Below are 72,089 nucleotides of genomic sequence, written 5' to 3' on the forward strand. Positions count from 1 at the left end.
CCCGTAGGTTTGACATGTTGGCCTGCTTGTCGAGGCATTGTTCCAGTGGCCCCTCCCTCTGTTTCGGCCTCCCTCTCCTCTGAAGTTCAAGGGCTGAGAGTTTCCTCGAGGATTGCGGTAGGAGTTTGCAGATGTGTGAGGGCTGCCTTGTACAACATTCACAGAGGCTAAATTGGAAGAGAGGGAAATATTGGAAGTGATCCCTGTCTTAATTGCAAGCTGATACTCAAGCCGTTTTTCATACGAGAGGAGGTCGATTGTAGATCAGACCATTGGACTGTGCCTTTACTTTGGACTGCTACTACCACGGGATTGTACTCTTCGTCTAGTCCAGACAACACGTTTGAAATAAGATCAAGAGGAGAGACCAGAGAACCTGCAAGAGCAAGGCCGTCAGTATACCGTTTCATCAAGGTCAAGTACTCACTCATTTTTAGAGCCCCTTTGCGAGTTTGTTGAAATAGCCTTTTGAGATAGTCTGTTTCAACCCTTGATTGTATTTCGACTAGTTCTTGGACTGCTTCCCACAAGTCTTTGACGGTTTGAAAACCCATCACCTGAGTTTCTATTTCATCCTAGCAGAAGCTGGTTGACGGAAATCCACGCATCATAGGCTGGATTTGGTTGTAGCTCGATTTCAGACGTCACTGTTGCAGCTAGATGGGAGCTTGAGCTCTCGCCGGAGTGTTCATTGATTTTCTTGATGATGAACCGATTGGGACAGGGATTTTCCCCTATTAAGTATCCTTCTAATCGATAACTTCTGAGCATAGGCCAGGAAAGATTTTGCCATAAAAGAAAGTTTGATCTATCCATTTTAATGGATGTCACTTGATTCAACAACTGATTTAGAGGAGGTCCTGTGATGTTGTCGTTGTTGGCAGCTCCAGGAAGCGCAACAGAGGGGACAATTGTTGTGTTCACCATGGTTGCTGTGTTTACCTTGGCTCTGATACCAAGATAGGAAACTAGAAAAATAAACAAGGAAGGAAGAAGAATGATGACAATGGCCGAAGAAATTAATTTCCTTTTTACTGCTTTTAGTATATAATTTTTCCACACTTTACATTGTACAGAGGGTTCCCCTTTTATACACACAAGAGCAAGAATATGGACAAAAATGAATAACGGATTTTTTTTTGTAGGGAGAAAGACGACCATTGCAACCAATTTGTTATGAAGAGAGGACAGCCACGGTGGTAGGGAGGATGAGCTCAGCTTCTTTATGGCGCCTCGTCATCTGCTGAGTAGACTGGTCCTTTATCCTTGTCACACCCAATGTAACTCGAATGCATTACGAAGTTCATATCCTTAGGCAGAAATTACAGAATGCGAAGATCTAAAGAACCCACAGAAAAGCACTCAATCAACAAAATCCTCAAAAAAGTGGAAAAATCCATCCCAAATGAAAATTTTCAGAAAACATACCGTCTTGCGTGACAAGTGGGTAATCATCTGCAGTGAGACGAATAAACCAGTCCCAATTCGGTGACAGGTGGAGGAGCAGCGAAGCATTGTAAAGCGTTGAAGAAACTGTGGAGGAGCCTTTGAGATACACAAAATCAGCCTACCGATTACATCGACATTCTGAGCAGCTCTGAAAATGGGAACCGATTCGACAGCGAGGGCAAGAGAATCGCGCTCCGATGAGGAGCCGAGAGATCAAGGTGAAGAAGGTAGTGATTCTGAGGATGATAAATGGCGAGAAGAAGGCGAAGAATCCAATCGAAATTGCCATTGGATCCGGAATGAGATAAGCCATAGAAGGGGGAGTGGGATCGGAAGAAGCATTGCTGCTATGGAAGATAGTCCTTATTTTAAATTAATTTTATTTAATTTAAAATTATTTAGATTAATTTTATGATATTTTTAAATATAGAAAAATAAATTAAAATATTTACAAAATATAACAAATTTTAGAAGTATCATGATAGACGCTGATGAACATCGATAAACTTCTATTAGTATCTATAAGTGATATTGATAGACATTGATAGTCTTTCAATGTCTATTAGTATCTATCATTGAAGGTTCTCAAATTTTACTATATCTTATAAATATTTTCAACAATTTTACCATTTAAAATAATTTTTTCTTAATTTCATTTAATTTAAAATTATTTATATTAAATGACGGTATTGTTTTATTTTAACTATTTTAAAAAATAATAATTTAACTATTTTCTAGAATTGTCCACCATATTGCATCATGAAATGACCACACAAAGGTCAATATTTGTAATACCTTTAGATATTGCATCAACTTATGTAATATAAGCTTGGACATTTTTTTTGCTAAAATTTCTTGCCTTAGCCATGTCCTATTTTGTTGCAATTGAAGTACTTGCTATTGAATTTTTTTTTGTCGATCGTTGTCGTTGAGGTGAACCTTCACTAGAAAACTTCCTTTTCTTGTTATTTTATGGTCTATTTTCTGCATATTGGCCTTGGAGTCTATAGTACCATCAAATAGAATATTTTTTTTGCTTTTATGCTCTTCACTTCAATCCCAAGACAACTACAAGTTCCTCAAGTTGTATCTCCTTGCATTTATGTTTGAGATAATTTTTGAAATCCTCCCATGAGAGTGACAAATTTTCAATTATTGTTGCTACCTAAAATGATTCAATCAAAGTCATATTTTCAACATGCATATCATGAAGAATTACTTGAATTTTCTTGAACCTGGTTGATCACAATATTAGAATCCACCATTTTGAAATATATAAATTTGGCCACCATTTTATAATCCAAAACTAGAATTATTATTCTTAATTATATATTCACAAAAAAAAAGAGAAAAATAAACTTCACCCAATGAAATAGATGGAGATTAAAAACAAATACACCTTTTGATCTATATATAAATCAATTTGAAGAAATAACGTACTTATAACAAATTAATTCGTGGTTATTCGAATAGTTGTGTCCTTTCTTCAATTTAGTTATTTATGAAAATATGTATCGTACTCATATAAGAATGCAACTTATGGAATTGAAATAATGCAACCACATGCCATTTATTTCAACAGAAATCACACTGCAATCACCCGATATTCATTTGAAAAATCCATTTAGATATTGATAAACCAATTTGGACATTCAGATAATTGTAGAAACAAAAATTGGCTGTAAGATTTAGGACTTTTAAAAATATTTGAAAAGATTACATAAGATTTGAGAAAAGTTATTTGAAAAAATTATGTAAAGTGTTCACTTGGCTGAGATTTTACCTAGAAAACTCAAAAGAAAAAAAACGGTAGATTGAATATAAGATTACAAAAAAAAAGTTACATTTTTATTTGAATCTCGATGGCTGATCTCGATTAGAAAAAACTATTTCAATAAATTCTCTTAAAAGGACAGGAAAAAAGTCACTAATTGTGAAAAATAAAAACATTTTAGGGTTTTTTTTTATATAATCTCTTCCTTTCTTTGTACCCACACACTTTGATCCACATTTCTATATTTTAATGGTTTTAACGTCAACTTGAGAGATAAATAGGCATTTTAATTATAGAAAAATAGTATTTTTGTTCTTAAGTTTTAGCTTTTGGATCTAGTTTTAAATTATTCTCTAGTTTCGAAATGTTATTCTTAGATTTTGAATTTGATTTCAATTTAGTCTCTAGATTTCAAAATGTTATACTTTTACCATTAAGGTTTGAATTTTGTTTCAATTTAGTCTCAAAGTTTAAGATTTAAGACTCATTCCATGCTCGTTTTCTATCTTTTGTGTTAATGTCTATTTAATAATTTAAAAGAATTAAAGTAATTTTAATTAATTAAATGTTCCTATTTTTCATCACTATTAAAATTAATTTTTAAACTTCATTTCATATTTATTTTAAATTAATTAATAGACATTGGTGCCAAAGATTAAAGGTGAGTATTTAGAAAAATCGAGGTTAAAAATGTAAATTTTGAAACCTATGGATCAAATTGAATAAAAAATCATACCTCAAGAGTAAAAATTATAACATTTTGAAATCTAAAGACTAAATTGAATCAAACTCAAAACTTAAAAACTAAAAGTATAATATTTTTAAATCTAGATATTAAATAGAAACTAGGCCTAAAACTTAGGTACCAAAAGGATAAAAGATTTTTCCACCCTTTTTATATGTTAAAGAAATTTATGAAATAAAAAAATAAGCAATACAATATGTAAATAAAATACTAAATAATAAATATTTAAGCTCATTTAAAGCGTGAAATATATGTTTATTTATTAATTTATTTAATATTTAATCTTTATAGTTTTCTTAGAAAATTTCATAAACGTCGGTCTCTTATCAATATTTCTATCAACATTTTATATAACTAAGACATTTGCATCTTCGTTGACATTGATATTCTAAACATTGTTTATAATTTGACTGCTCTTATAAACCTAGCTAAACTAGTTAAGACATATACTAAAAAGTATATATTTAAGTTAGGTCATGTCAAACTTTGATGATATTTTGATGATATATAGTTCATCAAGGTGTACTTTCTTACAAGTTAAAGGTTCATATATTCACTCCAACTCTCGTTTAATTTGATTAACAAAACATAGTTAAACTATTAAAATGTCTATTCAAGCATTGTTTAATGTATAAGATATCGATTATTATTCATTGATAGTTCAATCTCATTTATATTGGATTAAATTCAAAAGAATAACGATAAATAATAAATACAAATATGAACACATCTTTGATTTAATGGATTGAGGGATTATTTACCTTATTAAAAAGTCAAAAGTTCATGTCTTTTCACTCTTGTTTTTCAAATACATTCCCAATGTTTTAAAGTCCTTGAGTTTGTCCATGAATAGATTAAAAATTCCCTATAAAGTCCTCTTGACAAGAGTGGTTAAAATTTGTAGCAAAAACTTGATATATATATATATAGACTTAGTTGTATTAATGTAACAAGTTCGTGCAAGTGCATGTTCAAATATCTAATAAAAAATAATTTATATGATAAATTAGTTTGATTACATTTGTTGTTGTTTACCAATGTTCCTAATCATAATTAAAAGTAAAGGTCACCTTCAAATTTGTAATCAAAACGTACAATCTAATTGGGGAATCAATGTTATACTCAATTCAATTGCATTTGAAAATTATGTGAGACCTACTAGGTTTACCGATATTGTTATTAGAAGAATTATGAATCTTCCACTATTTCTATTACCATTTTCTCTACCTTAATTGATTGACCATAAACTGTAAAGGTAAAGGAAACATTGAGAAGACAATGCAAAGTAAACACTACTGAGTAAACAACATCCACTATAATCTGATTGCATTTGCAAAATATTTTAATAACATGATCAAAAGTAATCCAATTAAATTTAAATTATTATATTATTGATATGTCAATAGAATATCATTATAATTACATTCACTTTAATTACGAATTGATAAACTGTCGCCTTAAAACTTGTGGAGTGGAAGAAATGTTGGGGTCAAAGATGGAAGAAAGACATGCCATATTCAAATATATATATATATTTTGGACGGTATTTTGTCCTTCGTTTGAAAAGGAAAAGTGGTTTGTTATTCTAGTGGCTATTTTCCTATTAGGTGGCATAATCATGGATTTTGTCTTCATTCTTCTCTAGTATAAAATATATACATATATATTCTTTTTCAAATTACTTGATTTTTAAACATTGAAAAAGGTCTATTCAATCGATTTTAAAGATTTTACCTTTGAAAAAAATAAATTTGAAATTTTAATCTTATATCTTATTTATTCTTCCATTTTTATTTTACGTCTAATAGATCATTCAAAAAATAATTGACATGTTGGAATAAAATGTAAATTTAATGCTTAATGAAACTATAAATTTCCAATTATGTTTAGTAGATCTGTAGATTTTTTTAAAAAAATCGAAGGCTCAATGACTACATTTGCAATTTAAAAAGTTTAGGGGTGAAATAGATCACGAATCTCAAAATGTAGGGATTAAATTAAATTTATAATTTAACCTATATTTCAATTTATGGATAACTTTATAGATAAAAATACTGTATAATATTTTAAAAGTCAATGATTCGATTTGATAATTTGCAATGGGTAAGCTCAAAATTTCACCGATTTATGATAGATGTGAAAGGAAAAAGAATGATATATTTGAAGGATAGGACTTAGAAGGTTGCTTTTAAAAGTTGGTAGGTATGTGGTTTTGAACGTAAGAAAAACTTAAAAAGTAATTTTAAATAAATTTATAAATAATTATTTTACCAAACAAGTTAAACGTATAAGATTTTACCATAATTTCTGCTTTGGCCATTGGAAAAGCAATCTCAAACAAATGGCTAGGCATATAATCTCAAGTAAAAGGTAAAAGTTCTAACTTTAAATCTTAAAAATAGTGTTGAACCAAAAAAAAAAAGGTTTTAAATGTGTCATATAGTTAAGTTACTAAATTAATTTTTGATTTAATTATTTAAGGATGTGCAATAAATTCCGAAAATTAAAAAGTTCCTCATAGGCAAATTAATTTTAAATTGGTGTTCATAAATATTTTAAAGTATTTGTGACTAACAAATTGTGAGGGGCCGATTAGTAGTCATTTAGTTTTTTTTTTAAATTAAGTTTAGGGACACTACTTTCACATCTAAATTTCTTCTTTTGTGATATACTTTTTACCAATGTTTTAAAAAACCAAACCAAAATTTGAAGAAAAAAAAAATTTTTTAAAAACTTGTTTTTGATTTTGGAATTTAGCTAAGAATTCAACTATTGTAACATGCAAATCATTGTAAAAAATTAAGAGGAAATAGGCCAGAAAATGAAATAGTTACTAAGTCTAGACTTTTAAGTTTGTCTATGGCATTTAAAAAATGCACACAAAACTATTAGACAAAAAAAAAAGTCATTCTCTAATAGACATAAAACTTGTCTAATTGGTTCATGAATCTCTAAAAAGTCTCAATAATGACCAATTTGACATAAATTAAAAATGTAGAAATTTAATTAGACAATCTAAAAATTCATGAATAGTATAATTTTACAAATTTAGAGATACACTTTATTAATTTAAAGTTAATTACAAATTTGGTCTTTATAATTTGAAAAAATTTAGAATCTAAATACTTATGATTTATAATTAGAAGATCCAGGTGGTTTGATAAAATCCTCCTAAGTAGTTTCTATGACAGAGATTATTTATGAGATTATATCAAACTATAATAACTAATTGATTCTATCTTTTAAAATCATAAAATTAAATTTTAACTTTCTTCAAATGATGGACCAAATTTGTATTTCACTCCTTTAGCATAAATTCAACCATATGTTTGCAAGACATAATTTCATCTTTAGATCAAAATAGCCATTTAAGTTGAGAAATATAATTTCCAAAAATGATAAAACTCACAAATTATTTTTTTAAAAAAAACGAAAGTTTTTGCCCTAATGTCATTATCCTTTGAGTTTCTTCTACACCTACATTTTTAGAATTGATTAACTACACTCGAGAATATATATATATATTTAAAAAAACAATCTTTATATGAAAATTTGAAAATTCATAAGATAAAAAATTGCAACGTTCATGTAAAGTTGTAATTTGATAAAATTGGAAAGTAAAGGTTTAAAGATACAAGATAAGCACGTGGACTAAAAATATAAATTTGGAAGTAATAGTCGAATAAAAAGATTTAAATTAAGATATTATAGAAGAGGGCGTGTGTTGTTTGTTGACCGTTCACACAATAAAGAGACAAAGCAATGTGTGAGCAATTTAGCATGGGAAAATGGAAATAATATAATAGAGAAATTTTCACAAATACAAAAATCAATGTAAAACTATTTAAAGAAATAATCATAAAAGAATACTGATAGACTTCTATTAATCTCTAAAAAAAATTAAAATTTTACTATTTTATGTAAATAGTTTTTTTTTTTTTTTTTTTTTGAAAATTATCCTATATAATAATAATAAGAATGATGAACTTAAGGAAGTTTCATGTAGAAACTAGAGATGTTCATACCTAAGCTGAGAATAAAAATGACATCTTTGTCCTCATCTCTATTCTCCTTATCATTTTTCATTTCCATGAGATTCTTCGTTTAATTTCATCAGACCAGAGTGGAGATTTCTATGGAGAATTCACGGGATTAGGTTCCTCACGGGTAATTTTTTTTTCAATTTATTTTTTATAAGAAATAATTAACTTAAATAACTATTATTGAAAATTGTAATAAAATAGTTAATTTTTCACTTTAAAAAATCATTTAAATGATTAATTTTCGATGTAGATCAATTTAAATAGAAATCACTCAAAATTTCTAGTGGAAAGAAATAATTGTGTATAAAATTATTCATATATAATCTAAATCTAAATGTCAATTTAAACATATTCATTATCTTTGTCATTAAACTATAAAAATTTATATTTTAATATAATATTTATATTATAAATATTATAAAAAATAGATGCCCATTAGATGCTTATGCTTAGTGTTTATTGATCATGTGTCATGTCCCAATTTTTTCAAAATGTTGTCCATGTGTCTTATAAATACTCATTATTAGTGTTCATGTAATCCACCTCCCACTTGCCAAATTGCCTATAAATAGTGACATTTGGTAGGGGTGTTCAAATAACTCGACAACTCGAACAATTCGAACTACCCAACAAAATATAAGGGTTGAGTTGGGTTACTTTTGTTCTTGGCTTGGGTTGGGTTCAACTTTTTCTATTTTTGTTGGGTTAGGTTCAACTTTTTCTATTTTTGTTAGGTTGGGTTGGGTCGTAAGTTGCTAAAATAAATTTTGGGTTGACCAAACCTAACCCGGATTTTATATATATTAATAATACATATACATATTTGTTTAAAGTTTGATAGATTGTATTAATTAATTTGTGATTTTTTAAATAATTTTCTTTTAAAATTGTTATGATATTCGTTTTTGTTTAATGTTTGCAATAAATATCATAATATTTGGTGTTTAGCATTTGAATTTTATGATATTTTAGTTATTAATTATATAAATTTACATACTTTTAATTAAAAAAAAAAAGTTATAACCTGATAACCCAACTCAACCCAACCCAACCCAACCCAACCCAAAATTTTAAGAGTTGGGGTGGGTTCGGTTGGAGACTTTATTTGGGTTTCCTACCCAACCAGAATTTTTGGGTTGGTCCTAAAAACACCTTCAACCCATCCCAACCCATATAAACTAGCATTTGGAGGGTTTTGAAAGAAAACAAACATGGGGCAAATTCCAAAAGGTTTGGAGAAAGTGGAGAAATCTAAAATTTGTTATTTTATTTGCTTTTGTTATTTATTTTATTTTATCTATTTATATATATTATGTTTAATTTATTTTAATATTTATTTTTTCCATATATTTATATTATATTTATTTATCTTAATTTATATTTTATTGACATCTGTGTTCCCATTTTGCTCCTCAAATTCACAACACGTTATCAGCATGACCTCTTGTCGTTTTTCCCACTAAAAGTAGGTCCTAAAGGTATGTCGGTTTTCCCCTCTTCGTTATAATAATAAATTCAATGTTATTTTTCATATTTAATATCTATTAAATTTCTAACATAAATACAATATTTTATGATAGTGATACCATGACAAATCCCACAAAATTAAGAATTTTCCGCCCTTGATATTAACGGTAATAATTATTTGTCATGGATGCTTGATGTCGAAATCCACCTGGATATTATGAATCTTGGAGAGACTATTAAATAACGAAATATAACATCCAGTCAGGACAAAACAAAAGCTATGATTTTCCTTCGTCATCATCTCCATAAATGATTGAAAATGAAATATCTTACAATAAAAGATCCTTATATCTTGTGGAAAAATTTGAAAGAGACGTATGTTCATAAAAAAAAAACAGTTATTCTTCCTAAAGCTCGTTATGAGTAGATGCACTTGAGGCTACAGAATTTCAGTATGTAATTACAACTCTGCATTATTTAAAATTAGTTTGAAATTGTTATTATGTGGAGAGAAAATTACTGATGCTGATATGTTAGAGAAGATATTTTCAATATTTCATATCTTAGATATGCTCATGCAGCAGCAATATCGAGAGAAAGGTTTTAAACAGGATTTTGAATTAATTTCATATCTTCTCGTGGTCTAACAAAATAATGAGTTATTGATGAAAAATCATGAATCTCGACGAATCGAAATGACACCATTCTCTAAAGTGAATGCTATGAATTTAATAATAATCATGGTCGAGGTCGTGATCGTGGTAGAGGAATAAATAATTATTATTTTTGTGGTGGTCATTTTAATCATTCAAATTTCAAAAGAACCACATAAAATGATGATCACAAAGGAAAAGCCCCACAAGATAAGAGTTCAAAAAGCGTTGAAAATAAATGCTTCCAATGCGAAATGATTGGGCATTGGTCACGAATCTGTCATACGTTAAAATACTTGGTTGATCTCTATCAAGCTTCCCTGAAGGAAAAAGATAAAAATGTGGAAGCAAATTTTGCATACCAAGATAGTGACATATTTGATCCATCTCATATGACAAATTTGGATGTGACAGACTTCTTTGAATCTTTTGAAGAGAAAATTGGCAGAATTGATGGAACATCAAGTGTTTCATTTAACTTTGAAAATATCTAGATTTATTGTTTTTTTCCTCTTCATGTTATTTTTTCTTCTCTTAGTAGATGTTAACCTTTGTATATTCCAAATGTTGTTTTTCTTATTGTAATTATTTTCTTTTAATGAAGAAACTTACATCATTTTCATATGTTGGGTGACTAAAAAATGAGTAAAAAAGATCTATGTTTAGCAGATAGTGCATCTAAACATACAATACTTACAAGTAGAAAATATTTTTCCAAACTGACAATGCTGGAAGCAAAAGTCAATACGATATCAGGTTCTGCAAACCTAATTGAAAGCTTTGGAAAAGCAAATATTATTTTGCCTAGATGAACAAAATTTATAATTGACAATGCATTGTTGTCTAGTTAATAAAAGAGAAATCTACTTAGTTTTAAAGATATACATTGTAGTAATTACCATATTGAGACTAATAGTAAGCACAATGTGGAATATCTATATATCATATCTACTGTCTCATATGAAAAACATATACTGGAAGAGTTGTCTGCTTTATCTTCTGGATTATATTACTCATATACGAGTAATTGAAGCATATGCAACAATGAACTTGAAGTTTATTACTTTAGACATATTTATAATTGGGCATGACTGATTGGGTCATCCAGGATCTATAATGATGAGGATAAATATTGAGAACTCTAATGGATATCCATTGAAGAGCCAAAAGATTCTTCAATCCAATGAATTATCATGTGATCCTTGCTCTCAAGGAAAATTGATAATTAGATCATCACCAGCTAAAGTGAGGATTGAATCACCTGCATTTTTAGAACAAATTCATGGTGATATATGTGGACCTATTAACCTACCAAGTGAACCATTTAGATATTTTTTGGTGTTAATAGACGCATCCAGCAGATGGTCACATCTGTGTTTAATATCAAGTCGAAATCTTGCATTTGCAATATTATTTGCTCAAATAATTAAATTAAGAGCACAATTTTCTGATTATACAATTAAGACCATTCGTTTTGATAATGCTAGTGAATTTACATCCCAAACTTTTGATAACTATTGTATGTCAATTGGGATAAATGTTGAACATCATATAGCTCATGTTCATACACAAAATGGTTTAGCAGAATTATTCATAAAATGTTTGCAGTTAATTGCTAGACCATTGATTATGAGAGCTAAGCTTCCTACCTCTGTATGGGAACATGTTATTTTGCATGCAACGCCACTTGTACGCATTAAGCCAGTAACTTATCACAAGTACTCGCCATTAAAATTAGCTTATGGTCATGAGCCAAAGATTTCACATCTAAGAATCTTTGGATGTGCAATATCTATTCCAATTTCTCAACCACAACGTACTAAGATGGGTCCTCAAAGGAGGTTAGGAATATATATTGGATATGATTCCCTATCAGTTATCAAATATCTTTAACCCTTGACGGATGATGTATTTATTGCACGATTTGCTGATTGTCATTTTAATGAGACAATTTTTCCAACATTAAGGGGGAGGAATTAACAAGTTTGAAAAAGAAATTACATGGAATACATCATTATTGTCTCATTTAGATCATCGAACAGATCAATGTGAACTTGAAGTTTAGAAGATAATTTATTTGTAAAATATAGCAAATCAGTTACCAAATGTATTTATAGATGTCATGAAAGTAACTAAATCACATATATCACCTGCAAATGTTCTATCGAAAATTGATATCCTAACACAACAAGTTGTCACTAATGAGTCTAGAATACCCTAGAAGTGTGGTAAACCAGTGGGTTCCAAAGATAAAAAACCTCGGAAAAGAAAGATAATTACTAGTCAAGAAGACTTGGTTGAGAATGTAAATACACCTAAAGAAATCCTTGACATGACTAGTGAGGATGGTGAAATACCTAAAGATAATAATGAGATTTCAATAAACTATGTCATGACAGGAAAAAGATGGAACCGAACTCATGTAGGTATTGACAACATTTTTGCATATAATGTTGCTCTTGATATTATATCTGAAAATGATGATTCTGAATCAAACTGTTGAAGAATGTCGATATAGAAAAGATTGGCTTCAGTAGAAAAAAGAAATCAAGGCAGAATTAAACTCACTTTCAAAACGTCAAGTTTTTGGACCAATAGTCCGATCATCAAAAGGTGTCAAACCTGTGGGATACAAATTGGTATTTGTAAGAAAAGATATACAAATAACGTGGTCACAAGATATAAAGAAAGACTAGTTGCACAAGATTTTTCACAAAGTCCTAGTATTGATTATGAGGAGATGTATTCTCCGGTGGTGGATGCAATTACATTAAGATATTTAATTGGCCCGACTATATATGAAAGTCTAGACATGCATCTTACAGATGTAGTCACGAATGGATCTTTTGATAATGATATTTATATGAGAATCCCAAAAGGATTTAATGTACCTGGAACATTTGAATCAAATTTTGGGAAATTGTATTCAATAAAGTTACAGAGATTTCTATATGGAATGAAACAATCAGGACGAATGTGGTACAATCGTCTGAGTGGATATTTGTTGAAAGAATGATATCAAAAAAATCCAATATGTCCATGTGTTTTTATAAAGAAATCACAGTCAGAATTTTCTATTATAACTGTATATGTTGACGACTTAAATATAATTGGAACTTCTGAAAAGCTTTCAAAGGCAATAGAATACCTTAAGAAAGAATTGAGATGAAAGATCTCGGAAAAACAAATTTTTTTCTTGGCTTACAAATTGAGCATTTAACATATGAGATATTTATTCATCAGTCAAGTTATATTTTTAGACAAAGTACATCCATTGTACATTCTAATAGAAGTTTGTTCATTAGATGTGAGGAAAGATATATTTCGACCTCGAGTTGATAATGAAGAACTTCTTGGACCTAAAGTACCATTTAGTGCAATTGGTGCACTTATGTATCTTGCCAATATTACAAGACCAGATATTATTGGGAATGTCATAGAACTCGTAGTTTGTGTTAAAAATTCTATTTATCAATAAAATATTATTGAGTAACTTATTCAACAAAGTTGTTGATTTTGCAGTCTATTATGAAAATCCAATAAACATATCCATGGTTATAGTGTGAATACTTTAACTTTATGTGATGACATAAACAGGATCAAGTTAATAGTATATAACCTAAATGGTTTAATAAATATATGGATGAAATTGGATATTTCATCCTGGTAACATTATTGAATGCGGCCCATTTTGTAGGTAATACAAGTGATGTGATCCATAGATCATTCATGTAGAGACATGTAAGTGGGGCATCCTGTGCAATGAGTTTGCATATAGAGTAAACCACAAAATAGTCACTTTTTCTTTATAACAACCGTTTATTGTTAAAACTGACTATTTAATTTTAAGTAACCTAGGATAACTCGATCTTAATCTTGAGCTAGCTATGAACTCCTGTTTGTTCGGGATTATCCTTTGATTTGCATGGGTAAGAGTAGTCCAACAGCACTGCTCAATCAGCCTTCCATTTTGGGGATAAGACCGGATGAATAGCTGGGGGACATAGCACTACAAGATGGAATTCACTCCTACTCGATTTAGGGTTAGAAGATAGGTTGTTATCTTAAGTACTGATTCCAGGTCTTGAACAATCGGGACCCCGCCTTCTCATGATAGAGAAAGGACCGATTCATAAGTATTATAAATTAAATTGTTCATTAGAGGGTCAGTGGGAACTTAAGGAACGAGATGTATTCACAGGGGGGAAATGGTGATCTTGACCCAGCTGTGATTACGAACGACCTATGAAGAATCGACTTACTCATCATGGTTATATCAAGTGGACATAAATCTCGGATCGTTGGAGCCCATGATCTGTAGGTCTGCGAGGTCCGCCTACTAACTCGTAAATGGATTAGCTTTAGAGTAGCATGATAATTTAATTTGAAACGTTCAAATTAGAATTAAACAGAATATGAGAATTTATATTTAAATTTGATTTAAATATATGAAGGTGGATTTGTGTAAAATTAATTTCATATTTGATATTAAATTAATTACAATTCATTGAATTGTTTAAATAATTATTTATTAATTTTATTAGAAAATTAATTTTACAAATTTAATAATATTTTCAATTTTTTGAAATTAAATTGATTTTTGAAATCATTTATGAAATTGAAAAGTTGGAAAAATGACACAAAATAGAAATTTGATTTTTTTCATTAAACCTTCAACTAGCTCACACCAAACCCACTTATTTTGGCTTCAATAACTCCAAGCATGAGCTGCATCTCATGCAGCCATCTTCTTTGCATGAAAGACCTGCAATAAATAAAGAAGATTATAGTGGAATTGAGGCATGCATCAAAAGAGTTTTTACAGAAAAATTCGGGTTGAAGAAATTGTTCTTCAAGTGGGTTGTAACAGTGAGCTTTTTTCAAAGCTTCTTTCATTCAAGCTAATTTTGAGTCCCACAACTGATTCTAAAGCTCCAAAAGAATAGCGGGGAAGATCTTGAGGTGGTTCACAACAAGTTTCGGAGAAGATTACAACTGAGAATCAAGAAGTGAAGAAGTTCTACAAAGGTATGGCTTCAAACCCTCTTGTGATTGATGAGCATGCTTTAGTTACTGCCTACGGAGGGTTGTAACATAGGATTCAGAACAACTCAAACTTCAATAAAATGAATAGGGTCTCATAGTTCCTTCTTGGGTATTAGTCTTTTATTTCGGAGGCATACACATACCGTTCTGTAAGATCTGAAAATGGCGGGTCTACACTTACAAGACTTACTAAGTGTTAGTAATGATCTTGACCGAAAATGATAACTAAATGACTATCGGAATATGAGTTATTCTGGAGATAGTATTTGGTCAAGAATTGTCTTGCTTTTGTGAAGGAATTCTTGACTGCCCCACGGTAGCATTTGTTCTGAATCACTTAAGTATCGTTACAAAAATAATGATTATGAGTACATTATCACTTTGTTAAAACTTGATCGGATTTTTTTAAAAAAAATCACTTATAAAATTTGTTTATAATTTCAGAATGATGAGTTCAATTGTACAATTGTTGGCTTCAGACAAACTAATTGGGGACAACTATGTAACCTAGAAATCGAATTTGAACACAATACTCATGATAGACGATTTAAGATTTGTCTTAACAAAGGAATGTCCTCCCATTCCTAGTTTTAATTCCAACTGAACTATTCGGGAAGCACTTGATAGATGGATCAAGGCGAGTGATAACGCCTGTACCTATATTCTCGCTAGACTGTCTGACATTTTGGCGAAAAAACACGAGACTATGAGTACTGCCAAATAGATTATGGAATCTCTGAGAGGGATGTTTGGACAACCATCCTTCACCCTGAGACATGAGGCTATCAAATACGTTTACAATAGTCGTATGAAAGAGGGGACAAATGTTCGTGAACATGTCCTGGACATGATGGTCCACTTTAATGTGGTTGAAGTAAACGACGTTGTGATGGATGAGAGAAGTCAAGTTGGTTTTATTCAATTTTGTACCAATGCCTTGATGAATAAAATTGAATACAACTTGTCCACTCCACTGAATAAGTTGTAGGCTTTCCCGACCATGTTGAGAACTAAGAGTTTGGAACTAGAAGTAAATGTTGCTTCTGCTAAGAAGAGAGGAACGTCCTCCAAGCCTGATGTTGCCTCCTTTTCGTAGAGTAAAAGTATTCCAGCGAAGAATGACAAAGGGAAAGGGAAGAAGAAGCCTGCTGGCAAAAAGAGCAAAAAAACCGCTGCAGAGAAAGGGAAATATTTCCACTGCAACGAACAAGGGCACTAAAAACCTATTTTACATATTTTTGTTTTGAATGAAATGTTCATTTTTAGGAAATATGTTTGTTCTATCTCATAACAACTTCTGTTAACAATCAAATTGTTAAAAGCTATTTGAAAATATTCAGATATTTAACGGCTAAGATCGAAGTATAATAAGTTTAAAGATTTCTAGATCTGGCTGTTAACAAGAGTTGTTAAGGCAGGTCATACGCATCTTAATCAAAGAGTTGAGAGTACCTCAATATAGTGGGAGGAAAGTGTGCTTCTTGGCCATTATTGAGAATTAGATGCATTCCCCATATAGTTTAATTAGAAGCTATTTGTACACTAATATGTTTAAAATGATCCTTTCGGCTAATGTGTTTGAGAATCATCTAGTGAGACTAGAAATACCAGAGGTTAATAACCTAGGGCAAGTGGGAGAAATATCGGGTATGAGATATTGAATGCTAAAACCATGGGTATGGAATGCCCTAATTTATTGTATTTATCTATAAAACTTAGAAACTCGGTCTTATATCGGATATATAAGTTACCACTGGATTTTTAGTCCAAGTGGGAGTTTGTTTGGTTTTATGTTCTAAAACTCGCGGTTTGTAAACATTTGAATTTATTCTAAAAATTCAATAAAGTTGTTATTGAATATATTGTTTTTTAGAAATCTAATAAACCTAAGTCCCTTGACTATTACATGAGTACTTGAACTTTATGTGGAGACATACAAGTAGATTAGGTTCGAGTGAATAGTCAAAATGATCTATAGTATATGAATAAGGTTGGGTACCTTATTCTGGTAACACTATTAGATGCGGCCTACTCTGTAGTTGTTACAAAGAGTTGTAAAGTGTTACAAATGAAGTGATCCTAATTCGATCATGTTGGGACATGAGGAGTGGGGGTGTCCTGTGCAAATGAGTTTTATGCAAGATCGGACACCAAACCAGTCACTCTTACTTTATAACGTTGTTTACTATTTAAGATTGACTATTTCAAAGCAATGACCTAGATAACTTGACCTTAATCCTGAGCTAACTATTAACTCCTGTTTGTTTGGGATTATCCTTTGATTTGCAAATGGTGAGAGTAGACCAACTACCTCTGCTCAATAAGTTTACCATTTTGCAGATAAGATCGGATGAATAGCTAGGAACATAGGGTGCAAGAGGGAATTCATTCATACCCGAATAGGGTTAGTAAAGAGGTTATTTCTTTCAAGTGCTGATTCTGGGTCATGAACAAGAGGCCTCACCCTCTGATTGGCCTGAGAGGGATTAGATTTGTTGATTGGATCACAAATCAATTGTTCATTAGGGGATCAGTGGAACTTAAGGAATAAGAGGTAATTTCGGGGGTAAAATAGAGATTCGACCCAGCCGTTATTATGAGCAACCTGTGAAGGGTTAACTTACTAATCATGGTTATATCGAGTGAACATAATATATCTACAGTGAGGGTAGTTCAGCTATGGACTTTAGTGGAATCACCCATTTAACAAATGGGGGTTAGATCGGTCTAATGAGTTTAGGCGATTAATCTCGGATCGTTGGAGCCCATGATTTGTAGATCCGCGAGGTCCCCCTACTAGCTCGTAAATGGATTAGCTCTAGAATAGCGTGATAAGTTAATTTGAAGTGTTCAAATTAGAATTAAATGAATTTGGAGAAATAATAGTTAAGTATGATTTAAATATTTGAAGATGGAATTGTGTAAAAATTAATTTAATATTTGATATTAAATTAATTAGAATTATTTAAATTATTTAAATATTTATTTATTAATTTTATTAAATGAAATTAATTTTGTAAAATTAATATTATTTTTAGTTTTATTAAATAAAATTGATTTATGAAATCAATTTGATAAAATTGAAAAAGACAAGAAAAACACAAAGATGGAAAAATAGGATTTCCATTATCTTCACCAAGTAACTCATTCAACAACCCATTTTAAGTTTTCATTAACTCCAAGCATGAGTTGCATTTCATGTAGTATATCTCTTTGCATGAATGTCTGCAATATATTGAAGAGATTGGAGTGTTTTGAATAGAATGCAACCGAACAATTTTTGTGAAAAATTCGTGAGAGAATAAGTTGTTCTTCTGCTGGGTTGCTGCTGTAAGCTTCTCCAAATTCCCTTAATTCCAGCTTATTTTGAGTCACACTACTCAATCTAGAGCACCAAGAGGATAATAGAGAAGATCTTGGGGTGGTTCACTATAAGATTCAGTAGAGATTTGTAGTTGGTTCAAAGCTTAGAGGAAGTTCTTCAAAAGTATGTCATGAAACCCATTTATTTTTGTTGAAGCATGTTTTCTTTTCTACCAAAATTAATGAATTAGAGTGCTTATGGATTCTAGTTTCTTCCGTTGTGCATTGGTACCTTCCAACACCAATTTGACCGATTTTCTTGAGGTCCTGTCTGGTTCAACCTCAAAAGGTTTTTGGCTAGTCCGGTTCAGACTTTTCAGGTCCAGTTCAAGTTGTTTGGGTTCGGTTTGGAGCGCTCCAGAAGTGGTTTTTGAAGCTGTTTTGTAATAATTAGGCTTTTATTTGGTTGTTTATGCCAAAACTAAAACCATATCAGTTTGTGTTTGTGTTTGATTGTTTATGCATGTGATGTATGTAATAATTAAATAAATCTTGTATATGCATACAGTTTGTAATGTAGATTTAAAATCCTACCGTAGGAAGCATGTTATATGCATTGAAAGTATGTTATAAAATGTTATAATATCTAGTATGCATGTTAGGGTTTTCTTTTATTTAATATAATTGTTATATTAAATATTGAATGCCTTTGTTGTATGTTATGGATGTTTAGCATGTCTAAAGTTTTGTAAGCTATTATAAAATTGAATTAGATGCTAAAATCTATATCAAAGAGACACAACATACTTACTTAGGTTAACAACTAGTTGAACCGTTAACATATATTGTAACCTTATAAAATTTGGTACAAACTCAAATCGGTTCAAAAACCTGTCTAAGGCTGGGGGTACTTAAGTTGACGGTTTACGGAACGCCTCCTACCTGGGGATTATGACCAAAAGATTAAGCATTGTTAACTGATTTTATGAGCCTGCATGAGCTGTGTAAGGTTTAAAACTGGTTTAAACACTTAGACATCGTAGGGTTATATCCAAATATAATTGTTATACTTGGATAAAAATCATATAGACTTAGGTTGTTTAAATTTCGCCGTTATGTACATAAGTAAATAGATACCCAAACGTATAGAACACTTCAGTGGAAAATTAACAATATATATTGGATATATAGTTATTAGCTCTCACATCCTTAAATGTTCACACCGTGAGATCCATGCTCGGCTTCGTGTCGCTTTTACCGTGACTTCTCCATTCAGAAAGTGTTTGCATGGGTCAATAACAAGGTGAATGAGGGAAGTAGTTCATAGTAAGTGGGTGAAGGAAATGTGTAACCATTGTCTTACGGTCTCCTCCATTACTTTGAACCATGAGATCCTATGTTGCGTCTGCTGTCGTTTTTAGGCGGCACTAGCTAGTCGTTAACCACGATGATCCCCTCGTAGGGTTGTAACATAGGATTCGGAACAACCCAGACTTCAGTAAATGAATAGGGTCTTATAGTTCCGTCTTGGGGTCTTCTATCTCGAGGGCATATACATATTGTTCTATAAGATCTGAAAATGGTGGGTCACACTCAAAAGAACTACTAATTGTTAGTAAAGATCTTGACCGAAAACGATAACCGAAAGAACTATAGGAGTAAAAAGTTATTTTGATATAGTATTTGGTCAAGAATTGTCTTGCTTCAGTGAAGGAATTCTTGAGTGCCCCTGGGTAGCAATTATTCAAAATCACTAAAGTATCGTTGCAAATAAATAAAGATTTATTGGGTACTTTATTATTTTTCTAAAATTGGATTTAGATGCATAACTGTTTAATAGAATTTGTTTAAATTGTTTTAGCAATGTCGAATTCAATCATACAATTGCTAGTTTCCGATAAATTTAACGGTGAAGGATATTCAAACTGGAAATCCAACATCAATACAATATTAGTTGTGATGATTTGAGGTTTGTGTTGACGAATGAATTTCCTTCAGTTCCCAGTACAACGACGAACCAAAATGTTTGGGACATTTATGATCCAAGAGCTAATGAGAAAGCTCAGACCTACATCTTAGCAAGTATATCTGATGTACTTAATAAGAAACATGAGGTAATGCCCACCACCCGTGAGATAATGGCGTTGCTTCAGGAGATTTTTGACAACCGTCATCCTCTGTTCAACATGAAGCCATTAAGTATGTCTACATTACTCACATGAAAGATGGAACCAATGTTAGAGAACATGTTCTTGATATGATGGTCCATTTTAATGTTGCCAAGGCTCATGGGGTGTTGATAGATGAAACAAGTCAAGTAAGTATGATATTGAAATCTCTCTCGAAAAGTTATCTGTCATTCAGAACCAATGCTGTTATGAACAAAGTTACTTATAATCTGACCACGTTGTTCAATGAGTTATAGACATATCAGTCTATGATGAAACTGAAGGAGAAAGAAATAAATGTTATTTCTAAACCTAAGAAGTTTTTTAAGGAGTCAACGTTTGGAAAAAGACCCACTGATAACATAAAGTCTATTCCTTATTCTTCAAAAGATAAATCCGTACAAATGAAGAAGAAAGGTAAAGGGAATAAGAAAACCACTGCTAAGAAAAACAACAACAACAACAAAAAAAACACCCAAAGGAAAATGTTTCCATTGCAGAGAAGATGGACACGGGAAGCGTAACTGCTCAAAGTATTTGGCTGAAAAAGAAAGCGGAAAAGGAAAAATAAGGTAAATCAGATTTACTATAATTGAAACATGTCTAATGGAGAATACTCACCTTACTTGGATATTGAATTCAGGCGCAGCTAATCATGTTTGTACTTTTCTATAGGAAACTAGTTCTTGGAGAGAACTTTCTGAACATGAAATGACTTTCAAGGTGGGAACAGGTGAAGTCACTTCAGCTCATGCAGTGGGAGATGTCAAGCTATTTTTTAGAGAGTCTTTTATCTTACTTAGGAATGTATATTATGTACCTAAGATGAAATGAAACTTAATCTTCATTTCCTGTCTGCTAGAAAATATGTACAGAATATCTTTTGAATCTAAAGAAGTGTTTGTTTTTTCAAGAGGTACTCAAATTTGTTCTGCAAGACTCGAAAATAACTTGTACATATTAAAACCAACTGAAGCAAAGACCATTAGGATGTAGAGATGTTTAAAATCGGTAAGACTGAAAATAAGAAACAAAAAATTTCTCCTAACGCCTATATTTGGCCCCTCAGATTTGGTCAGATTAATCTCAATAGGATTGAAAGATTGGTAAAAAGCGGTCATCTAAATTAGTTAGAAGATAGTCCTTTAACTCCATGTGAATCATGTCTTGAGGAAAAAATGAAGAAAAGATCTTTTTTTGACAAAGGTCTTCATGACAAAGAGCCTCTCGAACTTATACATTCAGACCTATGTGATTGGATGAATATAAAAACACGAGAAGGCTATCAGTATTTCATCAGTTTTATTGATGATTACTCTAGATATGACTACATTTACTTAGAAGTTATAAGTCTGAAACTCTTGAAAAGTTCAAAAAATTTAAGCTGAGACAGAAAATTTGTTAAGTAAAAGAATTAAAACACTTTGATCTGATCGACGTGGTGAGTATATGGATTTACAATTCCAGAACTATCTAGTAAATCATGGAATTCAATCCTAGCTCCCAGCACCTGGAACACCACAACAAAACGGTGTTGCAGAAAGGAGAAATCGAACCTTGCTAGACATGATTCGATCAATGATGAGTTATGCTCAGTTACTTCAATCCTTTTGATGGGTATGCAGTACATACTGCAATATTTATACTAAACGTTGTTTCTTCAAAAAATGTTTCGAGATTGCAAATTGAAGTTGCCTGATTCTGGAGCACCGTTTCGTTCTTTTCTATGTACTGCTTTAATAGGCTTTCTAGGGAAGAAGATGGCGGCGCTTGTGAGCTACTGGCTTGATTTTGCATTTGACCATTCATTCGCGAAAAAAATCCTAGCAGCCCTTCCTTTTATGCCATAGGTCGATAGCTTGGTTGTTGATTTTTCCACGCGAAATTGGGGTGGTTTCTCCACTCAGGGTTGTACGTATCAGAGAAAGGGTTATTCTTTATGAAGCATACTGACTGCAGATTCCTTGGGCATTCTTCCATCGGACGTGCTTCTCCACAGGTGACACAACTCGTGCTCATTTGAACGATTGCGTTGACCTGCCCTTTATGTGTTCCCATGCTATTGATTGTGATACCTTGTATTAAATTCATCGTCGCATTCATTTGGTTTTGTATGGATGCGATGACCCCATTACTTGCGTCACTATCTTTAATTCTCAGTCGTTGATCGTTTTCTCTTCAGTCTTCGTGATTTTTTTAAATGCGATCAAGTATATTTTTTGCCTTGTCATATGTCTTGTCGAGCAGACCTATAGCTGCCACTGTATTGGCAGTCGTCTGCGATGCAAGGTTCAAACCGTGGTAGAAAATTTTCATTTGGAGACAATCGGGTAAGCCATTGTGCGGACAATCTCGCACCAGTCTTTTAAACCTCACCCAGGCATCACTGAATGATTCGTCAATATCTTGTTCAAAATTAGTGATCAACTTCCTCTTTCTTGCGTTTTCTGTCGGGGGGGAAGTACTTCTTCATGAACTTTTCAACTACTTGTTCCCACGATGTGATCTTCTCTGGTTCGAGAGAATAAGCCCATTTCCATGCTTTGTCACACAACAAAAATGGGAACAACATTAGTCTAACCTCCTCGGCGGAGATGTTTGGGAACACAAATGTATTGCAGATTTCAATAAAACTCCGAAGGTGGGCGTGCGGATCCTCACCACGCCTACCGCTAAACTGTCCGATAGTTTGAATCATCTATAGCATCATCGGCTTCATCTCGAACCTCGATCCATCCAAGGCTAGCCTCATGATTCCTGGTGAGAAATCATAAAGGTTGGGCAACGCATAGTCCTGGATGGGCCTATTGTGGTCGTTTGCCAAGAGAATAGGGTTTGCCATGATATTATTTGCATTTCCTGCTTTGTCTTCCGGTTGCTCCGCCATGTTGGGATTTCTCTCTTGTTGTTGATGTAGGTGGTTGTTTCTTCTTCTTCTTCAGAAGGTTCTCTCAATCTCTGGGTCGTAGTTGGGCTTCGGAACTTATCCTTCACTCATACGACGCCCGTTTCTTCCCTTACCAAGGGAGAGGCAGTGCACAGAGATGGAAAGCTGCAGAGAAAATAAAAAAGTTACCGTTAGCACAATATGTACTGTCGTAGTCCCCGGCAACGGCGCCAAAAACTTGATGTGTTGTGAATATAATGAAATAATGGTGTATTTTGCGATGGTGGTGTATGTGTTGTATATGCAAGTTTTTCTAGTAAAATCCAAGTATAAATCCTACTAGGTTGCCTGGTAAGTCCAGGGTTGAACACAGGGACTACTGAGACAATATGCAATGGTAATTTTAGATTCCTTTGCAGTGACAAACAAAACAATAAGTTAGTTGGTATGTTTGTTTAAAGTATAAATCCTATGCGATGGAATTGAGAAAAAAGTTAATAACAGCGAAAGTTACAATGAGTATACGGGGAACGGGTTGAGAAGTGAGTTAGCTAACATTTCCTAAGATTGTGTTCAAGTTATGCGATCATGCTACACACATACAACAGCATGTCATCTCTCAATGCAAATGCTATAGTTCCTAATGTTAGGATGCATGCGATGTGTACGATAATGTCTATAGGACTTATGTTTAAGCCTTTATTCTTGTCTATGCGAAGATGAATGACACACACATACACAAGGTGACTGCATACTATCATATCCTATTTCTAGGGTGCATGTGATGCATGATAGCAAACATAACTTATCTCTAAGTTTCTATCTCTTGCTTATGCGGTTGTAATATGAATTTTTCAAGCCTAGATTCTAACCCAACTCTCTCAAGTCTAGGTACTTTCTTTAGAGTACTCTCTCAGGTATCTCTAAAGGGTGATGGATGCATACATAAGGCAAAATGATCGCATAAAATGAAGATCTTAGGTCATGCTAGCTAAGTGCTTCCCAACCCATTTAGAAGTTTAGTTACTCATGCGTAATGTAAAGAGAGTGAACACATATAGAGATGCAAATTCCATTTTACAAATGAAATTAGAATACAAAATGACAATGGAAAGTAGGGATAGTAAGCCGAGTAGCAATGTCTTGTTTCCCGAGGCTTTTACACTGTGTTTTACTCTACTCTGCCCAAAAGAATGTTCTTGCTTTCACAAGAGTCGGCACTCTCTTCGTTCTCAGCGCTTCCTGGTGGTCTTTCGAGCTAACCAGGAATGATCTTTCAGCGTCTTCTCTCTTGGTTTGCCTCCACCTTCTAAGTATAAAAATTACAGACTACGACTATCTATTATCTCTGTGTATATGGCGAAAGAGAACTCCCAAAGTTCTGAACTACTGAACTAGAACCGCTTTAACGAAGGTGGCCTTCAGTATTTATAGAGCTTCAGGGTGAAGAGCTTTTCTCTCAAATGATTACACTGATGGGATGTCAATAAATCTCTGTCTGATGCGTTGATTAATTGTCACCAAAAAGTTGAGTGTACTTGCTACAGTGTGTTGTAAACGACTTATCAACTAAATTCGAATTCGACCGTCATCAGCTTTCTGTCTCGTCATGATTTATTAAACTTTCACCTTGATGCGGCATCTTTATGCGGCCACCTTCTTGAGCAGATCTTCCCGAATGCATACGATCGCATAGCTTTGCGGTTGCAATCTTCTAATGTGCTCGGACACTAAATTCCTTGGATCGCAATTCTGCTCTACGCCAATGCATTTTCCTGCACAAAATAAGAAAATTAGTTGCTTTAATGCAATGGACGCATACAATCGCAATGTTCTCAACTTAATGCTTTTGGACACGATTTTAAATATTTTTACCATCGCAATCCTACATTGTTTTATATCTTTGCGTTGTAATAACGTGCATTTCTGCCCGTTATCAATGTTTAATACGTTTTAGGAATATAGATCTTTTGGAATCGAAAGAATAGAACTCTAGCACTATCTTAGGCATCTTATATTGACAAGATGTTGTCAAAATATAATATGAAAAATTTTAAAAGAGGTATGTTACTTTTTAGACATGGAATTCATTTGTCAAAGAAACAGTGTCCTAAGACACCTCAAGATGTTGAGGAAATGACAAGAATTCCCTATGCATCTACAGTTGGGAGTTTGATGTACGCAATGTTATGTACACGCCCTGACATATGCTTTTCAGTTGAAATTGTTAGTAGGTTCCAATCCAATCCAGGACACAATCATTGGACTACTGTAAAAAACATCCTCAAATATCTAAGGAGAACGAGGGACTATATGCTTGTGTATTGACCTAAGGATTTGATCCTCACAGGATACATTGATTTTGATTTTCAGACTGACATAGATTCAAGGAAATCTACTTCAGGATTAGTTTTCACGCTCAATGGTAAGCTATAGTTTGGAGAAGTATTAAGCAAAGTTGTATTGCTAAGTCCACAATGGAAGAAGAATACATGGCTGCATGTGAGGCTGCTAAAGAAGCAGTATGGCTATGCAAATTCTTGGCTGATTTGGAAGTAGTTTTAGATATGCACCTACCTATCACACTATATTGTGACCTAGTGGTGTTGTTGCCAACTTAAAAAAACAAGGGAGTGACAAACGTGGAAAACATATTGAGAGAAAGTACCATCTCATAAGAGAGATAGTACACCGAGGAGATGTGATCATCACAAAGATAGCCTCTGAACACAACCTTGCTGATCCATTTACAAAGGCCCTCTCGGCTAAAGTGTTCAAGGGCCACCTGGTTGGACTAGGACTTCAAGCGACGTAATCTAGGGCAAGTGGGAGAATATCTATGGGATTAAAGAAACCCTAGTTTATTGTATTTTCTCTTTATCTTTCTCAACAATGTATTGTATATATTTGTTCTCACTGGAGTTTTAGTCCAGGTGGGAGATTGTTGGGAATGTCCTAGAACTCGCAGTTCGTGTTAAACATTCTATTTATCAATAAAATATTATCGAGTAACTTATTCAATAAAGTTGTTGATTTTGCATTCTATTATGAAAATCCAATAAACATATCCATGGCTATAGTGTAAATACTTTAACTTTATGTGGTGACATAATTAGGATAAAGTTAATAGTATATAACTTAAATGGTCTAATAAGTACATGGATGAAATTGGGTATCTCATCTTGGTAACACTATTGGATGCGACCCATTTTTTAGGTAATACAAGTGATGTGATCCACAGATCATTCATGTAGAGATATGTGAGTGGGAGCATTCTGTGCAATGAGTTTGCATATAGACTACACCACAAAATAGTCATTTTTTCTTTATAACGATCGTTTACTGTTAAAACTGACTATTTCTTTTTAAGTAACCTAGGATAACTCAATCTTAATCCTGAGCTAGCTATGAACTCTTGTTTGTTTGGGATTATCCTTTGATCTGCATGGGTGAGAGTAGTCCAACAACACTACTCAATAAGCCTTACATTTTGAGGATAAGATCGAATGAATAGCTGGGGACATAGCACTGCAAGATGAAATTCACTCCTACCCTATTTAGGGTAGTAGATAGGTTGTTATCTTAAGTACTGATTCCAGGTCTTGAACAATCGAGGCCCCGCCTTCTCATGATAGAGAAAGGACCTGATTCATAAGTATAATGAATTAAATTATTCATTAGAGGGTTAGTGGGAACTTAAGGAATGAGATGTATTCACAGGGGTAAAATGGTGATCTTGACCCAACTGTGATTACGAACGACCTATCAAAAATCGACTTACTCATCATGGTTATATCAAGTGGACATAATATATCTACAATGAGGGGAGTTCAACTATGGGCTTTAGTGGAGTGACCCATTAGTTAATGAATGAGGGTTAATTCAGTGTAATGAATTTAGCCAATTAATCTCGGATCGTTGGAGCCCATAATCTGTAGGTCCGCGAGGTCTCCCTACTAGCTCGTAAATGGATTAGCTTTAAAGTAGCGATAAGTTAATTTGAAACGTTCAAATTAGAATTAAACGAAATATGGAAATTTATATTTAAATATGATTTAAATATATGAAGATGGATTTGTGTAAAATTTTATTTGATATTAAATTAATTAGAATTCATTGAATTATTTAAATAATTATTTTTTAATTTTATTAAAAAATTAATTTATGAAATTAATTTTACAAAATTAATAATATTTTCAATTTTTTGAAATCAAATTGATTTTTGAAATCATTTAAGAAATTTAAAAGTTGGAAAAATGACACAAAATGGAAATTTGATTTTTTCCATTAAACCTTCAATAGCTCACACCAAACCCACTAATTTAGGCTTCAATAACTCCAAGCATGAGCTGCATCTCATGCAACCGTCTTCTTTGCATGAAAGACCTGCAATAAATAAAGAAGATTAGAGTGGAATTGAGGCATGTATCAAAAGAGTTTTTACAAAAAAATTTGAACTGAAGAAATTGTTCTTTAAGTGGGTTGTAACAGTGAACTCTCCTCAAAGTTTCAATCATTCAAGCTGATTTTGAGTCCCACAACTCACTCTAAAGCTCCAAGAGAATAGTGAGGAAGATCTTGAGGTGGTTCACAGCAAGTTTCGAAGAAGATTACAGTGGAGAATCAAGAAGTGAAGAAGTTTTACAAAGGTATGGCTTCAAACCCTCTCGTGATTGATGAGCATGCTTTAGTTATTGCCAAAATTAATGAATTAGAATGCTTATTGATCCTTGTTGCTTCCACTGCATGCTGATATACTCTAAAAGATATTGCATTTTCAGTAAATTTATTAGCAAGATATAATTCTTCTCCAACTAAAAGACATTGGAATGAAATTAAGTATATACTCCATTATCTCCGAGGAATGATTGATATGGGTATGTTTTATTCAAGTAAATCGAGTTTTGATCTGGTTGGTCATGCAGATTTTGGATATTTATCTTTCCACACAAAACTAGATCTCAAACAGTTTATCTATTTACATGTGGAGGAACTGCTATACCATGGCGATTGGTGAAACAAACCATCACAACCACTTCCTCAAATCATGCTGAAATTCTTGCAATTCATGAGGCTGGTCGAGAATGTATATGTCTATACTCAATGACTCAGTAAATTCGTGGAACATGTGGTTTCTATTCTAGTAAAAAACTTCCAACAATATTACATGAAGACAACACAACATGCATATCCCAAAACAAAGGAGGATATATTAAAGAAGATAGAACAAAACATATTTTACCAAAGCTTCTCTACACTCATGATCTTGAAGAAAATGGTGACTGATTATATAACAAATTTGTTCAAAGGATAACCTGAAAGACTTATTTACAAAGTCATTACCTACAACAACCTTTGAAATTTTTTTGCACAATATTGGAATGTGACGACTTAGAGATCTCAAATGATGTTTCCATGAGTGGGAGTAAATATACTGTATTCTTTTTAAGAGTATTAGATTATATGAAATATATCTCTTTTTCCTTCACTATGACTTTTTTCTCAATGGGTTTTTTCCTAGTAAAGTTTTAAACGAGACATATTTCATATATATAATGGACATCTAAGGGAGAGTATTATAAAGGGACAGTTGCAAATATAGATATTAGAGCCAAAGTATTAGCAGATATAACATAATGTAAAAAAAAATTGCAAATATGGCCAAATTTAAATAGTCTATCAGTGATAGACCATATTATTGGTAGGAGTCTATCAGCGATAGACCTAGTGTCTATCGTTGATAGACTTGTCTATATTTGCAATTTTTTTAAATGATGTTATACACTTAGTTATTATTCCTAAATATGCTACCAATTGCAATTATCCCTATTATAAATATTATAGAAAATAGATGTCCATTAGATACTCATGCTTAGTGTCCATTGACCATGTGTCATGTCCCCATTTTTTCAAAGTGTTGTCCATGTGTCTTGTAAATACTCATTATTACTATCCATGTAATCCACCTTCTACTTGCCAAATTGCGTATAAATAGTAGCATTTTGTGGGTTTTGAAAGACACACACATTGGGCAAATTCCAAAAAGTTTGGAGAAAGTGGAGAAATCCATAATTTGTTATTTTATTTACTTTTGTTATTTATTTTATTTTATATATTTATATATATTATGTTTAATTTATTTTATTATTTATTATTTCATATATTTATATTATGTTTATTTATTTTAATATTATATTTTATTGGCATTTGTGTTCCCGCTGTACTCCTCAAATTCACAACAATTTATATATTAATTAATAATAGAAAAATAAATAATATTTAATTTAAAAAAGATTGTTTTCAAATATAGAAAAATGAACCAAAATATTTACAAATATAACAAAATGTCACTATCTATCAGCGATAAACACTGATAGACTATCATTATCTATCATTTATAGATTGTGACATTTTGGTATATTTAAAAAATACACTTTGGCATTTAAAACATTTTTTCTTAAAAATAAAATAACAATAACTATAATAATAAATTAAAAAAGAGGTAAGCGAGGTAGGGATGGAGAACGGGACAAGGATGAGGATAGAAAATACATTTCTTATCTTTGTCCGTATTTAGTTTACAAGAATTTTCTACACGTTCCCCACTAGAGAATGCTCGCTCCATTAGAGGCATTGTGAGGATTGAAATCTCTAATAAAAGCATGCAATGCATGGTTTAGGAAATTACTAGGTTGACCTTCATGCCTTTTCCTACATCTTCCAACATGCTTGTAGTACTTTTCTTGCTCTTTTATTTTTTCTCAAGAAGATTGACTTTTGACTTGTTGAAGTAAGGAATTAAACTTTCATAGATGAGTATTCACACGAGGTTCTTGGAGAAACTTGTCTCGTGAAGTTAAAACTGAGTTGGTGTGATGTTGATGTTGATGTTGATGTTGATGAGATGGTTTGATCTCTAGTACTTGATCATCTGATTCTCTTTCAGTTGAATGTGTATGCTTGACTTGAAGAAGTGGAGCACGTGATGTTCTTGAAGTTGAAGTCGAAGTCTTGGAAGAGTCTTTTGTATTTTTAGAAGGCTTTAAGTCTTCTGATTGTTGGGAGAGTTCTCTCTGGACTCTCTAGAATTTAGAATTATTGACCCCCACAGATGAAGAGAACTCCTCTATTTATAGAATTCTCAAGTGGAATTTATGGATTAGGAGCTTGGTTGATCCATGGACTTGACCCTTGGGCCCAGCTAATTGGATTTAAGCCTTTAAGTATACTCTTAGGCCTAATTATACTTTAAGCCCATATAATAGTATCAAATTAGTCTGAATTAATTTTTGGTCTAAATTAATTTTATTCAATTCAACAATCATGTTGAAAACACATGGCGTCATCGAAATTTGTCAATTTATGTCTTCAATTTCAATTCGGGATATGTGTCAACATTTAATTAGTTCCAAATTCAATGATGTGTAATTTCATCATTAATTTGATAAATGACGTGACAATTTGTGATTGGTCCAAAATTTTTCCATCAACAAATGCCCCATTTTCGAGATATAGACACATTTATGAGTGGAAAAATCTAGAAAAAGATCAAGTTGGAATCGAAATACAAGTAATTTATTCTTGATTTCAATATGTTAAATTAATCAAACCATGAATTTAGTACACAAGTTTAATTAAAATTCATAATAAAATTTGGAACATGACCAAACTTTAATTTGAGATAAATTTAAGATCCTATCCACAATTTAGGTTGTTCGAGGATAAGAGACTAAATTTTTTAGATTTTAATTTGGGTAAAATTTGGAATATGGCCAAATTTTTAATTTAAGAAAAATTTCAAGATTTATCCCAAATTTAACTTGATTTGGAGATAAAAGCTTAAAAATTTGAATTTTAAAAAAAAATATTGGACAAAACTTAAAATATGTCCCAAATTTTGAAATTTAAATAATATCACTTGTTAATCCTAAATCAATTAGGATTTAAAACTCCATATAAATTGGGCCAAAACAGTCACATATCAATGGTGTAGTGATATGCTAGGTCGTATCGCACTCCAAATTAATTTTCATGCCTTACTTTACTAAATATAGCAAGCGAAGTACAGAGTCGATCCATAAAGAGCCAATTTAGATTTCTGAACTTCAAAACTCATAAAATGTAACCCGATGGGAAGGGGGTTTGTGAAGATGGTTAATGTAAATTGCTTGAAAATTGAAATGCACGAAGTAAATTGAGTGAATTTTGTATAAAAATAATCAATCGAACAAAACTCTTAGCTTGGGTTGTTCTAGTTTATTTCATTCCCTTTCAATTCTATCATAGACTTACTCATACAATTAATGTGAGATTTTCGAATCAAAACTTAGCCTACTCGTTTAGAATCCCAACCGGTAGTCTATAAATTCAAGTTAAATTAAATAAAATTGAGAATCCTCCACTAATCAATAAAACAACAAGATTAAAAGCAATGCTAAGCCAAACAATTGATTTCCATCATCTAATCAACTATTCAAGCGAGATTTATCTTGATTAAAAAGTAATGCTTATCAAATGGAATCCCAATTTGACTCCACAAACTTACTTAACCATTGCTTCTAGGTGATTACTACCTAATGATTACAAATAAGGGCCAATCCAAGCAATCAATCACATTAACATAGCCAATTTGTCAGATTATCTCATGCTTAATGGATTGTAGATTAAATTCAAGATAAAGTCTCATAAAATTCAAAACAATCTCAGCAGAATTACAACTCAAATCTTAAGAATGAAGAATGAATGGAGATAAACTACAAAACTCAAGCTAAGTACTTACCTCTTAGCCACAAATCATGCTCTAAAACCAATAATCAAGCTCTATTATGCTAAAAATGGCAAGAAATTACAGTATTCTTCGGAAAAGAGAAGGAAAATGAGCCCAAAAATGGCAAAATGACGTTATGACTTATGCTTTGGACAAAACAATCAATTTATATCAGGCATCACAGCATTGCAACGCTGCACATGGGCATCATAACGTTGCGCAAGTCATCCATCATGCCTTCATCTCAAGTCCATAGTGTTGCAACGCTGCCCTATTTCTTCAAGAAATAGGCAGCTTCTGTCTCTCAACATTGTGCCTCCTTTCGAGCATTACAACGCTCTAGCTGGGCAGATTTGAAATTCTCTTGGCCTTTTTTCTCTTTTTGTGCAATTTAACTGCTATCTTGGTCATTTTATTGTCTTTTCACCCCGAATGCTTCATTCGACCCCTTGTACACTCGAGACCTACAAAGATATCAAGTACACACATTAAATAGCTTAACGATCCCGAATTAAGTAGAGGGAGATAACACATTTTCGATGCTATCAAATACCCCCAACTTAGCTCTTGATCGTCCTCGAGCAAGGTAGAACAAACAATCACACACAAATGATTAGTTTGCCAATCTGTAATGTTCTTTACTCAAGCCTCAACAGTCAACTAGAATCATACATACAATCGACTATGCAATAAAAAAACATTCAATCAATTCAAGACAAATTTGGTAATTCGTTTCAAATTTTGTCATGCATGCATAAGCACAAAGTTATCTATTTTGAACATGAGCAAACCCGAAATAAGCTTATGAACCCTCGGTTTTCTTCCCCTCACTATGGCTCGAATGATCTGGAATAATGTTTCCTAAGCTCAAAATGGCAATGTCATTCAATCGGAGTAGTCAAAATCAATTTACTCATCACACTTATGATGTATTTTCTTTTCTCTTCCTTTTTTTTTCGTCATTTTTTTTCAAATGAAGGGGAAACTTTATCAAGGAAGACGACTTTGGTTTTGGCTTGACCACACGAGTTACATGAAAGATATCTAACTACGGGCCAATTTCCCTTAAAAAATGTCTAAGCTTACTCATTCCTCTGGGATACTTTAGCTTAGAGCGGGTGCCATAGCTGCCCCAGGTTAATCATGCCCTTGAAGAAGAGGAGTAAACCCCTACTTATTCTTCTTTTTTTTTGTCATTCATCATTTTTTCTACTTTTTTTCATTTTTTTCATTTTTTAGAGTGAATGGTGATATCAATTATCTACATCTCGAAACATGCATTACTAAATTGAACTTTAGAAAAACTAATGTCCATCACTGAGGCCTTTCGAAGTGACAACAAACCTATTGCCTTATAATTCAATTCTAAGAAAGCAAGAGTCAAGATAGATATTCAAAGGGTCTGAAGATGCATGAAAAAAATCAAGCAAAATTTTCAAATGTGCCTAGAAAATCATGAATCCTTTCTTCTGACCTATTATCATGTAAACACAATTCATACAAGTGCGTCAAACATTGGTCATAGAAAGGGATAGGACAACAAAGCAAACAACAAACAAGCAAGCAAAATCATACAAACATAGTCCGAGCACAACGTTCAAGAACCCCAAATAGTATTATCACAAAACAAATAGCCTCAAAATTCAAACACCCCACCCTCAACTTTTAAAGCACACTATCCCCAATGTGTTTGGAAATAAAGCATGAGGGATCAGAAAACTTCCCTAAATAACGGAGTGAAGGAAGGATTTAGGAAACTCAAATCAACTCTTCTCCACTAGCAATCCTAGCAATTCAAGAATGATAAAAAGAATTAGGCTCAATGATAAAAGAAAAATTATAGAAATGAAACCTAATCTAGGAAGCAAATAAATTTAAAGCCTGGCTGCGTCCAGGAAGCACAAATTTTTAGGGTTGGTTGCTCGACTGTGGTGGCTCATTGTCAAATGTAAACCAGCGAGTTCAATCAATAGGTGATGTCAAAGCAGTCTAAAGACTACCCATCATGAATTACCTTCAGCCTATGCCCGTTCACTTTCAAAATTTTCGTTGTCTGAGATTTATAATGTCTACTGCACCACTAGAGTAAAAGTGAGAAATGCCAAATGGCCCAAGCCACTTAGATCTGAGTTTTCTTGGCATAAATTTCAAATGAGAATTGTATAAAAGAACCTTTGGCCCTACCTGGAACTTCTTTGGTGTGATCATCTGGTCATGAAATTCTTTCACTCTTAGTTTGTAGATCAGAAAATTCTCAAATCATTCGAACTTAAGCTCTTCTGATTCTTGGAGCTGTAAAAGTCTAGCCTCACCATCTGCCTCAGAATCCCAGTTGCATTGCTTTACTGCCCAATACGCCTTATGCTTGGAAGATGGCAAGCTTTTCCATAGACCATCTGATAGGGAGACATCTCAATAAGGAACTTGAAGGCTGTTCTATAAGCCCACAAAGTACAGTCAAGACGAAGGCTCCAATCTTTCCTTCCAAGGTTGACCACTTTCTCCAAAATAGTCTTCACCTCCCTGTTTGACACCTCTGCCTGCCCATTCATCTAAGGGTGGTATGGGGTGGCAATACGATGTTGTACATCATACTTTTTTAGCAAGGAAGCGATGATTCGATTACAAAAATGTGATCCTTGGTCGTTGATGATTGTCTTAAGGAAGCCAAATCTGCATAAGATGTTAGATTTCAAGAACCCTGCAACCACCTTAGCATCATCAGTAATTGTGGTCTTTGCTTCCACCCATTTGGAAACATAGTCCATTGCCAACAAAATATTCTTAAACCCACAAGATGAAAGAAATGGTGCCATAAAATCTATCCCCCACACTTTAAATACTTCATAGAAAAGAATGGGGACTTGGGGCATTTCATTCCTATAGGACAAACCTCTTGATTTTTGACAACGTTCATAAGTCTTACAGAGGAAATATGCATCCCTAAACAAAGTATCCCAATATAACCAGAATCCAAAACTTTTTTAACGTTTCGTTTGAGAATAAAGTGTCCACCACATGCATGCTTATGACATAATTCTAAAATAGGAAAGAACTTGTCATTAGAAACACACCTCATAACAACCTGACATGAATAGAATTTCCACAAATAAGGCTCTTCCCAGACATAATATTTTGACTCACTTTTGATTTTATCACGTCTATGCTTATTCCTTCCATAAGGGAACTCATCTGTGTCAAATAGCTAACGAGGTCAGCATACTTGGGAGTCATGGAAATGTCATCGTCCTACATTAGCTTATGGTTCGGGAAGTCTCCATCAACTGAGACAACTACCTTCTGCTACAAGTCTGCTCAAGTGATCAGCGAAAGAATTTTCACATCCCTTTCTGTCTTGAAGCTTCGGGTTAAACTCCTAGAGGAGAAGAACCCACCTCAAATATTTGGGCTTGGACTCCTTCTTAGACATCAAATAGCGCAAAGCTGCATGATCAGAAAAAACAACTACTTCAAATCCAACAATATAAGAATGAAAATTTTCAAGAGCAAAGAAAACAACTAAAAACTCCTTTTCCATCATGGTGTAGTTGCATTGGGTCGGGTTCAGGGTCTTTGAAGCGTAGTAGATCACATGATGTTTCTTATCAACCTTCTGACCCAAAACCACTCCAACATCATGGTCGCTCGCATCGCACATGATCTCGAAGGAAAGATCCCAACGAGGAGCTGAATAATTGGAGCCCACAATAAGGAATTCTTAAGCACATCAAAGCTTGCCTTTCATTCATCATTAAACTCGAAAGCCATGTCCTTGTGAAGAAGAGAGACCATCGGCTGAGCAATTTTGTTGAAATCTTTGATAAACCTACGGTAGAAACCTGCATGCCAAAGAAAAGATCGAACCTCTCTCACGTTTATAGGGTAAGGGAGCTTAACAATAACATTACCTTTAACAAGATCAAACTCTATACCATGCTCAGAAATAATATGTCCATGTACAATCCCATGCGATGCCAAAAAATGACATTTTTCGAAATTAAGCACAAAGTTAGACTCAATACATCGCTTTAGCCCCATAGACAAGTTTGACAAACAGTCATGAAATGAGTCCTCATAAATAGTGAAATCATCCATAAATAGCTCCATGCAATTTTCAGTGAATTCAGAAAAAATACTCATCATGCAACGCTGAAAAGTGCCTATAGCGTTACATAGCTCAAACGACATCCTTCTGAAAGCAAAGGTGCCATAAGGACATGTAAAGGTCATCTTCTGTTGAACTTTCTAGTTAATTGGGATATGATAAAATCCCAAAAAAAACCATTAAGAAAACAGAAGAAAGGCTTTCCAGCTAGCCTCTCAAGCATTTGATCTATGGATGGGATGGGAAAGTTGTCACACCCCCTCCCGAGTTCACCCCAACCTAAAAGGGATATGAAGGCAGCAGACACCACCTTTGTGATACCTACTGTCCCTCCTTAAACCAACTCATTAGATAACAAATATATATATTACAATTAACTTTTAATGACAGTTTCAAGAGTTTATACTTAATACATTCCTGACCCTAACTACCCCTAGTGACTTCTAATAATAATCAGGCTCAGAATTCACTTTGGGAGAGTGGCAATTCCTGACCTTGAGTGGCACTTCCATAATGTCCTTTTTTTTCGCTACCTAAGTGAATAAAACATTGGAAAACATGAGCTTAAAGCCTAGTGAGTGGTATAATTTATAAGAAAATAAGTTTGCTTTGAAAATTCATTTTTGGAAAACAAAATCCACAATCAAGCATCATAACACATAAATATATAACCCTCCCAGTCTGGTAACTGGTACCTCTTGGCATGATCATGTGTTTCCCAAGTAATCCCGTTTATTTTCAATATACAAGTTGAGGAAACAATTCACAAGTTCGAGGAAACAATTCCAGTACCCACTTAGCCTACTGAATGTGCACATTTCGAAAATATCCCGTTAGTCGTGCTTTGAGACATGCTAACAATTTTCCAAGATACAATCCCAATTTCTCTTAAATTCATGTCATCCAGCAAAATCAAAGTAAAACAATTATTTTAGCAAAACAACAGAAACCAATCAACACTAGAATCAATGTACAAAAGGCCAAGAAGACACATTTCTCGATCATACCCATTTCCAAACCTTACATATATATGTATAATAGCATATATACACTCAATTCATAAATCATATGAAAGTAGAAACCACTCATAAATTTTGTTGTGACTTTTCCTAATGTTTTCCCTAAACGACTTCTGATCATGTTTTCTTGATTTCTACTTACTTCAAGAAAATCCTAAATTTGCCCAATTTCTCAAATAAATTAATTTTGGTTTTAAATATATCCTCAAATTGAATATTTTGACTTACCCACCTCAACTTACTTAAAAATAGATCCAACTTCTGAAAATACAGCTTTTTAGGTAAATTGTGTAGGCTGGTAGGTAACGTGAGCAGTCAGTGTGCAGGATGGCCGCAAGGCTGCATGCAGGTGGGCGGCACCCCTTGCACATGTGTGGCGTGACACGGGCGTGATAACTGGGACGTGAGAGAGTGCACGTGCGTGTGAGGGGCTGTGCAGCATAGCACGCGCAGGCATGTGTTCAGCCGTGCGCTTGCGATGCGCGCAGGCATGCATGCCCTGTACGCCAGGCGAGAGCGTGTGCGATGAGCGCCTGCCTATGTGACCAACTGACCTTTCTACCTTCCAACGCGAATTCCTCACTCCTTCCTTCTCCAAATCAAATGGCAACCTAAGATCACCTAGTACACTCCTCTCTCAACAATTTCACACAAATTTTACTTGATTTTCATGAGTGAACTATGAAAACTAACGTCCTCTAGCTGACTTTATTTATAGTGGTCGCAAAATCATTAATGCTTGACACTTCACTACTCTTGCATGTTCAGTTGCCTTCAGTATGCATGTGCCAACGCATCTCCCTTGACACCTCCTTGCATGTTGGCTGAAGTGTCTTCATTTTTCATAGGCCAACACATAGCCTCCTTTTGAGGTGTCATTACCAACTTTGCATGTCCTACCATAGCGTCCTTCTCAGTAACATGAAATGAGATGGAGGACTGATTGAAGTCAAAGTTTTCAACCAGCCTGTGTAGCAAGGCGATAGCCAGCCTGGAATGATGGTGGTGTCACAAGGTGAAGCCCTTGCGACAATGAATCCTAAGGAGGATGCATCCATAGACTTCAATGAGGGATTTTTAAGTGATATGTTGAAGGAGGTGGAAAAGAAAAGGAGGGTGTGAAAGGGAGAAGGCTAAAAAAGAAAGGGCTCAAAGGAAGCAAGAGGAAAAAGAAAAGAGAAAGGTGGAAAAGAAGCAAAGAAAGAAGAGGGAGAAGAGATTAAAACAAGAAGAGTGACGCCGACGCAGAGCTAAAAGCCCGAAAATTGAGGGACAATCCACCACCATAAGAGTGGAAGTGTTGGGTTGTATGTCCTAAAACTCGCAATTCATAAAAACATATTCTATTTGCAATAAAGATTTTATTGACATTTATTCAAAAAGACTATTGTTGAATATGTAAATTACACTAGTAAACATTAAATCCAATAAACAAAAGATCCATGGCTATTACATGAATACTTGAATTTTATGTGAAGACATAAGAGTAGATCAAGTTCGAGTAAATAGCCAAAACGGTCTCTAGTATATGAATAAGGTTGGGTACTTTATTCTGGTAACACTGGATGCGACCCACTTTGTGAATGTTACAATGGTTGTAAAGTGATACAAACGAAGAGATCCTAATTCGTTCATGTAGAGACATGAAAGTGGAGGTGTCCTATGCAATGAGTTTGCATGAGACCGGACCTAGAAATAAGTCACTCTTACTTTCTAATGTTGTTTATTATTTAAAATTGACTATTTCAAAGCGATGACCTAGGTAACTTAACCTTAATCTTGAGTTAACTGTGAACTTCTGTTTATTCTGAATTATCCTTAGATTTTCAGGGGTGAGGATTGATTCAACTGGCTCAATAACCTCCCATTCACGGGGCAAGACCGTGTGAATAGTTAGGGACATAGGGTGCAAGATAGAATTCGCTCCTACCCGCTTTTAGGGATAGTAGAGAATTTGTTCTTTTAAGTGCTAACTTCGGGTCTTGAACAAGGGACCCCACCCTCTTTTTGGCCCGAGAGGGACTCGGAGTGTTGATTATATCACAAACCAATTGTTCATTAGAGAATCAGTGGAACTTGAGAAACAAGAGGTAATCTCGGGGGTAAAATCAGCTATTGACCCAACCATTCTTACAAACGACCTGTAAAGGGTTAACTTACTAATTATAGTTATATCGAGTTGACACAATATATCTACAATGAGAGGAGTGAAACTACTGAGATTTAGTGGAGTGACTCGGTAGTTAACGAATGGTGGTTAATTAGGTTAAAGAGTTTAGCCGGTTAATCTCGGATCGTTAGAGCCCATGATTTGTAGGTCCATTAGGTCCCCTTATTAGCTCACAAATGGAATAAACTTGAGAATAGCGTGATGAGTTAATTTGAAACATTCAAATTTGAATTAAGGGAATTAGTAATTATATGTGATGTAATTACTCATTTACTTATTGAATTAAACGAAATTGGAGAATTGGTTGATATTTAAATTCGATTTAAATATCAAATTACATGAATAAGGATTTGTGGTTGTGGAATTGATATGTAATTAATTTAATATTTGATATTAAAATAATAGAATTAATTGAATTGAAAATTGAAAATTTGAATTTTGTGAAAATTCAAATTTAGAAAATCAATTTTGTTTAATTTAATTTTTAGAAAATTAGATTAAAATTGGATTTTAATGAAAACCCAATTAATTGATTTTAAATAAATTTTTAACGAATTGATTTTGAAATTTGGGAAAGTACAATATGAATTTTTCATTTGAATTTAACTAAAAAATTGGAAAAAAACCCAACTTTAGTCAGTTTTTCCAACATGAATCATTTTCAACTTAAATCCACTACAATTACTCAAATAGCAGCTGGCTGTCAATTATGCAATCAGATTGCATGTGGTTTATTGGAGAATTGAGAGGCATGTAGTTGGGATGAGAAGAAGTGCTCTTCTGCTTGAGTGAAAAAAACAAGTGTCTTTTCCAAAATTTCCTCTAAACTCAACTCATTTTGAGTCCCACAACTCAATGTAAGGTCTTAGAAAATAGTAGAGAAGATATTCTGGTGGTCTACACTTAGTGGCTGAAAAGATTAGAGCTGAATTTGAAGATCAAATGAGTTCTTCAAAGGTATTTATGAAACCCTCTTCATATTATATGAACATGCTTGATTTCATGCTAAATTTAAGGAATTAGAGTGCTTAATGATCTTGTTTTCTTCTGCTGTTAGCTTGCTCAAACCAACAATTGGTATTAGAGCATGATTTAAGCACTCAATTCGTGTTAATTTTAGCTTATGGGTGTTTTTCATAAGTAGTATGAAAATGGTGGACTGATAAGTTTTTTTTTTTCAGTTTTGGTATTAAATTCTCTTTAGTTATGTTGCAATTGTTGTAATTGGCTCTTGGTTGATGGGTCTTAATGTGTGTTTAAGAGTCTGTAATTTTATTGGAGTCAATAGAGTTGAAATTAGGCTGTAATTGAAGAAAGAAGCAAAGGTGGTCAGCAGTAGAAATCTGGAGATGTGATGCTACCTCTAAAGCGTTGGAACACTGCTCTTCATTTTCAGCCCAAATATGAAGATCAGCCCGTGCCGATGCAATGTTGGGATGCAGCGTGCATCACTGTTCATCCTAGCCTTAAAGCAGGCGCATGACCCAAACCGATAGTCCAAGTGAACTAGTTCCATCGATTCAGGTCTAGGAGGTCTGGTTCAACCTGTTTTGGTCTGGTTTAGCACCTTTTGAAGTTTTGGAGGATCGGTTTGGGTCCGGTTTGGGTTGGTTTGTGCGATCCAAAAGTGTTTTGGAGTCGATTTTGCTGATTATTGTAATAATTTTAGGTCTTTTGCTTGTTTAAAAATGTCAAAACTGGTTCATATCAGTGTGTGCTTAATTATTTATGCATGTAATGTATGTTATAATGAATATAGTATGCCATGTAGGTTTAAAATCCCACCATGAGAAGCATGTTGCATGCATTGAAAGTATGTTATAAGGAGTTATAATATATAGTATATAGGTTTAGGGTTTCAAGTGTTTAATATAAGTGTTATATTAAATCCGGAAAAGCTTGATGAATGTTATGGATGCAAAACATGTCTAAAGTTTTATATGTTGTTATAAAATTGGGTTAGACATTTAAAATCCATAACAAAGATAAGTTACATGCTCACGTAGGTTAACAACTTGTTTTAATAGTTAAAATAGGTCGTTATCTTATAAAATTGTTGTTACAAACTCAACAGGTATATAATCCTATCTAAGGCTAGAGGTATTTAAGTTGACGATCTACGGAACACCTCCTACCTGGGGATTATAGCCGAATTATTGAACGTTGTTAACCCGATTTTATAAGCACACGTGAGCAATGTGAGATTTTAAAACTAGTTTATCACCTAGACATCGTAGGTTAAATCAAAATATAAATGTTATACTTGGATAATCACCTAGACTTAGGTTGTTTAATTAGCCATAACATACTTAAGTAAAAATTTTCCCAATAGAAATAGAACACCTCAGTGAAAGATTAATAACATATAGGATATGTTATTCTTAGCTCTAGCGTCCCTAAGAGTTCACATCATGAGATTCATGCTCAGCTTCGTGTCACCCTAGGAGTGACCTCCATTCGGAAAGTGTTTGCATGGGTTAGTAGCAAGGTGAATAGGGGAAGTAGTTCATAGTACGTGGGTAAAGGATATGTGTCAACGTGTCCTACGGTCTCATCCATTAGTTTGAACCATGAGATTCCTATGTTGCACCTGCTTGTCGACTTTATGCGATCTAAGCTAGTAGTTTTACGGCAACTATCTCCTCAGAGGGTTGTAACATGGGATTGGAACAACTCAAACTCCAAAAATAGATAAGATTTCTTAGGTCCATTCCCAACTTTGACTCTCCACTTCGGTAGCGTCATTGGGACCGACCTCTAAAGTCTGAAAATGGAGGGTTACACTTACAGAATGACTAAGTGTTAGTAAGTTCTTGACCGAAAATGGTAATTAAATAACTATAGGAATAAGAGTTATTCTAGATATAGTATTTAGTCAATAATGTCTTGCTTTGGTGAAGGAGTATTTGACTGCCCCTTGGTAGTATATATTCTGATTCATTATAGTACCGTTGCAAATAAATAAACAAAATTTGGGTAATTATTAATTTTGCTAAAATTAAATTGGGTTTAAAAGCAATTTACTAATTAGTTGAATTCTTCAAATTTACTTGCTTCCGACATGTTTAACGATAATGATTACTCAACATGGAAATCAAATTTACTAGCAGATGATGATTTAAAATTTGTTTTAATAGAGGAATGTCCTCAATCTCTCAATTCTTCTGCAGACCAAAAGGCATAACAAAGTAAATATGATTTACTTGCCATTGAGACATGTTTAGTAGAAAATGATGAATTAACTTGGAAACCACATTCAGGTGCTGCTAATCATATATGTGCTTTCACTCAGGAAACTAGTTCCTGGAGACAGCTTACAGAAGGGAAACAACCTTTAAGGTAGGGACCGAGGAGGTTATTTCAGTTAAAGCAATGGGTGACATAAAGTTATTCGTTGGAGAGAGACACATTTTACTTCAAAATGTTTATTACATTCCTCCTATGAAAAGGAGTTTAATCTCTATGTCATGTATGCTAGAACAAAATTACAAAGTCTCTTTTGAAAATAATGAAGTGTTCATTATTTCAAAAGGTAATAACGTATGTTAAGCAAAACTGGAAAATAACTTATACGTGTTAAAACCAATTGAGATAAAAGCCGTTTTGAATATAGAAATGTTTAAAACAGTTGAAACTCAAAATAAGAAATGAAAGAATTCTCCAAATGCCTATCTTTAGCACCTAAGATTAGCACATTAATCTCAATAGGATTGGGAGATTGGTTAAGAGTGAACTTCTAAATCAGTTAGAAGATAATTGATAGCACCGAAAACGTGCTATTTTTCTCTACTCGGGGTTGTTAAACCACTTAATATGTTTAATTCAATTATTTTGTAGGACTCGAGCGTACAAGCATTCAAATGAAGCATTAGGGATAAAAAGATGTTAAGATGGCCAAGATAGTATCCAATTTGAACAAAGGATGAAAGAAGACCAACCCATTGAAGTTCTCTGCCTTGCCGAGCATTCCAACACTCCTCTAAAGCATAAAGCCCAACATTCATTCGACGCTTGAAGGTAGTAGGCTCAGGTGCAGGCCAACGTTGCAACGCTCTCCCTAGTGTTGCGACGTTGCGACAAGCCTCTAAAACAATCATTCAGGGTCAGCACTCAGCACAATGAGAATTTGAGAAAAACTGGAGAGTTAGTCCAATTTGAGAGCCCTTGTAATTAAATTGTTGTGCAAAGATGGCCATTGTCATCCTCGTTCCTTATTCAAATCATTGTAATTTTGATATGCCTTTTAGAGGCTAGGTAAATTCTCTTGGGATTGTTTGTATGTCTTAATTCTTGAAGGATTGCTAGTTAAATTTACTTAATTATTGTGAACCATTTGGATGGATTTGTGTTAATTTTAATAGAGTTTCAATTAATTGATCTGATAAATTAATTTATCGAAGTTATTGTTTGCAAAATCGTCATAACCTATGCAATATTGATTGATTTAGTTGCACATATTAGGATCCCATGTATAGGGTCTAGATTTTTTCTGGTTATATATGCCTTAGTATAATCTTTCCCAATTAACCATGTTTCAAGATATGGATTTTCCAGCTTGTAGCATGTCTCAACAATTGAACCTTGTTGTAATGAAATTCAATTTTAACTTGTATGCTGCTAAGAAGGAATAGTTATAAATTAAATTAGGGCTAGTTTGGTTTAATATCGAATTTGGCTAATTGGGCTATTAGATTTTCTAATAGGTTGAGGGGTTTACAAAATTAGTAAAATTAATTAGTGCCTAAGGATAGAAAATAAAAAACATACAAACAAATCCCAAGACTTTTCCATCAATTTGATCAAATCTCTTTTCTGTGGTAACTTTTTGTTTCTTCATTCGATTGTCAATTTATTTTACAAAAAAAAAAACCAATAAAATATCCCCATTCTCACGTGAAATCTTTAAAATAATCCTAGCTAATCATTAATCTCTCTGTGGATTCGACCCCAATCTTACCACTTTACTACGTTTGTGGCACAGTATTGGATCGGTGAATATTACTTTTCTTTGCTCGGGTCGAGGGCGTGTATGACAACGCATTCCCGGAGTCTGAACAAATTTGGCACCATTTTCAGGGAGACTTGGCAATTAGCCTAGGATATTTTTCAGATTCAATTCATAAAAAAAAAAAAAAGAAAAAGAAAAAGAAAAAAAGGAGATAATAATAATTTTGTGTCCTTTGCTCGCCTTTGGTTTATGGCCCGCTCGTCTGGGAGTGCAGACTTCGTTTTCATTACAGATACTAACCGAGAGGAGAGGAGAATCCGAAGGACGTGTAGAGGAGAAATACTAGAAGAGGAGATTCAACAGGTTGCTAACAATACAAAAAGAACAATGAGAGAAGAAGTTCGTGAGAAAACTCTGAGGGAGCTAGTAAAGCCTAACATGGACCAGCATCCCCTATGCATCATATTTCCACCGACCACCATGCCATTTGAACTCAAGACAGGGTTGATCAATCTAATGCTTACCTTCAGAGGGAATGCAGAGGAGAAGCCCCACAAACACATCAAGGACTTCCATATGGTTTGTGTAAGTATGCGAGCTCATGGAGTATAGAAGAACAACTAAACATTAGGGTGTTTCCATTTTTATTACAGGACGACGCTAAGGATTGGTTGTACTACTTGGCTTCAGGGTCGATAACTGCTTGGAATGAACTTAAAAAGAAATTTCTTGAAAAAAAATTTCTAGCTTCTAAAGAAATTTTTTGGTGAGTTTTTGTTTGAATATTGGGAGCAAAATTTCTATAGTGGTTTGCTTACCAGTGACAGGAACTCCATTGACTCAGCAGTTGAAGGTGCTCTTGCTGATAAGACTCCCAGGGAAGCCCAAGAATTAATTTCATGCATGGCTGAAAACAACCAGAATTTTGGAACCAAGGCTACTGAATCTGATTTAGTTGTTAATTCTGAGATTAAGGAATTAAAAACTCTAATTTCTAACTTAACTACTCTTGTGTCATAAATGGCCCAAGGAGGAGTCGCCCAAGTAAAAGCTTGTGGGGCTTATGGAGTAATAGGACACACCTCTGAAGCATGTCCTCAGCCCAAGTCAATACAGTCGGGGGTTACCAGAGGAAATATGACCCACATGCCCCAGTATACAATCCAGGCTGGCATGATCACCCTAACATCAAATAGGGAGGCCGAGGCCAAGGATAAGGGCATGACAGTTCCAATCACTCCGATCAACTATCATTATCTTTCTCAGGTGTGTCTTTAGAAGACATTGTCAAATCTTTAGCTGACAACTCCTTAAAATTTTAACAGAAAATTCAGCCGCTGCAAAAGGACTTTCTCCAATTGTCACAGGACACCAAGGCATATCAGCAAGAAACCAGGGCGATTATGGCAAATCTTAATGCTCAGGTCACACAATTAGCTGCTACAGTGAGTCGAATAAAGAACAAAGGTTCAGGAAAGTTGCCTGCCCAACTAGACCATGCCAATGTGAGCGCCATCACACTCAGGAGTGGTAAGAAGCTTCCATCGCCTACGATCTCTTCAAGCAACCCATCTCTTCCTGGTAAGTTCAAAGAAGAAGCTGAGAAAAATGAGGGTAAATCTGAGGCACACCCATCTACCCCTAAGGTAAGTACTCTTCCTTCACCTTCTGTTGAAACTTATATTCCTAAAGACCCATTTCCTAGTAGGCTAGTGAGACTAAAGCAAGAACATAGTGACGAGAAGCTGATCGAGATGTTTAAAAGGATTTAGATAAACATTCCTCTCTTGAACGCGATCGAGCAGGATCCCAAGTATGTGAAGTTCCTCAAAGAACTATGCACCAAGAAGAGGATAGGTAAGAATAGGGAACGAGTTGTGGTAAGTAAGAATGTATCGGCTCTACTTAAACATAATATGTCTGAAAGATGCCGAGACCCAGGTATGTTCACTTTACCCTGCATTATTGGTAACATAGTTATTCGTCATGCCATTCTAGATTTAGGAGCCTCTATCAATGTCATGCCATATCATGTGTATGAGGATCTCAATTTGAATGACTTGCAAAAAACTGTAGTGTGCATTCAATTAGCTGATAGATCTTATATCCAGCCCCTAGAGATAGTTGAGGATGTATTATTGCCAGTTCAGGACTTGATTTTCCCAGTCGATTTCTACATTTTAAAAATGGATGAAATTTCTACTCCTTCTTCTACTATTCTATTAGAAAGACCCTTTATGAAAACTGCAAAAAAAAAAAAAAAAAAAATGGATATTGACAAGGGCTATCTTTCTATAGAATTTGATGGTGAAATAGTTTCATTTAACATATGTGACTCCATGAAATTGCCTAAGGAATATTTGTCCCTATATATGATTGAGGCACATGACTTATTAGATGAAATTGTGTTGCATGATGATGATGATGACGACTCTAACATGTTGATTGCTCCATGTATTTATTTGGATTCGCACGACTCGCATGATTTATCCCTTTCTACTATTGATATTAGCAACCTGAAGGAACCTTCTTCTAATTTTGAAAATTTTCATTTGTAGGTACAAAGGACTGAGCTGAAGGCTCTCCCCAGTCATCTAAAATATGTGTACCTGTGCGAAGGGAATGTTGAGGTGATGCCCTAAACTCTCGTTGGGTGCTGTAGTTTGTAAATACAGTTTTGAGCAAATGCTTATGATGTAATAATGATATTTTCTTCACTTTTGTCAATGGAACATTGGATGTTTTCATTACTTTACCACAAACCAATAAACTAAGACCCCTGTTTGTCGTTTGTAACTTAAGCATGTATGTGGGGACAAACAGGTGGACCATGTCTTAAGTGATAACCAAAATGGTCAGTATATGGCTATAGAAGGGAAACCTTATCCTGTTAACGCTACGGATACGGTCCGCTTTGTAGAATAATTACAAGTGTTGTGACTTGCTACAGATGGTCTGATCCTGATCATTCATGTGGATACATGCGAGCGGGGGCGTCCTATACAAATTAGTTTGTATAAGATCGGACCTCGAAGTGTAATAGTCTCATTAAATAACGTCGTTCATGACAGAGACTTCACTTCACTAGGATGACCATAGGTAACATGACCTCAATCCTGAATGAGTTGGGAACTTCTGCCTTTGAGGGCGGTCTTTTGATTTGCATGGGTGCGAGTGGCCAGATCACCGACTCAAACCTACTATTTTAGGGATTTGATTTGGGAGCTGGGAACTCAGCTACACCAGATGGAATTCACTCCTTCCCTAAAGCAGGGGTAAGTAGATAGATTGCTCCCTTAAGGGCTAATTTCGGGGCTTAAACGATGTGGCGTCACACACCTTCTCATGGCCAAGAGGTGTCCACACATAGTAGGACTATGTTGTATTGTTCATTAGAGGGATCAATGGTACTTAAGAAGCTAGATGTAACTACAGGGCCAAAATAGTAAATTGGCCCAACTATACTTATGAGCATCTGTGAAGGGTTATCGTACTGTTGATTGGTTATATCCAATGGACACAAAAATATATCTCTGGTGAGAAGAGTGCAGTTGTCGGTCTTTAGTGGAATGCCTGACAGATAACGGATGGTGAATCTTGTGGCTAAAGAGTTTAGTCAGCTATTCATGTACTGTTGGAGCTTCGAGCCATATGTCCATAAGGTCTCCTTAGTAGCTCCATGGATTCAAGTTGAAAATCAGTTTTTGGGTCAGTTTGAAGTGTTCAAATTGACAAGAGGGAGATCGATTATATATGATATGATTGAACTGGTCAATTATATATGATATAGTTGACATGATGTATGAGATACATTATTTGGAGGAAAATGATATAAATATCATTTATATCTAGTGGAGGGGAAAAGGACTATGGTTCATATATTGTATATGATGTGACATTAAACCATAGGTTATAAATATGATAAGATTATATTTATTTTCTAATTTAACAATTATGGGATAATTGTGGCGGTTTTTTCTCTATAATCGTATGAAATAGTGGAAGGTTGCATTCAGTTTTCATAACTGAAGGATAAAATGAAAATCGTTTTCATTTTTCAAAGTATCATACATTCGCTCACTGGATTATGTATACTGCCTATGGCATAGCAAACCGAGAGCATACACATCAGCTCAACGTTTCTAAATGATCGTATAAATGCATGTGGTTTACTAAATGATCGCATAAGATTTACTAAACAATCATCTAGATTTTTCCTACACGATCGTCTGCCCGAGCATTTACTAACGATCGTCTATACGACCTTGCCCCTTTTACTACACGATCGTGTACCTCTACTTAAATGATCAAGCATCATCTATACGATAGACACTCGATATCTCCCACTTGTTTGGTCGTGGTAAACGATCGTCTCTTCCTCCTTCCCTCTACCAAATCCAATAGAGCCCACACCTCTTGGATTCCCACTCCAAGAATACCGAGAGTCAATGTGGTGGTGTCTTCCTTGCTGCCTTGTTCATGAAGAGTCTGTCGTGGGTAGACGACACAATAATTTGGTGGACGATAGCGTGGATGATCTGAGTGAGAGTGAGAGGTGCAGTCCTTGGACGAGAACAAGATTTGAGGTGAAGAAGGGTTCTTCAACTGATATGTATCTTGTTCTCTTTTTTATTTAAAGTTCAAAGCATGCTTATAATTTGTTGTTAATGCATAACTTGTCTATTTGATTGTGAATGTGTTAATTCTGTCACAATGAGTTTGGAATGATCTTGCTTTCGCTCAGAGGTACTCTTTGATAAGAGTTCCTTCATTTGGTATCAGAGCCAGGTTCTGATATTCCAAATTCATTGATGCAAAGAATAGCATTTACTTTCTCGGTGGGTAAAGCATGTCTACATTTTGTTTAAGTGTTAAATGGTTTGGTGGATGTGGATTAATGGAGTTTTATGGGATGAAGCCTCTAGTTATTTAAATTTTTTTACATTTGAAGTTAATTGTAAGGGACCCTGTGTTTTTGGGCGTATTAACTTGCTATCGAGTCTGTAATTTTAAAGTGTTTGACTCCCTGTGAGTCATTCGTAATGAGGCTTCAAGGCAAAGAGTTACTATTCTTCGAGAATTGGATACTTGAGTCGTGTAAACGATGGGGTAAACGATAGTAGAGAATTGGATACTCGAGAGCAGGTTGATGCCGCACACTAGATGATCGTGTAGCTTAGTAAGCTTCATCATTTAGTTCTTTACTACACGATCGCAGAGTAAAAAGTTTACTAAGCGCTTGTTATGTGATCGCCTAGACGATCGTGCTTTACAACAACATCGTCATCTAAACGATTGTTTAGACTTGCGTCTTTTGTCTTGTGCGCTAAAAGATCGGCCTCATGCTTCATCGCATAGTTATTGGTACTCGATCGTAGCTAAACGATCGTGTATACTTGATCGCGTTTACTAAACGATGGGAGCTTCGCCCGGGTAGTTCAAGACTCGGTTCGCCTGTGAACCAGTTTGCTCGATGGAAAATGTAATAGATAGAATTTTTATCTCCGGTTTTGAGGCGGTTCATCCCAGTCCATTAATCTTTGTGAATGTACATAGGATGCATGTTTATTTATATGTCATATGGTATGCCATATAGAAGAAATCCCACTTTAGGTTATGCATTGGTCATGCATCATCTCTTTAGTGTAAGTGTTATGATTTAGAGAAGCATGATTTAAATTACATAAGAGCATGCTCATGCATCATATAATATAAGAGTTATATTTATGCATACATAAAGCATAGACATGCATCATCTTTATATTATATGTGTTATAGTATAAGGGTGTATGGAAGCATGTTTGCTTGGTTCATTACCTGTATATAAAAATTATGTATAGTAATGAATGGACATTGCATGAAGCATGACACATAGGTTAAATTTATAAGTGTTATAAATACCTAGTTATGTGGCAATGTGTATGGTTTTAGTTGTTTCATTTATAAAGGTTATAAGGAAATTAGAACTAAAATCTATAAGAAAGACATGCATGCGAACTTAGGTTTGAATCTTGGTTTTAAAAGTGTTTTAAAACTTGGTGGAGATAGACCTAAGATCACAGTTCTAATAAGATTAGCAACCTATGATTTAATCTTTTAATCAGTTTAATAGGCTTAAATTGAATAATAAAAGGTTAAAGTGTAGCAAATCTATCTATAAGGGAACTTTTTTCTAAGGCGGGTTCTGTCTAGTCTGGGGTATTTAGGGTGACGAAAATGGAACACCCTTACCTGGAAAGGTGAATTAGATAGATTTGATCCATGCATGCAAATTTGAGGATACTCCATTAAAGAGTTTAATGTGACTACTTGAACTTGTTTAATTTCAAAGATCAGAGTTGTTTTTGGGAAAATTAAACTGACTTAGATTAAAATCAGTAGCCGGATGGTCTAAGTTAATGAACTCCTAGATAGAACATTCAGTGGGAGGTACTTGGGGTATCTGATACTTCATTTAAACCTCTTTGCATTTCTCCCATAATTTTCCACACCGTGAGATCTATCATCGGCCTCGTGACACCCTGGGAGTATCCCCCTAAAGGATGGTGTTTGGGTAGTCAATATCAAGATGGATGGAGAGAATGTTCATAGTAAGTGGGAGAAGGACGTGCGACAACATATCCCATGGACTCTCTCGTTAGGTTGGATAAAGTTTCTGTGTATTGCCTTGAGGCACTCTGGGAGTGTCCCCCTATAGGATGATAATTTTGCACGTTTCTTTACCTGATCTCCTGTATAGGATAAGGTCGTTTAGTCTCTAGTCCTAATCTGCTTTTTCCCTACGGTGGGCGCATTAAGGCGGGATTCTAGGACCGAAAATGAGGGGTTACACTTACGTGAAATTGTTAATGGTTAAATGTTCTGGACCGAACGAATGGTGATTGTCAGGTGTAGTTACAAGATTCGTTTCTGCCTAATGGTTAAAAGTGTCTCATCCCAGTGAAGGGGCATTTGATCACCCAACCGGTGGCGTTTGTCCTACCTCACTGGGGCATCATTGCGAAATAGAAGTCTTTTCCACTTAGAATACTTGGAAACTATTTTGCTAAAACTAAAATTGGTGTTAAAATGTGGTTTGCATAGATTTATTATGTTTGTTATGTTTTCAGCAACATTTTAAATGGCCACCACCACATTAGCTCTACTTAGCGCCGACAAACTGACTGGCGAGAATTATGCTAGTTGGAAACACAAGATCACAACAATTTTTATCATCAATGATCTTAGATTCGTCCTTACAAAAGAGTATCCTCCTATTCCACCTTCTAACGCTGCTTAAAATGTTTGGGAGTCGTACGAGCATTGGACACAGGCGAATGAGAAGGCCCAAACATATATCTTGGCTAATCTTAAAAACATATTGGCCAAAAAGAATGAACCCATGGTCTCAATGTGTGAGATCATGGAGTCCTTGCAGGGGATGTTCGGACTCCAAAAAATTCTTAACGAACTAGTTTCATAAACCATCTGGATAGCTCAAGCATGAGGCTCTGAAATGCATCTTCAACTCCAAAATGGAGAAAGGCACCTCTGTTCGTGAACATGTGCTTAACATGATGGTCCACTTCAATGTGGCGAAGATGAATGGGTCTTGGATCGATGAAGGCAGTCAGGTTAGCATTATCCTACATTCGTTGTCGGATAGCTTCTTGCACTTTGTCAGCAATGCGAATCTAAATAAAGTGGACTATACCCTTACAACTTTCCTCAACAAGTTGCATACATTCAATCCTTACTGAAAAGTAAGGAGAAGAAGGGAGGTGAGGCAAATGTTCCTTCATCTTCAAAGACGTTCCATCGAGGTTCGACCTCGGGGACAAAGTTTGCACCTTCTGATCCTTTCATTGGAAAGTGGAAGAAGAAGAAAGGTGGTAAGAGGAAGGGGAAAGACCTGCTAACCCACAGCCTGTCGCCCAGCGGGATAGGTGTCCATTGCCAGTTGACAAGGAAAAGTGTTTCCACTACAACCAGAACAGGCACTGGAAGAGGAATTGTCCTCACTGGTTGAAGGAAAAGAAGGCGGCCAAGGCTAAAGCAAAACAAGGTAAATATGATTTACTAGTTTTGGAAACTAGTTTAGTGAAGAATGATGATTCTGCCTGGATTATTGACTCGAATGCCACTAATCATGTTTGTTCTTCTTTTCAGGGGATAGATCCTGGCGGTAGCTGGAGGCTAGTGAGATGACAATGAGAGTAGGCACCGAGCACGTCATCTCAGCTGTAGCAGTGGGAGAAGTCCAGTTGACTTTACAGAAAAAATTTCCTGTTTTACATGATGTATTTGTAGTTCCTGAGTTGAAAAGGATCTTAATTTCTGTAAAGTGCTTGTTACAGTGTAAATATACTCTTGAGTTTTAAATTGAATAAAGTGTTTATTCATAAAGATGGAGTAGAAATCTGTACAGCATATTTGGAAAATAACTTGTATATGCTAAGACCGTTAGCAACAAGTTTCCTCCATAACATAGAGATGTTTAAAACTATTGTAACTCAAAATAAATGTCAACGGGTTTCTCCAAAAGAAAATGCCCAACTTTGGCATCTTCGATTAGGGCACATCAATCTCAATAGGATTGAGAAGTTGGTGAAGAATGGACTTCTAAGTGAGTTAGAGGAAAATTATTTACCGGTGTGAAAATCTTGCCTTGATGGTAAGATGACTAAAAGACCTTTTATTGGAAAAGGTTATCGAGCCAAAGAACCTCTAGAGTTAGTGCATTCTAACCTCTGTGGTTCAATGAATGTGTGAGCCAGGGGAGGCTATGAGTATTTCATCACCTTTACTGATGATTACTCTAGATATGAGTATGTTTATTGTTGCATCCTTTGAAAAGCTTAGAGAGTTCAAGGCTGAAGTTGAAAATGCATTGGATAGATGGATCAAAACACTTCGATCGGATCGAGGTAGAAAGTTTTTGGATTCAGGATTCCAGGACTATTTGATAGAACATGGAATCATTTTCCGACTCTTAGCGCCGGGTACACCTCAGTAGTATGGTGTAGCGAAGAGAAGAAATAGAACCTTGTTGGACATAGTTCGATCGATGATTAGTTATGCTTCCTTACGGGACTCGTTTTGGGGTTTTGCAGTGGAGATTGCAGTGTATATACTCAACTGTGTTCCTTTCAAGAGTATTGCGAGAACACCTTTGAAGTTGTGGAACGAGCATAAAGCTAGTTTATGTCACTTCCGCATATAGGGTTCCCCAACATATGTGCTTAAGGCTAATTCAAAGAAATTGGAACCACGGTCGAGGTTGTGCCTCTTTGTAGGCTACCCCAAAGGTACACGAGATGGTTACTTTTAAGATCCGACAGAAAACAGAGTGTTTCTATCTACGAACGCTACCTTTCTAGAGGAAGATCATATTAGGGAGCACAGTCCATGTAGTAAGATCGTGTTACGTGAGCTTTCCAACGAAACTACTGAAACTTCAACAAAAGTTGTTGAAGGGCCTACTTTATCAACAAGAGTTGTTGATGATAGTTCATCTGGTAGGTCGGTTACACCTCAAGAGTTGAGGGAAACTCGATGTAGTGAGAGGGTTGCGAACCCACCTGTTCGCTATATGGGTTTCATGGAAATTCTGGCTATGGTAGTCGATGGCGACGTTGAGGATCCATTGTCTTATGAGAAGGCAATAGAGGATGTTGACCGAGATGAATGGGTCAAAGCCATGGATCTTGAGATGGAGCCGATGTACTTCAACTCAATGTGGGATCTTGTAGATCAGCTTGATGGGGTAAGACCTATAGGTTGTAAATGGATCTACAAGAGGAAACAGGGTGCCGATGGGAAGGTGCAAACCTTTAAGGCTCGACTTGTGGCAAAGGGTTATACCCAAGTGGAAGAAGTCGACTATGAGGAAACTTTCTCACCTGTTTCCATGTTGAAGTTGATCCGCATCCTCATGTCCATTGCCACTTATTATGATTATGAAATTTGGCAAATGGACGTCAAGACTGCCTTTCTGAATGGAAATCTTGAGGAGATCATTTATATGGTGTAGCCTGAGGGATTCATTGCCCAAGGTTAAGAGCAAAAAGTTTGCAAACTGAATCGATTTATTTATGGGCTGAAACAGGCGTCTCGATCTTGGAATATTCGGTTTGATACTACGATCAAATCATACAGCTTTAACCAAAATGTTGATGAGCCTTGTGTCTACAAGAAAATCATCAACAGTTCCGTATTTTTCCTATTATCGTAAGTAGATGATATTCTACTCATTGGAATGATGTAGGACTACTGACTGCAGTTAAGAACTAGCTAGCGACCCAATTCTAAATAAAAGATTTCGAGGAGGCTCAATTTGTTCTTGGTATTCAGATCTTTCGGGATTGAAAGAACAAAGTGCTAGTGTTGTCTCTGGCATCGTACATTGACAAGATGTTGCTCAAGTACTCGATGCAGAACTCCAAAATGGGTCTACTGCTGTTCAGGCATGAAGTTGTCTAAGGAAATATGTCCTAAGATGCCTCAAGAGGTTGAGAAGATGAGACGGGTTCTATATGCATCTGTCATTGCCAGTTTGATGTGATGCTCTATACTCGACCTGACATCTGCTATGCTGTGGGAATCGTCAGTAGGTGTCAGTCTAACCATGGCCAGGGTCGCTGGAACACAATTAAGAATATCCTCAACTATCTTCGGAGAATGAGAGACTAGATGCTCATGTATGGAACTAGGGATTTGATCCTTACTGGATACACTGATTCTGACTTTCAAACTGATAAGGATTCTAGGAAGTCCACTTCAGGGTTAGTTTTTACTCTTACCGGACGAGCAGTAGTGTGGCGAAGCACTAAGCAAGGGTGCATCACCGACTCCAAAATGAAGGCTGAGTACGTAGCAGCTTGTGAAGCTGTTGAGGAGGCCGTTTGACTGCGGAAGTTCCTGACAGATCTTGAAGTTGTTCCAGATATGTCTAGGCCTATCACCCTCTATTGTGACAATAGTGGTGCTGTGGCGAACTCCAGGGAGCCCAGGAGTCACAAGTGCGACAAACATATAGAGCGGAAGTATCATCTCATCCGGGAGATCGTGCACCAAGGAGACGTGATAGTTACGAAGATCGCTTCGGAGTACAACGTTGTTGACCCGTTTACGAAGGCTCTCACGGCTATAATTTTTTAGGGCCACCTTCAGAGCATGGGTCTATAGGACTGCCCGTGGCTGGACTAGGGCAAGTGGGAGATATTTTTGTACTGGGCCTTAGTGCCCTAGTTTATTATTTTGTACTAGTTGTTTGTACACCCCACTCGCTTTAAGACAAGTGGGAGATTGTTGGGGATGATGCCCTAAACTCTCATTAGGTCCTGTAGTTTGTAAACACAGTTTTGAACAAACACTTGTGATGTAATAATGATATTTTCTTCACTTTTATCTATGGAACATTGGATGTTTTAATTGCTTTACCACAAACCAACAAACTAAAATCCCTGGTTGTCGTTTGTAACTTAAGCATGTATGTGGAGGCATACTGGTGGATCATGTCTTAAGTGATAACCAAAATGGTCTATGGTATATGGATATAGGAAGGAAACTTTATCTTGGTAACACTACGGATGTGGCCCGCTTTGTAGAATAATTACAAGTATTGTGACTTGCTACAGATGGTCTGATCCTGATCATTCTTGTGGAGACATGCGACTAGGGGCATCCTATACAAAGGAATTTGTATAAGACCAGACCACGAAATGTTAATGTCTCGTTATATAACGTCATTCATGACAGAGACTTCACTTCACTAGGATGACTATAGGTAACATGACCTCAATCCTAAATGAGTTGGGAACTCCTGCCTTTGAGGGCGATCCTTTGATTTGAATGGGTGCGAGTGGCGAGATCACCGACTCAAACCTACCATTTTGGGGATTCGTCTGATTTGGGAGCTGGGAACTCAGCTACACAAGATGGAATTCACTCATTCTCTGAAGCAAGGGTAAGTAGATAGATTGCTCCCTTAAGGGCTGATTCCAGGGCATGAACGATGTGGTGCCACACACCTTCTCATGGCCCGAGAGGTGTACACACATAGTAGGACTATGTTTTATTGTTCATTAGAGGGATCAGTGGTACTTAAGAAGTTAGATGTTGTTGGGATTGGTGTCCTAATTATCCCAAAGTCTCGTTGTTTGTAAATATACATATTGTATATGAATAAAATAATTTTTATTTCATTCGGCATTTACTCATATCCAATAAACAAAAATCCATGGTTATTGTATGTAAACTTAAGTATGTATATGAGATATACAAGTGGATCATGCCTTAAGTGATAACTAAATAGGTTTCTAGTAAAAGGATTAAGGTGGGATACTTGATCCTGGTGACACTACGGATACGACCTGCTTTGTAGAGGTTTGCAAGTGTTGTAAATTACTACAAATGTTAGATCCTGACCATGCAAGCGGGGTGTCCTATACAAAGAGTTTATATAACACCAAACCATGAGATGACTAGACTCTATATATAACAACGTTGATACTGGAGACTTACATCTCACCTAAACGACCATAGGTGACATGACCTCAATCTTGAGTGTTTTCGGAACTTCTCCCTTTAAGGGCGGTTCTTTGATTAGTATGGGTGAGAGTGGCCAGATTGCCAACTCAACATGCCTACCTTTTTTGGAACTTCTCTGATCTGGGAGCTGGGAACTCAATTACACAAGATGGAATTCACTCCTTCCTCGAAGTAGGGGTAAGTAGATAGATTTCTCCCTTAAGGGCTAATTCCGAGGATTGAACATAGTGTCCACAGCTTCTCTTTGGAAGAGAGGACTCAGTCATAGTAGGTGATGACAGGCTGAAATGCATGTCATCTTACGCCTTTTACTTAGAATTATGAGAGCTGTTAAGCGAAATATGCAACAATTATGTTAGAAATTCATGAGAAATTGAGCTTGCAGCGTTCAACATTAAGAATCTCAGCCCATTATTATGCGTTATTATGCGTTCAATTGTCTATTTTTGTAGCTAACACAGGAAGTGGACGCAAACGCGAAAATCGGACCACTGCATAGACGACCGCATGCGGAGAAAATTTTAATCGCAAAGGCAAACGCGTTCGATCAATGCATGGATGTTGCGGTAATCAGCCGCATGCGTCCATCGCATGGGAGTTGCGCTCGTCAAGCGATTGCGGTCATCGTGTAGAGTTGCGATATTAAGTGAATGCGGTCACTATAAGATTATGGCTACACGATAACGCATGGTAAAGGGATCAACGCAAGGTTGGTGGAATGAACGCATCAACGCATCTACCTCGAGAAAATCAAAAGATGATGTTGACATTTCACCTACCACGCCGTTAGCAGCTGATGCTTATTTTTATGAAGTGGAAATGTGGATGATATGCATTGATGAAATTGCGTTGTGCACTCAAGTTTCCTCAGCAGCATCCACGTGTAAATTCCACTGAGTTTCCTGGTATGTCCAGGGTTGAACACAGGGACTTGTGAAAACAGGTTGCGTTGGTAATTTTTATGAAAACCTTGCGGTGGCCAAATAAATAAATTGTTGGTTTGTTGTTGATTGCGTTAATGAAAAGTAAAAAAATGCGACAGATTTGAGAAAGGTCAGTTGTGTGATAGATGCACTGAGTATGCGATGAACGGGTTGAGAAGATATTTAGCTAGCGTTACTTGGGAATGCGTCAGACTATGCGATCATGTTACCACCATGCACAGCAAGTCATTTTTCAATGCAAATGTGATGCTCCTAAGTCTGGACGCATGTGTTGAATGCAAAAGTGTCCATAGAGCTTATCCCTAAGTCTCTACTCTTGTCCTATGCGATGATGAAAAATGCATAAAAGCAAGGTTACCACATACAATCATATCCTATCTCTAGGAGGCATGCGATGCGTTGATAACAGATAGTGCTTATTCCTAAGCTCCTATCTCTTGATTATACATTCTAAACTAACTCTCCCGAGCCTACATTCTAACTTAAACTTCCCAAGCCTAGATCCTGTCCTTAGACTACCCTCCCCAGTATCTCTAATGGGTGAATGAAGCATTCATAATACAAGATAATCGCATAGAGTGAAGATTCCCTAGTTGTGCTAGCTAAATGCCTCTCAACCCATTCAACTAATTTAGCTACTCATGCGTAAATAACAGTGAGTGAACAGATATAGAGAAGTAGATTCCATTTCAATAAATGAGTGGAGTACAAAATAACAATGGAAGTTAAAGGTAGAGAGCCTGGTAGCAATTCCTTGCTGACTAAGGCTTTTATACTATAATCTCTATTCGGTTCTAAAGATGTTCCCGCTTCTGCAGGCGTTGGCCCTCTCTCTATCCTTGAAGCTTCTGGCGCTCTCCCAAACTTACCGGAACGATCTATCGGCACAACCTCCTCTCTCGCATCCACCTTAAAACGAAAGAAAACTATGAACAAAGACGTGCGAACTGAAGTATGAAATCTCTAACTGTTGAACTGGTTAACCCCTTTTTTGAAGGATGCCCGTTGTATTTATAAAGCATCGAGGCTGAAAGGTGGCTTCTCTCTCATGATTGTACAGATGGGACGGCTTTAATTCCTAACTGATGCGCCGAATAATTGTCACTAAAAAGTTGAATGTACTTGTGATCGTTATTGGCTGTCAACTAAATTCGGATTTGACTGTCATCAGCTTTCTGTCCCATCACGATTAATTAGCCTTTCACCTAGATGCGCCCTACGTTGCGCGGACCAAGTTGCAGTGATCCTTCTTGGGCGAATATTTGCTAACACGATCACTGCAAAGCCTTGCGGTGATGCTGCACTCGACCAATGATTTCCTATGATCGCAATTCTTGCATTGTGTCAACGCATATTCTGCATAAAAACACTAAAATCAATTGTTCCTATGCGATGAATGCATGTGACCGCAATATTATGAAATTGATACTTGATGGACACAATTTAACATGTTTTATCAACGCAAACCATCATTGTTTAAGAACTTAGCAATATGATAACATGCATTTCTGTCCGTTATCACACCCCTAAATTTAAACAATGCTTGTCCTCAAGCATAAGCTAAAGACTTCCTTTAGCCCGCAATGTCCTTTTCTTAGATTTCTCAAGGATACATCGTTCAAATCCTATATACCAAAGTTTCCTTAAGCCTTATTCAAGTCTCTTCTTGAAATATTTCTAAGACCTAGGGACTGCAAGCTTAACCTTCAAAAGGACTTTACTAATTTCTGAAACATCACATGATTTATTTCAAAAAGAAAATTTTTCCACCGGTGTGTCAATTGATTTTATCCTTGCATATTTCTTGTCATTGTTATTTTTTCTGACCTTGCACTGATCCAAGTGCCTTGCCTTCATTTTGGCTTTCCCTCACGTGTGTCATGCGGACATCCAACTACGAGCAATGCACTCTTCCTCAGACTAAACTCATACCTACTTGGCAGTGGAGTTGCGGTCATTTATTTATGCGTTGATCATGGTGACTTACTTTTGTTTTGGCTTGCCCCCACGTGTGTCATGCAAACATCCAACTAAGGGTAAGTGCCTTTCACAACTTAACTCTTATCAACATAGGTTTCCCATTGCGTTGACAGTGGAGTTGTTATTCTCAAATTATTTTTTTCAAAATAGCAAGGTCGAAAATAAATACCTCACCCCCAAATTTAAAAGGCGGCAATGTCCTCATTGCCAAAAGATTGAGATAAGTCATGCGATGTTCGTAGAAAGATTCGTAAATAGAGTTTGAAAGAAAGCTAGCAAACCCCTAACTTCTAGAAATATTTTGTGAGGTGGCTATCTTAAAGTTAAAATGACTCTAGTACATATGAAAGCAATACATCATACTTGGCAAAGAAACAGCTTGCGGTAACTTACTAAATTTATCTATGTCAAATGATTGCGATAATCAAAGAGGATGCAGTGATAAGACTTTTAAAACTAAAATGTGATGTGATAGCGTAAAATTTGAAATAAAGGATAAGGAAGAATACACCCCTAAATTTTCGTTGTCGGCCGCATTCTGTATTTACGCATCTAACTTTGCGGCGATCTATCTTCTATGGATTGCGGTGACGGAATGAGATGATTTGTTGCTTCATGTAACATCGCCGCAATCCTGTGCCTTAATCGTTGCAAGAAAAATAGAGAGAGGGTCAAATTATTTTAAACAAAACAAAATATAAATTATTTTTTTTTAAGAAATAGAAAATATGAACAGTGTAGATAGATAGTCAGTCTAACAAAGTAATTGCGATAGTAGATAATAACGAGTAAGATAAAAGTTCATGAAGTAATTGATGCAGGAAAAGGATATTCAAAAGGATTGTGTCTCTGATGAGGTTGAATCATATAGTACTCAGGGACCACTTATTCCAGGCTGGTTTGTTCACATCCATGGTGGCTTTTCTCTCTTTTCTTTGTCCTCTGGGATCTTTACTGCCTTAATCTGGAGTTTTTCCCCATGAATGCTCATTACAATTTCCCCCTAGCGCACATCAATTTGAGCGCGACCGATTGAAAGGAATGGTCGTCCCAATATGATGGGCTCATCTTCGTCCACTTTATAATCCAAAATGAGGAAGTCTGCTGGCAGGATGAATTTATCGATTGAAATTATGGCATTTTTCAACTCTTCTTCAGGATGTATTCGAGATCTGTCCACGAGAAGGAGAGTTTCCTTTGTGGGCGTGAGTATGCCGGCATTCAATTGCTTGAAGATTGATAGCGGCATTATGTTTATACTTGCCCTAAGATCGCATAATGCTTAGCCACTATAGGTCCCTCCGATAGAGCATGGTATCGTGAAGATTCCTGGGTCGCCCATTTTGGGTGGGATCATAGCATTTTGCACTGCAGCTACTATTGCGATCTTTTATTTCTCATTTTGTTCCTCTTTCAATCTTTGCGGAGCAACTGGTGGTTGAACTTCTTCTATCTCAAAATCTAGAGGCTTAAGGGTGGACAATACTTCAAGGTCTATTTTCTCAGGCTTCTCCAAATTATAGGTCAACGGGTCTTCGGTTATCACCGCATTCAAGTTGGTCGCAATGGGCTTCTCCTCTACTTCCGCAGTCATGTTGTCGCTTAGCAAGGAGACTACTAAGCATTGTTCCTTCCCGTTACCCCCAGCATTGCGAGGAAGCTCAGTTGAGCTCAGCAATGCTCCTTGCGGTTTGTTTTTCAGCTCGCCCGTAATTTGTCCCATTTGAATTTTGAGATTTCTAATGGATGTAGCTTGATTCTGAAGAACTGATTCGTTTTTCTCAATGTATTGCTTCAGCAAGCTTTCTAAGGACGAAGATTGCGGTGATTGTGAGCTGTTAGCTTGGCTATATGCTGGACCGTTTGTTTGCATGAAAAATCCGATGGCCCTCCTTTTTGTGCCACAGGTTGAAAACTTTGTTGTTGATTTTTCCACAAAAAAATTGGGTGGTTTCGCCACCCTAGATTATATGTATCGGAATAGGGATTATTTCTCATGAAGCATACCAACTACGGGTTTGTTAGGCATTCTTCCATCGGGTGAACATCTTCGCAAATGATACAACTTGCGTTCGTTTGAGCAATCGTGTTAACTTGCCCATTCTTCGCTCCCGTGTTATTAATTGTGATTCCTTATATCAAACTCATCATCGCAGTCATTTGATTTTGCAGAGATGTAATGGCCTCATTGTTTGCGTCAGTATCTTTTATTCTTAATCTCTGATCATTGTCCCGCCAATCCTCGTGATTTTTGGAATGCGATCCAGTATACTCTTTGCCTCCTCATATGTTTTGTAGAGCAGAACACCAGCGGCTGCCGCATTGGTAGCGGTCTACAAAGAGGGATTCAATCCTTGGTAGAAAATCTCCATTTGTAGGCAGTCAGGTAAGCAATTATGTGAACAGTCTCTTACCAGCCACTTGAACCTCGCCCAGGCATCGCTTCTTGTTCAAAATTTGTTATTAATTTCCTTCTCCTAACATTCTCGGTTGGTGGGAAATACTTCTTCATAAAATTTTCCACCACCTGTTCCCACGAAGTTTTCTCTCTCGGTTCAAGAGAATATTCCCATTTCCTCGCCTGATCACACAAAGAAAATGGAAACAGAGTTAGTCGAACTTCCTCGGTTGAGATATTCAGGAACACAAAAGTGTTGCAAATTTGTATGAAGCTCCGGAGGTGGGCGTGCGGGTCTTTGCCACGTCTTTTTCCAAACTGCCCAGCAGCCTGGATCATCTGCAACATTGCCAGCTTCATTTCAAACCTCGATCCATCTAAAGTCGCCCTCATGATTCCTTGAGAGAAATCATAGAGGTTAGGTGACGCATAGTCCCGAATGGGTCTATTGCAATCTTCGCCAGAAGGATGGGGTTGGCCATTATATTATTTGCATTCGCGACCCTTTCTGCCGGTTGTTCCGCCATTCTTAGAGTTCTATCTTGTTGTTGGCGGTTGTCTCTTAGTCTTCTTCTAAATGTCCTCTCAATCTCTGAGTCGTAATACACCGGAGATTGAGAGTCTGCAAAGAAATCAAAAAATTACCGTTAGCACTCTATTTTGCCGAAGTCCCCAGCAACGGCGCCAAAAACTTGATGCTTATTTTTATGAAGTGGAAATGTGAATGGTATTCACTGATGAAATTGCGTTCTGCACTCAAGTTTTCACAGCAGAATCCAAGTGTAAATTCCACTGAGTTTCCTGGTAAGTCCAGGGTCGAACACAGGGACTTGTGAAAACAGGTTGCGTTGGTAATTTTTATGAAAACCTTGCAGTGGCCAAATAAATAAATTGTTGGTTTGTTGTTGATTGCGTTAATAAAAAAGTAAACAAATGCAGTGGATTTGAGAAAAGTCAGTTGTGTGATAGATACACTGAGTATGCGATGAACGGGTTGAGAAGATCTTTAACTAGCGTTACTTGGGAATGCGTGAGACTATACGATCATGTTACCACCATGCACAGCAAGTCATTTTCCAATGCAAATGCGATGCTCCTAAGTCTAGGACGCATGTGTTGAATGCAAAAGTGTCCATAGAGCTTATCCCTAACTCTCTACTCTTGTCCTATGCGATGATGCAAAATGCATAAAAGCAAGGTGACCGCATACAATTATATCTTATCTCTAGGATGTATGTGATGCATTGATAACAAATAATGCTTATTCCTAAGCTCCTATCTCTTGATTATGCGTTCTAATCTGACTCTCCCGAGCCTACATTCTAACCTGACCTTCCCAGGCCTAGATCTTTTCCTTAGACTACCCTCTCGAGTATCTCTAATGGACGAATGAAGCACTTATAATACAAGATAATCACATAGAGTGAAGATTCTCTAGTTGTGCTAGCTAAATGCTTCTTAACCCATTCAACTAATTTAGCTACTTATGCATAAATAATAGATAGTGAACAGATATAGAGAAGTAGATTCCATTTCAATAAATGAGTGGAGTACAAAATAACAATGGAAGTTAAAGGTAGAGAGCCTGGAAGTAATTCCTTGCTGACTGAGGCTTTTACACTATAATCTCTATTCGGTTCTAAAGATGTTCCCGCTTCTGCAGGCGTTGGCCCTCTCTCTATCCTTGAAGCTTCTGGCGCTCTCCCAAACTTACCGGAACGATCTATCAGCACAACCTCCTCTCTCGCATCCACCTTAAAACGAAAGAAAACTATGAACAAAGACGTGCGAACTGAAGTATGAAATCTCTAACTGTTGAACTGGTTAACCCCTTTTTTGAAGGATGCCCGTTGTATTTATAAAGCATCTAGGGTGAAAGGTGGCTTCTCTCTCATGATTGTATAGATGGGACGACTTTAATTCTTGACTGATGCGTCGAATAATTGTCACTGAAAAGCTGAATGTACTTGTGATCGTCATCGACTGTCAACTTAATTCAAATTTGACTGTCATCAGCTTTCTGTCCCATCACGATTAATGAGCCTTTCACCCAGATGCGCCCACCATGTTGTGCTGACCAAGTTGCGACGATCCTTCTTGGACGAAAATTTGCGAACACGATCACCGCAAAGCCTTGCGGTGATGCTACGCTCAACCAATGATTTCCTATGATCGCAATTCTTGCATTGCGTCAACGCATATTCTATATGAAAACACTAAAATCAACTGTTCCTATGCGATGAATGCATGCGACCGCAATATTATGAAATTGATGCTTAATGGACGCAATTTAACATGTTTTATAAAAGCAATCCATCATTGTTTAAGAACTTAGCACTATGATAACATGCATTTCTGCCCGTTATCAGCAGCAAAGGTTCAAAAAGGACTAAACGCATCGAATTTCAGAATCAGAGCAGTCTATTAATGCTTTTGGCAATCTAGGCTCTATATAAAGATGTCGATGAGAAGAAATTCAAGTTATTCAAGGTTTTCGCCTGAGGTTCGCTTAGGGCGGATCCTTGTGATCCAGACATGTGTGAGAAGACACTTGAAAGTTCTTCACCTCCTTCATCCATTCCGAGTGACGATCGGAGCTTCGACCGGATCTAGATCTCGAGAGAGTCAGTTTCACCACCCATCCATGGCACCACCGGTAGCCTTGACACATATCTGCTGGAAGCAAGTCTTTGCTTCCAGCCAGTCATTTCATTTTCCTTTCTTTTCTTATATTGTATTGTATACATTTTGTGATTAAGGAATTAATACATTTTGTGTTCAATACATTTCTATGTTTCCTTCGATTACATCTCCGTCTTCTTTACTTAGTATCTTTAACTACATTGCATCATTTAGTAAGATTGCTTGAGTATCGCATACTTAGTCATGTGGATTAGGGATATGAAGCATGTAGCAAACCACCGAGAGGTGTGCGTTGCGTGAGTGTGTGAGTAACCTTATTTGCTTAGTGTGAAGCTGTAGCAACGCCTATAAGCCAACACAATGCTTGTCTATGAGTAAAGTCAACAACAACCAACTACCCGGGAGGGTAAGTGGTTGGTCGCATTAAGCAATGTATGCATTGTTCACTAGAGATAGGAATAATCTTAGGTCAGCAAAGTTCATGCGGTTACCTTATCCTATGAGCGCTTCATTCATCATTTAGGCATACTTGGGAGAGTAGTCTAAAACCCAAATCTAAGACTCAAGAGAGCGGATTGGAACGCATAGGCAAGAATGGGGAACTTAGGGATAAGCTTTATTTGCTATCACACAACATATGCACCCTACGGATAGGATATTGCATGCGTCCAGGAAGTAGGATAAGGTGTTATGCGGCTATCACGCTCATACGGCGAGAGCTCGTGAGTGGGTTATGGAGGATTATGCAGGCATAGACTTCCCGATAATATCGCAGATACACCGCATACGTCCTAGAGTTAGGCTCAAGTGTGGGTAGCATGATTGCATGGCTTGCGTTGACTAAGGTTGCCCTTGCGGTCACTCTTAAGGGTTGCAATGAAAACATCTCCGCATTTTATCTATTTTTCCATTCATTTGTTTCATGTCAAGAGTTTTCGTGTCTCTACCTCTCATGCATATTCTCATTGCATTGTCTGTTAGCTAGGGGTAGAAGTAGTGTTAACTTAGAAACCTCTCCATCCATTCTTTTATTAAACTGTTGCATGCACATCACCGCATACATCTTGCTATAAGTCCCTATGTTCAACCTCGAATCATCCGAGAAACTTGTGTTCGCGTTATACTTGGCGTGAGCACAAGAAAACTTATGACAGAACGCATGGTCATCACATACATTCATCAACGCATAGTCATTCCAATGCATGACCATCGATGCATGACAATCAACGCATACACTTAGAACATGCATCGCATATTGCATCCAAGAGATTTTAGTTGTCGAGTAATTTGACATCTAATTTTTCGTCACAAGTAGGACTATTACTTATGTTCATTAGAGAAATCAGTGGTACTTAAGGAGTTAGATGTAACTAAAGGGGCATAACGGTTATTGGTCGAGTTGTACTTATGAGCGACATGTGAAGATTTATCGCACTGTTGATTGGTTAATATGGACACATAATCTATCTGTAGTAAGGAGAGTTCAGTTGTTGATCTTTAGTGAAATGCCTGGTAGTTAACGAATGGTGGATCCCGTGACTAAAGAGTTTAGTCAGTTATTCTTGTATCATTGGAGCTTCGAGCTACAGGTCCATAAGGCCCCCTTGGTAGCTCAATGGATTCAAGTTGAGGATCAGTTCTTGGTGTTGATTTGAAATGTTCAAATTGACAAGAGGTAATTCGATTATATATGTATGATCGGTATGGTGTATGAGATACATCAAGTAGAGGATTAATGTAAATGAGATTTACATTAAGTGCCATTGATAGAAAAAGAGCTATGGTTTGTATGTTTCATGAGATGAAATATTAAAACTATAGGTTATAAATATAGTATGATAAGTTGGTCATCATTTATATTTATAATAATATTAATTATTAGATAATTATCTCATTTTCTCTAATAACCAATTGAGTGGGAGGTTATTGGTGGTTTCATGGTAACCATGAGATAAAAGGAAAAAGGTCTTCCTAAATTTAGTTAATGTTGTTTTTTAGTTTTCCAATCTCGAAAATTACTCACGGAATAGTTTTCAAGTAAATCAGTTTTACTAAACGACAGCTTAGAGTTAGCTAGACGATCATGGAGTGTTCTTACAGATAGACACTCAGCTAGATGATGAGCTAAACGATCACATAGATTTTGTTAGACAATTGCATAGCTTTTACTAAACGATTGGGCATCGACCTATATAATAGGTTGTTTCATCTCCCACTTGCTCAATCGTTTACACGATTGTTCTTCCTCTGGTTTCTGCCTCTAACCTAGTCCACACAGAGCCCACACTCTAGATTCTCACACCAAGAATACCGAGGTAAACTTTTTGGTGGTAACATACTCAACTTGACACAATCGAGGTTCTGTGGATGTTGTTCGTAGTGTTCGGGGTGTTCGTGACCTTGACGATCGCTTAGTTCAAGTTCGCTGTGATCGTGCAGTGTAGCAATCGTGTTAGACGAATGTTCGTGTGTAGTGTTGCTGTGATCGAGCGTCCATGATCAAGGAATTTGAAGATGAGTCTTCAAAGGTTTGTTAATTCCTTCCCTTGATCATGTAGTAAGGCATGCTGTAATTTCTGTTTAATGTATAACCGTATGTTTCCGTTTGTGATTGTAATTGTAATGCTCATATACGATTGAAATTTGGAAAGTTCCTTCTACTTCTCATGGAAATCCTCGTGTCCGATTTCCTTCAGATGTAACTACAGGGGCAAAACGGTAAATTGGCCTAGCTGTACTTACGAACATCTGTGAAGGGTTATCATACTGTTGATTGGTTATATCCGATGGACACAGAAATATATCTGTTGTGAGAATAGTGCAGTTGTCAGTCTTTAGTGGAATGCCTGGCAGTTAATGGATGGTGGATCTCGTGGCTAAAGAGTTTAATCAGCTATCCACGTACCGTTGGAGCTTCGAGCCATAGGTCCATAAGGTCCCCTTGATAGCTCAATGGATTCAAGTTGAGAATCAGTTTTTGGGTCAGTTTGAAGTGTTCAAATTGACAAGAGGGAGTTCGATTATATATGATATGATTGAATTAGCCAATTATATATGATATAGTTGACATGATGTATGAGATACATTATTTGGAGGAAAATTATATAAATAGGATTTATATCTAGTAGAGGAGAAAAGGACTATGGTTCATATATTTCATATGATGTGATATTAAACCATAGGTTATAAATATAATAAGATTATATTTATTTTCTAATTTAACAATTATGGGATATTGTGTTGGCTTTTTCTCCATAACCGTATGAGATAGTGGGAGGTTGCATTCAGTTTTCATAATTGAAGGATAAAATGAATTATAATATAAGATGATGAATGCCAATACTTCTTATGCATGCATAAATATAACTCTTATATTATATAATGCATGAGCATGCTCTTTCATAATTAAATCATGCTTCTCTAAACTATAACAGTTACAATAAAGAGATGATGCATGACTATTGCATAACCTAAGGTGGGATTTACTATATGTGCATATCATATGACATATAAAACCATACATCGCATGTAATAAACCAAGGATTAATAGACCGGGATGAGCCTTTACAAAAAATCAGAATGAAATAACCCTATCTATTACATTTTCCATCGAGAAAACCAGTTCACAGGCGAACCGGGTCTTGAACCGCTAGGAGAAGTCCATCGTTTAGTAAACACTAAAGGTAAACGATCGCCCAGCGCGCACTAGACGATTGGCAAAAAATCTAAACGATCACTTAGACGACAACGAGGCTGCGAAGCCTGATCGTCTAGGAAATTGCTTAACACGACGAAAGGTAAACGATTTACCGTGCGTTGCTAAGCGATCGTTTAGTTAGTTACTAAGCAATGAAGCTTGCTGAGCTAAACAATCGTCTAATACGTACGCGTGTTAAACGATACACGAGCACCCCATTGTCTACATGACCCGATACTCAGCGATCACTTCCCCCATCGTCTACACGACCCGATCAACCCTTGATCATCTTCTTCCTCGAAGAACAACAACTCTTGCTCCGATCTTCTTCACGTACAACTCAAAACTCAAATTGATGTTGAATTACAGGCTCGATAATGATTATTATTGCCCAAAAATGCAGGGGCCTTTACAATCAACCAAAAATGTAAAAGAATTAAATCAAACCGAGGCTAAACATCCCAAAAAACTCCATTAATACGCACATCCACAACAATTTAACAGTTAAACAGAGCAGATATGCACCCACCATGAATGTAAATGTAATTCGTTGCAACAATAAAACTGAAATATCATAACCTGGCTCTGATACCAATTGAAGGAACTCTTAACGAAGAGCATCCATGAGCACGTTCGGATCTTTCCGATTTCATTGTGACCAAAAAACAACATACACATTCTAACAGATAGTTATGCAATTACACTAATTATCGACATGCTTTGATAAATAAAATACAAGGGATTGAGTTCACATATCAATTGAAGACTCTCTTCAAACTCAAACTCAATGCAGTGGAAGAACCTCTACCAACTCTATCGCCCAGCAAATCTGTCAGCTACGGTAGCACGATCGTCTATACGAACGACAGCAACACGAACAAGCACGAACAAGTAAGAAGCGGGGACGACACCACTAGTTGAAGCCCTTGGTATTCTCGAAGTGAGAATCCAAAGTGTGGTCTTTGGTGATTTTGGTAGAGGTTGGAGGAAAGACTCATCATGTAAACGATAAGCAAGTGGGAGAGAAAGCTATCATATAACACAGTGCTTATCGTTTAGACAAAGCTATACGATCGTGTAGGTTTTACTAAGCGATCGTCTAGTAAAACGCAAACAATCGTTTAGAAAATGCGGCACGCTAAGCGATCGTTTAGGAAAGCCAAGCGATCATTTAGAGAAAGGCGTGCGATCATTTAGACACAGGTGTGCGATTGTTTAGACGATGAGACACTATTGTATAGGCTCTCAGCTAGGCGATCGTTTACGTTTTCACACCGAAAGTGAATTTCTTGAACCCATTTCCAAATGAAACAAATTTTCATTTTATTCATCGTTTACCATAACTGAATACAGCTTCTCCCACTAACGCACGATCGAGGAGTATATTTCAACCAATTATCTCATAATTAACCAATTTAATTAATAAATGAATATAATCATAATATATTCTTACCCTATAGTTTAATATCATATATCTACTATAGTAATTTCTCCTCCACTTGATATAAATCATATTTATATCTAATTTCCTCCAAAATAATGTATCTCAGACATTTAGCCAATTATATCATATATAATTAACCATTTCAATTATATCATATATAATCGAACTCTCTCTTGTCAATTTGAACATTTCAAACTGACCCAAAAACTGGTTCTTGACTTTATCCAAGCTACCTAGGGGACCTAATGAACCTGTGGCTCGAAGCTCCAACGATACGTGAATAGTTGACTAAACTCTTTAACCACGAGATCCACCATCCGTTAACTGCCATGTATTCCACTAAAGACCAGCAGCTGAATTCTTCTTACCACAGATATATTTTTGTGTCAATCGAATATAACCAATCATAAGTACGATGACCCTTCATAAATGCTCGTAAGTACAGTTGGGCCAATTTACCATTTTGCCCCTGTAGTTACATCTCACTTCTTAGGTACCACTAATTCCTCTAATGAACAATACAACATAGTCCAACTATGTGTGAACACCTCTTAGGTCAAGAGAAGGTGTGTGGCGCCACATCGTTCAAGCCCTGGAATCAGCCCTTAAGGGAACTATCTATCTATTTGCCCCTACTTCGGGGAAGGAATGAATTCCATCTTGTGTAGTTGAGTTCCCAGCTTCTAAAATAGAAGAATCCCCAAAATGGTAGGTTTGAATCGGCGCCTTGGCCACTCGTACCCATACAAATCAAAGGACCGCCCTCAATGGTAGGAATTCCCAACTCACTCAGGATTAAGGTCATGTTATCTATGGTCATCCTAGTGAAGTGAAGTCTCTATCATGAACGGTGTTATATGATGAGACGTTAACACTTCGTGGTCATGTCTTATACAAACTGTTTGTATAGGATGCCTCCGCTCGCATGTCCCCTAAACAAATGATCAGGATCAGACCATCTGTGACAAGTCACAACACTTGTGACCATTCCACAAAGCGGGCCGCATCCGTAGTGTTACCAGGATAAGGTTTCCGTCCTATATCCATATACTACAGACCATTTTGGTTATCACTTAAGACATGATCCACTTGTATGTCACCACATGCATGCTTAAGTTACATTCAGATAACTAGGGATTTTAGGTTTATTGGTTTGTGGTAAAGCAAATAAAACAAATAACTGAGCAAAATCAAGATGTGAAGTAAATATCATATATTATACAACACAAGCGTTCGTACAAACTGTTTACAAATTACAGGACACGAGACTTTAGGGCATCAACCCCAACAATCTCCCACTTGTCCTAAAGCAAAGTGGGGTGTACATAAAACTAGTACAAAATAATAAACTAGGGCATAAAAGCCCAGTACAAGAAAATCTCCCATTTGCCCTAGTCCAACCGCGGACGATCTTGTAGACCCATGTTCCATAGGTGACTCTCAAACACTATAGCCGTGAGAGCCTTTGTAAATGGGTTAGCAATATTGTGCTCCGAAGCGATCTTCGTGACGATCACGTCCCCTCGATGCACTATCTCGCGGATCAGATGATACTTCCACTCTATGTGTTTGTCGCACTTGTGACTCCTCAGCTTCTTGGAGTTCACCACTGCCCCACTATTATCACAATAGAGGGTAATGGGCTTAGACATATATGGAACAATTCTAGTTTTTTCAAGAACTTCCTGAGCTAGACGGCCTCCTTAGCAGCTTTGCAAGCCACTACGTACTCCGTCTTCATAGTGTAGTCGACGATGCACCCCTGTTTAGTGTTTTGCCACACTACAGCTCTTTCGTTAAGAGTAAATACCGACCCTAATGTGGACTTGCGAGAGTCTTTATCCCTCTGAAAGTCAGAATATGTATATCTAGTCAGGATCAAATCCCTAGATCCATACACGAGCATGT

The 72,089-nt window shown here is 35.8% G+C and overlaps 1 long non-coding RNA gene and 1 other non-coding gene across 2 annotated transcripts; one reads left to right on the forward strand and one right to left on the reverse strand.

The window, feature by feature from the left end:
- Window positions 1-1,007: 1,007 nt before the first annotated feature.
- Window positions 1,008-1,775, reverse strand: LOC150034502 (uncharacterized). Its single transcript, XR_016531454.1, has 2 exons — window positions 1,429-1,775; window positions 1,008-1,339 (listed from the first exon to the last, which is right to left on the reverse strand). It is a non-coding gene; the product is annotated as an uncharacterized LOC150034502 (long non-coding RNA).
- Window positions 1,776-22,980: 21,205 nt separating this feature from the next.
- On the forward strand, window positions 22,981-23,087 carry LOC120084350 (small nucleolar RNA R71). Its single transcript, XR_005483709.2, has one exon. It is a non-coding gene; the product is annotated as a small nucleolar RNA R71 (small nucleolar RNA).
- Window positions 23,088-72,089: the final 49,002 nt, after the last annotated feature.

The sequence above is a fragment of the Benincasa hispida genome, chromosome 8 (genome assembly GCF_027475165.1).
Source record: "Benincasa hispida cultivar pf3 chromosome 8, pf3_genome.v1.1, whole genome shotgun sequence".
In the NCBI taxonomy this organism is placed as follows: Eukaryota; Viridiplantae; Streptophyta; class Magnoliopsida; order Cucurbitales; family Cucurbitaceae; genus Benincasa; species Benincasa hispida.